Genomic DNA, 58,577 nt, shown 5'->3' with positions numbered 1-58,577 from the left:
CATCAATAAACTAATAGCGCCGCTATGCCTGCTATTACGATACCGACTATGCCAATATGCCTACAATCTACCGACCGACTGATAGACAAGCTCTACGCTTTACTACTATTACTACCACTAGTACCGTACTACTACCCGGACAGACCGCTGCTATGCTTGCAGCTAATTCCGATTTAACTATTGCTGCTCTGCCCGCAGCTTACCGATATTTTACTACTTCCGCCTGTAGCTAACTAACACCTTACTACCTTCCTGCAGCACCATAATTAACTTCTACTGCTCTACCTGCAGTAATACAATCGACAACTGCTGCTCCGCCTGCAGTACCACTATTACCTTATGCTGCCTTCCACCTTTAGCTAAACTAACACCTTACTACCTTGCTACCTTCCTGCAGCGCCATAAGCATAAAGAAAGAACTGCTAGTGTTAGAATATATAGACAAGAATATATAGATAAAGGTTACGTGGTCACGTGTTACTAATTAGTCACCCTTACAGTGACTTATTAGCCCCCTACTTAGCACCGCGATCCTTACGATCCTCTGCTTTCGATACCTATTAGACAAGAATCAATTTAATAGTTAATAGGCCAATTAAGTGCACTTAGGTAATACCGACACTTACTAACACTAATACACGTTTTTATATAATTACTTAACTATAATAAATTAAATTCGATTAAAATATTGTTACGAAATAAGGGTAGTGGCTATAAAGCGTATGTATTTAAGGAGTTTATAAAACGTTACGTGATCAATTATAAGGGTCGAGGGCGTAAGGAGGTAATATACCTACGTGTAGCTGATATAAGCTATACGCGAGGTGTATATAAGAGCACGGGGCTCTCCTATAGAGGCCCCTATAGTGGGGTTCCGTAATATTACCCCCCCTTCTATAGAGGCGGAGCTCCGGCGACGCTGTGGTTACTATATATATATAAAAGGGATACTTAAGGTATAAAAAAGAAGAAAGGGGAGTATTACTAAAGGTTTAAAATAATGTTATATAATAAGGCTTAGTATCTAAGAATCCAACTAATTAGATAACTTTAACCGCTAGTTAAAGTTCCTAAATATCTTAATAATATTCCAGTTATATAATCGCACTTTACCGTAATCTAATAGCAATTTGCCCTTATATAGTAATATATAACGGTTTAACTCTATAAGGGCTCCTATAGAGGATTAGGTATAAAATCTCTACTTAGGCCCAGTTTCTATAGGTTCGCGTAGTAAAAGTTACTAATTAGATCCTTTACATTTTTAAAGTCTTCCTATAGTTGCTATTCTGGCTAATTTATATTAAATCCTGTGTATATAGCTCTATAGTAGAGCTATTGTCCTCTACCTTTACTAAAGTATTTAGAGTTAATAATTTATTTAACGGTCTACTCCTTATAGTTTTTATCTTCGTTCTTATCTCAGATTAGTACTAGTAGAGGTTTAGGCTATATTTACCCTAGTAAAGAGTTAGGCTAATAGAGGTGTAGTAGCTATAGGTAAAATATAGGCTATATCCCATGGGTGGCTAAGGTAGGTAGGAGTTCTAGCTTATATATAGCTCCCCTACTAATAACTTATTTAATTAAATAGGGGCTAAGGTTCTTATAATTAAGTGACTTTATAGGCCTCTATATAGAGATATTACGTATATCTAGCTATACCTANTCNCCAANACGTATCTCTNGTAGTGGCGTTCTATAGNNGTNNGNNAAGTAGGCCTNCTTTACTTAAGCCTAGGCCATTTCTCCCTTATAGTAGTTAAGTAGATTTTTTATATAGTCTATATATTAGTTAGTAAGTAGTATCTTAAGGCGTTTTCTATATAGTAGTTTTTTATTAATAGGTTCTGGTAGCTTTATACTAAATTAGAGGTAATAACCCTTGTTTATAAAGAATGGGGTAAGTCCTATAGTAGTTAAGATATAGTTATTTACTACAAATTTACCTAGTAGGAGGTAATCTACCTAGTTATCTTAACTATAGGCGACTACTTGTTATAGGTACGCTTTTATACTAATATTAGCGTTTTCTGGTTACTTAGTAGTTTTATAGTAAAAGGATATAGATATCTTAACAGAGATGCTAAAGTGTTAGCAGATTTGTCTTTATACATTAGAGTTAAATTATATACCTTAGTTGGACGTAATTAAGTTAGGTAACCTATATAGTTAGTAAACTTTATAAAGGAAGGTATTAGTAACGTCGCTAACGGCTATACCTTTAGTTAGGATATAGTGGCGCTCTTTTATAAGTTAGTATATTATTATAAAGATGTTCTTATAGGTACGGCCATATTATTTATAGGGTGGTAGGTTAATAATAAAATCTATAGCGATATCTACCTATTATATAGTGTCACGGAGTGAGCACAAGCGGTAATAATATATAGCGAAGTAGGTATTATTAAGCTATATACATGAACTGCGTAATAAAGTCAAAACGTTGCGTAAGGAAAGAAGGTAGGGAAACGGGAAGAAAGGGCATATATTGTTGACTTGGTTGCTTAGTCAACACGTATATAGGCAGAATAGGGTTTAGGTTATGGTCCTAGCAGAACTTGGCAGAATTTAGTAAAACTTAGCAGAATATAGCAGAATGCCGTAGATTGCCGTTAGATTACTATCAGATTACCATTAGATTGCCATTTCGCGGTTAGTCTCTAATTGCTAAGTCAGTAGAAACAGGTGGACGTGTACAAGGTGTTACGGGGGTATCCCGTGATAGTACCCCCCCTTTAAACTCGAGCTTCTGCGAGATGGGGCTGTAGTAGTTCTGGGTGGAGTTTATAAAAGTCTTCTACGGCTTATATAAGTCCTATAGAGTTAATAGGTTCCCATAAGGACTTGGTAAAGCCTCTCCATTTCGTAAGATACATATATTAGCGTTTCCGTTTATCATACTTAATATCATTAATTCTTTTAATAAAGTACTCGTTCTTACCATCCACTTTAACTAGTGGGGGAGGGTCTTATATCTGTCTAGGCAGGGCGTCTAATACGGGGGTAGTAGGGCAGAGGACTAACGTATGGAATACGGGGTGGATTTTAACTGTATTAGGGAGCTTTAATTAGTAGGCATAAGGAGAGATAACCTTTTTAACCTTATAAGGGCCAGCGTTCTTCCAATTAAGTTTCTTAGTAGGTTATTTCGTGTTTAGATTTCTTGTATCTAGCCAGACAAAATTACTAATTTAGTAGGCCGGTGCTAGGGTTTATTTCTTATTCGCTGCGGCTTTATAGACAGATTAAGCCTATATTATCTCATTAGTAAGGAACTATTATAGTTCCTCTATCTTCTCTATAAATTTATTTGCTTCTATAACTTATAAGACGTAATAAGCGGGGTAAGAAGTATTACTAAAGGGTTTAAAACCCATTTGTGGGTGCTAGCTATAATTAGCCAAGAACGGGGAGACTTTTATGGTTTCCAAGACGGAGTTATTTATAGTAAACTTGGCAAATGCGAGCTAGTTAATCCAGTTATCCTACAAATACGACGTATATATCCAAATATACTGTTCCATTATAGTATTTACGCGTTCCGTTTAGCCATCCGTTTCTAGGTAATACGTAGTAGACAACAGTGCTTTAATATGGAGTTAAGTAGTCAGTTCTTTCCAGAATGCTAAGATAAACTGGCTGCCTCTATTAAAGATAATCGTTTTAGGGAGTCCGTAGAGTTTCTATACGTAATCTAGGAATAGTCGGGCGACGGTAGGCGTTAACATATTAGGGCAGGCGATTAAGTATCTCATTTTAGATAGTTGGTCTACAACTACTATAATGTTTGTGCAGCCTCTACTCTTAGAAAGGTTAATAATAAAGTTAATTAAGATATCCTTCTATCTTCGGTTCGGAACAGGCAGTGGCTTTAAAAGACTGTTATACGTCTTATGCGAGGCTTTAGCTCGTCAGTAGGTGTGGCAGCTAGAGATATACCTTTATATTATATTATGCATATTCGGCTAATAATACTCCCGTTAAAGTAGTTCTAGGGTCTTTCCTCGGCCCGGGTGGCCGGCGATAGGTAGATCGTATACGTGTTTAAGGAGTTTAAGCTTAAGCTTATCGTAATTAGGGACAACTAGACGGTTCCGGTAATATAAGCAGTTTCCGCGGGCTTCGCATTTACTTAGAGAAATCTTTTTAGAGCGTCTAATGCCATCTTACATTAACTTAAGCGTCTCTTAGATAAACTCGTTATTTAGGTATTTATTAACTATAATCTATTTAATTAATTAATTAGTTATTTCAAGGACGTATACCGTAAGATCTTTGGTAGGAGGGTTAAATAGTTTAGGGCAAAGCAGGGTCTAATTTCGGTAAGAGCGCACTTCTTCTAAGGCTGGCGCGTCTTGCGAGCGTTAGGTTAGAGCATTAGGCTTCTAGCCTTAGACGCCTAGGCGGTATATAATTAAGAATTAGAAATAAGACAGATATTCTAACCAGCGGGCCTAATAATGACTTAGCTGTTTTGTGGTTATAAAGTACTACAGGTTCTTATAGTTGCTAAGGACCTTAATTAGAAATCCAGCGCCTTCTAGTTTAGGTCGCTATTGTTTAAAACATCTAATAATAGCTAATAATTCCTTATCGTAGATCTCATAGTTATATTCGGCTAGGCTTAGTCGTTTTAAGAAGTATGCTATAGGGTATAATACTCTATCCTCGTTATATTGAGACAGGATACCTTCAGTGACGTAGTTAGATAAGTCGGCTTCTATAACACTTATTCGGTTTAGGTTAAAGTATTAAAGCACGGGCGTAGTAGTAAACATAACCTTTAGATAGGCAAAGGCCTTCTTATATTCCTTATTAAAGACAAAGACTTTATCCTTTTAGGTTAGAGCTATAAGGGGTAAAACTAGGGCGGAGAAGTTATTAATAAACCGTTAGTAGAAATTAGTAAATCCTATAAAGGCTCTTACGTCCTTAACGTTCTCGGGTTCTTGCTAGTTTATAATTGCTTTAACTTTCTTCGGGTCCATTTATATACCGTTTATAGAAATAAGGAGTCTAAGGTATAGGACTTCCGTTTTATAAAACTCGCATTTATCTACATCTAATTATAGACTAGCTCTGTGCAGGGCTTATAGAACAAGGTTAACGTATTTCCGATATTTGGTCAGGTTATTACTGTATATTAAGATGTCGTTAATATAAGTAGTACAGAAGATATCTAGGTAGGGGCGTAGGGTGTTATTTATATAATGTTAAAACAAGCTCGGAGCGTTTGCGAGGCCAAATGGCGTTACTAAGTATTTAAATAGTCCATACCGAGTACGAAATACAGTAAGCCATTTATCTCCTTTTGCTATACGGAGGCGGTTAAATGCAGAGATAATATTAAGCTTCGTATAGTAGCGAGCCTTGCTTAATCGGTTTAGTATCTCCTATATTAACAGGATTAGATATCAGTTCTTAATAGTGACGGTATTAAGAGCTCGGTAGTCTATATAGAAGCGCAAACCGCCGCCGGGTTTCTTAATAAAGATCACTAGTGCGGCTATAAGCAATAAGCTTACTCTAATAAATCCTTTGCTTAGGTTCTTATCTAAATACTTTTATAGTACTTAGAGTTTATTTTAGGACATCCCGTATAAGGGTCTAAATCCAGGCTACTTTCCTTCTTTAAGTACAATCTTATGGTTGTATAATTAGTGTTCCAGTAGCTTATCGGCTTCCTTCCATAAGAATGCCTCTAGGCGGTTATAGTACTCTACTAGTACCTTTATAGCAGGGTCAGTATGCTTTTTTAGTGCTAAGGCCTTTTTAATATCAGCTATAGTAACAGCAAAAATTGTATGTTCAGGTTTCTTAGCAAGTTGCGCTAATGAAGTAGCTTTAATTATGCGGATATCCAGGGTACCAAGCTTATTCGGCTCGTCCGTAGTTTCTTATTTAGGTTTAAGTTTAGTATTAGGTACGGAGTTAGTGTCAGATTTGGGTTCGGGTTCTTTAAGTATTCTTTTTATTATAGGATACTAGTCCTTCTAGTAGTTTCGTATGCTAAGCTTAAGTTTCTATTTAGTTTGGGGCGGTGTAGTGCTTGGTAATAACTTATGGAGCTTAGTGGAATTTTCGGATCCTTAGTGGGTGTCAGTGGAATTCTTATATTAGTGGAATTCGGTGGAAATCTTACGTTAGTAGAATCTGGTAGATTCTTTAGATTTCGGTTTTAGGTCTAAGCAGCAAGTTATAAAGCACTTCTGCTTATAACGGGAGGCGGTAAATAGAAGCTTAAGGTTGTCCTAATTAATAGTTACCTTATATAGCTTTATCTAGGGTTGTTTAAGGATTATTAAGTAACCTAGGGTGGTAACGAAAAGCTTAATTAGTTCTTTATGGTTTAGGTATTAGAGTCTTAGGGTTACCACGTGGGTAATACGGCCTAAGATAGTGCGTTTGCCATTAAATCTAAATACGTTAATATGCCGGTCGAGGGGGGTTAGGGTAAAACTATTATCTTACGTAAAGATCTTGTTAATAAATCCTATGCCGCTAGCTCCTATATTAATTAGGATTCGAGCATTAGCCTATTAACCATTCTGCCGAAAATGGCAGTTAATAGTTATACTATGGTCCCAAGAGTCGGAGTTTGTGACGTTAAATACGTTTAATAAGATCCTATAGCAGAGCCGTCCCGGAGAGCGACTTAGCTCTAAAACCTTTCTTTTAGAGGTAATTAGGGCGGGGTTCTTATAAGACGTCGGTTGGAGCTTCGTCCTTATAAATAGTGCTTACTAGACGTAAGGCTGGAACTAGATAAAGATTAGGGACGGTAACTAGAAGATTAATATGGTAAACGGCTGCCAGTATTAGCCGTTTATAAATCGTTTTGGGGCATAGGGACGGAGCAGTAGTTTAAGAGGTGGGAGCCGCTTCTATATTTAAAGCAGAGGCCTAGCTTAATACGTCGTTCTTATTTAGAGGACCCTAATAGGGCGTATCCTAGGGTCCTAGTGTTAATATCTATGGCGTTGGGGTGCTTAGGTTAAGACGATAACTTAGTAGGCGTTTATAGGGTTATCGTGTTATATTAATAAACGGGCTTTAGTGTAAGGCGTAGTATATCGTTATACCATTTATTAATAACGTTTACGCAGGCGTTAAGAGTTTCCAGGAGGTCTACGCCTATTAGGGAGGTTTTTAGTTTAGGGCTTANGGANTTAATAAGGCTGTTAATTAGTGNGGAGTTATTCNAGCCTNTTTCCTTTACGTAGCGGTTNAATTCNGAGAAGTATACTAGGAAACTTTTCTTTTCTTAAGTTATTTGGTTTATCTTTCTTTAAGCGGTAGCTTAGCGGTTCGGGTTACCGTATATAGCTTTAAGAAGTGTAACTAGGCTTTATACTAAGTTTAGTTAGAGAGGTTTAATAAGGTTAGCTGCGTCTCCTCCTAGTTAACTTAGGGCGTAATAGAGTTAGTTAGCTTTGGTTAGGTAGCGGTTAGCATTACCGGTTAGCTTATTCTTAAGCCGGCTTAAAAATAACCAAAGCTCTTATTGTTTACCGGTAAATACTAGGGGGTTTAGTAATTTCTTAGATTGTTTTAGTGCGGTAGTCGGCTCTATAGGGTAAGTAACTACTACTAATTCGGGGCTTACATTCCGCGTATTTATCTCCGGAGATAGCGTTCGGTCTTAGGGCCTTAATATAGGCATCTTAAGAATACGGACTTCTTCTTAAAGTGCTTTAATTAATTATTATTATCGTGCTTCTTGTTCGGCTTACTATTAAGTTAAAGTGGCTTAGTGCTGTGCAAGGGCGTCCGTAAAGGACTTCTATATACCTACTAATTGTTCTTAGAGTGCGGCCATAATAGCGTCGGCCGTTGCGGGGGCTTTAGGGTCGTTCTGCATTTTTAGAGGGTGGTGTAAGTTTTTAATGTAACGTAGTGTCACGGAGTAAGTATAAGCGGTAATAATATATAGCGAAGTAGGTATTATTAAGCTATGTATATAAACTGCGTAATAAAGTTAAGATGTTGTATAAGGAAAGAAGGTAGGGAAATGGGAAGAAAGGGCATATATTGTTAACTTGGTTGCTTGGTTAATACGTATATAGGTAAAATAGGGTTTAGGTTATAGTCCTGGTAGAACTTGGCAGAATTTAGTAGAACTTGGCAGAATATAGCAGAATGCCGTAGATTGCCGTTAGATTGCCATTAGATTGCCGTTAGATTGCTATTTCGCGGTTAGTCTCTAATTGCTAAGTCGGTGGAAACAGGTAGACGTGTGCAAGGTGTTACGGGGGTGTCCCGTGACATATAGGTACTAGTAGAGGGTGTAGTAGTCCTTAGTACTTTATATTAAAGGCCTTAGCGCGCTTATAACTATAGTAGGCGCCTATAAAGTATTTAACTAAGTCTATTATTTTTAGCTAGAAGTAGTATCGGCTAAGAAGCTTATAGGTTCCTCCTCTACTTAGGTAGCCGCTTAATTAGAGGTCGTAGGCTATTTAGATTAGTTGCTATTGTAAATTTTCTAAGTTAGGGATAAATAGGCGACCTTTATAATAGAGCCTGTTCTCTTTTACTTCTAAGGCTGCTATATTAATCTAGCCTAAGCTTTAGAGGTTAGTAGGTAGCGTATAGGCGCTAGCAGTCTTTACGGTAATAAGTTAATACAGTAATAGGTTAATAGAGGTGTTATATACCGTAGTAATAAGCTTGTTAATTTTAGGAGGTAACTTTAGTTCTATGGTATAAAGCTAAGGTATAGTTAGCTTTATTATAGGTAGTATACCTAGGGCTAAATTTCGTGCTTTTAGGATTGTTTATTATTAGAACTAATTATAAGGGTTATCTTTAAACTAAGGAAGGTCTTATAAGCGGCGTATTAGGCTATTAGGTTTAGTACCTTATACTCCTAGTCTATATATAATTTTGAAGTTAAAACTAGAGAGGAACTCGTTCTAATATACTTAGTATTAGTTTAGCTGCTTTATAGTTATAAAGTACTTAAGGTTNNNATNGTCNNTAANNACTTTANTTAGNTANTNNNGCTNTACTAANNANAGTTNTAGTTAGAATTCTTTAAACGCTTATATAATTATAAGGAGTTCTTTATTATAGATCTTATAGTTATACTCTTATAGTATAAGCTTAGACGAGTAGAATGTGACTAGGTAAAGGAAACTATTATTACCTATTTAGGAAAAAAACGCCTGCGTTAACGTGGTCTATGGAGTTGGTTTTAAGATAGAGTTATTATCCTGGTATAAAGTGGGCTAGAATAGGTACTTTAGTAAAGATATTTTTAAGGTCTTAGAACGCCTTCTTATATTTAGGCGTTTAGGTAAAGCATAGGTACGTTTTTCTTCCTTTTATAGAAAGGCCCTTTATTTGTATTATTGCTATAAGTGGTGCTACTACGCCTAAGAAGTTGTATATAAATTTTTAATAGAAGTTGGCGAAACTAAGAAAGGCTTAAATGTCCTTAATATAGTTAGGGGCTTACTATTTAGTAATTATACGTACCTTCTTAGGGTCTATATAAACACCCTTAGTAGTAATAATTAGTCTAAGGTATTTTACTTTTATAACTAAGAATTTATATTTCTTTAAATTAATATAAAGTCCTACGTCCCTAAGGCGCTATAGGACCTTTTAAACGTGTTTAGTATACTTAAAAGGGTTATTGCTATAAATAAGTATGTTGTCTAGGTACGCGGAGTAGAAGTTATTAAGGTAATCCTATAAGGCGTTATTAGTATAGCTTTAAAAGGTGCTTGGGCCGTTATATACGCTAAAGGGCATAATAGTATATTTAAATTGGCTAAAGCGTAATGCGAATACGGTTTTCTATTTATTACCTTCCTATATTTAAAGATAGTTAAAGGCGGCGATAATATTAAGCTTAGTATAGATTTTAGCTTAGCTAAGCCGCTTAAGGGTCTCCCGTATAAGCAGTACTAGATATTAGTTTTTAATTATAATAGCGTTAAGTCCTTTATAGTTAATATAGAATTAAATACCTTCTCTTAGCTTTTTAGCGAGAAGGACAAGGGTAGCTGCTAGTAATATGCTAGGATAAATAAACCCTTTATTAAGGTGCTCGTTAATATACTTTCTTATAACTAAAAGTTCGTCTTTTAATATTAGGTAGAGTCTCTTATAAAATAGCGTTTTTCCTTATTTAATATTAATGGTATAGTTATTAGGTTAATATAGAGGGAGTATATTTACGCCCTTTTATAAGTATATATTAATAAAGTTATAGTACCTTTTAAGTAGGAGCTTATAGGGTTCTTTATTAGTAAGTTCTTTTTTAAGTTTTATAAACTTCTTAAAGTCTAAAGGTAAAAGTTTATAAAGTTCCGCAGGGGCGTCGTCTTTTAAAAGGTCGACTATATCTATTCTATTACTATAGAGGATATAGTCCTATTCTTTATTAAGCTTATATAGTTATAATTAAAAGGCTATAGCAACGGTTTAGCCTTTCCTACGTGCTATACGGTAAAAGGCCGCGGTACTTATATAGTGGTAGTTGGTTATAGGTAGGGTAATAAGGGGTTTCTTAGGTTAATATCCTAGTGAGTAAATAGAGGCGGCTAGGCTATATCCTAGGTAAGTTTCTCTATAGTATTTAGAGTTAAAGGTTGCTTTTCTCTTTTCCTAGTTAATGGCGGGGTTGTATTATTTAAGCTAGCTTATTCTAAGAATAATAGGGTAGTTGGTAAGTGGTATAATATAGGCCTAGAGCTCTTTCTAGTGCCCATTTATATCTAAGTAGAGTTATACTATATAGGTAATCTTCTATGCGGTATAACTACTATTAGCAAGTTATAGGGCGTGGGCTTTAATAAGGGGTAAGGTAGGTAGGTTATAAGTATATATAAGTTAGGTATCTATAAATTAGTTAATAGCTCTGCAGTTAATTATAGAATAGCTTTTATATTATTTTATAGTAGTAGTTCCTATTATAGGTAAAACTATCTATTTCTATCTATTTATCTTTACTAAGTTATCTATTAAGTAGGCCAATATATAGATCCCTCGATTATTAGGGCGTCCTAACCCGCAACTTAGGGCTAGGAATGTGAAGGCTCAGTCAAAAGAACAAGAATCTATTGGTAGCCAGTGAACGAGAATTCCAAGACGAGGTCTGGAAGAAGGTCGGGGAAAGGACACGTCTATATACATGGCGCCAAGGCTCTCGGCCGAGCCCCTGACTAGGGTCTGTAACAGTGCCGTAACAAGGACTTAGTGTTTTTTGCTTCCGTATCCGATTCTACTACTATTACTACGTCTTTATCTTATATAGTAGTGGTATATAGTAACGTAATTAGTATTTAGGGCATTAGGTTAAGTATTAGGCGGTAAGTACTAAACCTAGCTATTAGGTAGTTTAGGTTATTATAATAATAGCCTTTTTAACGGCATTTATAGCAGCGTCCTAATTTCTAGAGTAGCTTACGCTCTCTATCTAGGAGTTTTTACAGAAAGGTTAGTATAGAGAGGTTAATGTTAGCTCTAGTAGTACTTAAGGTAGTAGGCGTTGGTGGCTTAGTATATATAGGTTTAGTAGGCCCGGAGGGCTTCTATAAAGAGGTCTTTAAGTAAGGGTTAGCAGTAGTAATCTAATTTAGTTATTATTTAATCTTTTATAGGGCTGCTACTATCTTATAAATATTGTTGTAGTTATAGCTAGCGGCTACGTAATTAAGGCAATAAGTAACTTTTTTAAGGAAATCCTCCTAGTCTTTAGTATTATCTTAAGTAAGGGCTTTAGTGTATTCCTATAATTTAATATAGAACTTATTAAATAATTCGGTAGGGCTTATCTTTAGGGCACGTAGTTTAGCTCAGTTGGTGGCTAGTAGGTTATAGTCGCGGTATATTAAGTTAAGATTATTAAGGACTTTTTAATAAGACTGCTACTTTTAGGGGCTACTAGTCTATTAAATAGTATACCCTTTATTCGCCCGATAATATAGCTAATCTTAGTGTCTTCTATAGGAAAAAGGTAGGCGCTCTAAGTTAGTTTTTTACGGATTTGTATCTTCTAGTAGCTGTATTTTTTTACGGTTTTCTTAAAAGACTAGGGGATTAGGGTAGCGTATATTAGATTTTATAGTAGCAGTTTAGGTCTAATTATTATGGCTTTTATTATTGCTGCTTTGGTAGGGGTTTCTATTAGATAAAGCTGCTTAGCGCTAACCCTTTATTAAGTGTTAAGTAGGTAAAGTTGCCGGAGGCGTAGAGACTTAGGTAGCGTTATATATAGTAAAGAGGTATCTAGCATTATTATAAATATGCTCGTTAAGCTAAGATTATAGGTATTTAATTATGCCTTCTTTTTTAGTAACTGTAGCAATTAGTATAATCTTATTCTTCTTTAACTATTANACGTNGCGTTTAGATANNTANAGGTNNTNTTTAGTTTNTTAATATATATTATTGGCGAGCGCCTTATAAGCTTATAGGTTTTAGATAATATTACGATCTTAAGTAGTATGTATCTTAGCTTATATAAGCTTTAGGTAGTAGTTCTATAGAAGGCAGTAGTATTTATTAGGGTTTTGTGCTACCATTTTTGCAAATGTCTTATCGTCTCATATTTCGATTTTAATAGGTAGTAGCCCTTCTATTTGCTTGTCCGTAGTTATATAGTTAATAAAAGATAAGATATTATTAGTATTTATCTCCTTAGGGGTTAGGGCTAATAAATTAAATTCTCCTGGGATTAATTGGCGTTGTAGGTTAAGTATAGGTATTGGATTGTTCTTTGGGTTTAATATAGTAGCTAGTAAGGAATATCGTCTTACTATTATAGGTTCCTTAGAAGTATAAAGTAAGGTAATTTATAGACACGCTGCTTTTGGTAGCGCTTGTAGTATTACAAAGACGTAGAATTAGTTATAGGCTAAGCGTCGGTGGTAAAAAGGCGTAACGTAATGTTACGGAACGAGGGCAGTGGCTATAGAGCGTATGTATTTGAGGAGTCTACAAGACGTTGCGCGATTGATTGTAAGGGTTGAGGGCGTAAGGAGGTGATATACCTACGCGTAGCTGACATAAGCTGTACGCGAGGTGTACGCGAGAGCACGGGGCTCTCCTATGGAGGCCCCTGCGGTGGGGTTCCGTGATAAATATAGTCTATAGATTCTCTAATTTATAGTATATTGACGCCTGTTATGGCCTTGTATATAGCATTTTAAACACGTTAGTGGTGCTCGCTGTTATACTTAGCTAGTATAGTTCTAATCAGCCTTTTGCTCAGCACTTTCTAAGCTTTGAACTAGAAGCTAGCCCTCCTTGGCCTATAGAACGTCTGGAAACCATCTTAGTATAAGCCCGAACCGAGGCCTAAACAAAGAAACCGAAACTCCACATACTATCTCGCAAACAAGAACGTCACCCGCCGCGACCATAGAACCATGAGGGATGTCCTGTCTAAGAACCCTTGACCTCCTGAGAAAAGCGAGCCAAGAAAATACTATAAAGCTAGATCTTGATAGCACTAGCAACGAATATTTGATCTCATACTAACAGGACTCTCTGTTTAACACTGTTTTGCTCCCAAATCCCCCATCCATTACCGCGATCAAAGTGGACTTCAATAAATCCAAGCCTGCTAAAAGTATTATGTGCCCCACCGAGCTGCTGAAGAAGTAGTCCATCGCACAAAGAAATGGAGGATTGTGCAGAATTTGGGAATTTGACCAAAAATCCAATCGCAAGGAAAAAAAGAGGCTTTCCAACCAAGCACTCGCGATCTGCGAATTCAGGGTCAGGGAGCCAATCATCCATACTACAAAAATGGTCTGTCCCTTCCGTATTATTTGTGGCGACCGATAAAAACTCGGCGACGCCTAGTTCTAGGGAAATCAAACTGCCCCTGACAATTATTGTGCCAGTCCCCGGCCCGTACGGATTGTCTCCCTTCTGAGACACCTCTACTTGAAGAATCTCTAAACCTGAAACAAAATTGGTCTGGTTTGCTAGATTTGAGAACCATATAGCTCCAGGAATCGAGGCCCAGGACCATGACGGTGCATAGCCTTGCCCTAAAGAAGGAGACCGGCAAGATATTTGAGAGGCACTATTGCGAAAGGAGTCACTACACCAAAGAAGGTGTCTCTCAAGTTCATCTTTCCAAAGTCCGAAAAGGTAAGTGCTATTTATGTGGCGCTTGAACGATGCTGCTAATCCGGATATTGCGGGCAGGCGATCAGTTGCTTGTGTAAGATCTCTCCTAGTGAACTCCTGAACTAATGCTCGCCAGGAATGATGCAAATCCGTACTGTGGGAAGAAGTACGGGTGAGTGTTGTTCGCATCAAACGGGTATCTGACTGACAAATCCATTCACTTGTCGGTGTAGCATCACACTCACACGCACTTTCCGCTCCGCATTCCCACGCAAGCTCAGACGCAGTGAACCAAAGCATCCTTTGCGAAAGAATGACCTCCTGCAATGTCCATCCCCGAGTGGTCAGAATGCAATGAGTCTCAGGATGGGTATGAACGAAGTTAAATTGGCAAGAAGTATGAGCCCTGCGCACGAAAATCTCACATATGCGACCGTCGTTGGCCAAGCTTTCCAGTTTTATAGTTTTACGAGACGGACACGTTAAAAACAGGCCAGAATTACTATTAGGCGAATCGACAGCTGCTATTGTTAGCAGGGCATTCTGATAAACTGAGCACATTTGTCCAGCCTCGGTTTCCCAATCGGCCTGGGAATCCTGGATAATGCATAGAGAATCAATCCAAAGATATGGTATAGATAATTCTCGCGCGACAGTAATAGCATCGCGGCAAGTCTTAGGAAGTTCATTCAGAGCAAAGCCCATTTTTCTTTGTATTAGGGTGGAAATTGTAGTGGTAAAAACCCGGCTCTTTCCCCAACAGTAGCTGAGTGCGGCGTATGTACCAAATTTCCCAGGTGGTGGTTCGTATATGAATGGGTTCTGGGAAGTGTTGCCAACACATATGACACGAGTTGGAAGGATGCTATCCACCTTCGGCGCACAGAGGTTGGTAGGATGATTCTGAAGACAATGGTCCAACCATTTTCGAGCCATGCCAAAGCTCTCCATCGAAGACGAGTCCATCGAAATGTGCGAGGCAACTGGAATGAGCGGCCATTGGTTGAAAGGTACTAGGAACTGATGAACAACTTCTTCAAAGGGCGAGGTATTAGGAAACGATTGGTGTTGGAGATAGGGAGAATCTGAAATCAAAGAGCGAAGGGTTATGAAAGTTTGGATCTTACCACCAGACCTATAAAACTCTAGGCTACTGCTTCCAACCTCCAGATGGACCCGTACGATAAGGGGGAGCCTCTGACCCAGTCGCGATTCTCGACGAGTCTCGATGGGTCCACATGCACGCACACGCTGGATGTGCTGCGGAGATTCGAAAGACAAAATCCCATCCTGCAGCAGTGAACAAGCGGAGCATCCTGCTTCCGCAGCTACACGCAATTCATCGAGGCGTACTCCTTCATTAGAGAAAAGCCCAAGTATAGGAGCATCGCTTTCAAGATCGTGACAAATATGACATACCATCGTCATTGGGGCTATCTCTAGAATGGAATTTATTCGAGTTCTAAGAATTGAGGGGCAGGTTTTCATGCATAGGCATATGAGACGTGTTCTGGGCGGGCTTTGCGGTGGATAGAGAGCACACGCGGAGAGAGTGAGATATCAAGAGAGTCGGCTCGGTGTAGGGGCCTCGGAAATAGCATGGGTGACTGTTACTCCTTTGGTCTTTTGGGCTTAGCTATCCCTTGCAACAGTACGATAGTTGGATCGTGCGCGAACACCAGAATCAAAAGTACGCGTATGGTCGCAGAGCCTTAGCCCTATTAGTGCTATTAGCTAACTCTTATCGATAACTGTAGGACGAATTCCACCGTTGCAAGGGATAGTCCAAAAGCGGCGTAAAATTAGTTTTTTGGTCGTTTGTAAATAGGTAGGGAAAAGGTCGTTCGTGTCACACAGAGCTTATTCCTTCGAACGGTGACGTCTATCTCTAAGTTGGTCCGTGCGGGAACACCAGAATTCCTAAGCACGAGCGCTTTGATTTGGTTGATTTAATTGACCAGTTCTTGTCGATGACAGATGGATGCAAATCACGTTAAGGGGTAAAAAACGCGTCTGAGTGCAGGGGTCTGAGCTTATTGCAAGCCAATCATTAGAAAGCTACGATTGCAAAACCCTCTCTGCCCCGCGGGCCTTAATAAGGATGATCCCTGTCTGCAACCCGGAACTTCACGTGTACAATACCCAGGGCTTGCGCAGACTTCAGCTTTTGCTCTATCATCGTCGCCTGTACCTATTTTGTTATTTGCAGTCCTATTATTCTCTGCGCATGACAAAATACACCTTCCACGTCTAAGCCGACACTGACAGCGCGCCCAGTCTTATTTCTATAACACCACCAAGTCTCATCAAGAGCTCTGACGTCACCTCTAGCCCCAAGACAGTGTAGAAGAAATCTCAGCGCACCCTATCAAATAAGCCCTTATAGGAGGTCTACATAAATTCAACTTCTCCTTTGCTTTATGCTAGATGTCTACACAACTGGCTGCTGTCCCTTCTCATCGGCCACGTTATTTCCGGAACGACGCAGAGCTTGTCCGACGAGACCCTTACAAGCAACTTACAGCTTCACTAAATCGCCTCGTCACCGAACACCCGCCTGACCGAATACCTCCCGGCGGCGGACTGTACTATGGCCATATCTCTGTCGCGTATCTCTTTTACACTCTGCACAAGCTCTACCCAGAGCTGACCATCGACGACTATCCCATGAACACGTGGTCCGCTGCTTATATTGAGCAAGCTCAGGCCAACATGAAGCAATACTCAGGACCGACCGTCAGCGGATGTGGCGTGAGCGACGATATCATGGCAATCCTCGCTTTGTTTGCCGCTTCTGCTAAGGACACTGAAACGGTGAAGGAGCTGTGCGACTATGCTGCCGTGACAACGGACGAAGAGGCATCCAATGAGTGGTTGTACGGACGGGCAGGCTACCTGTACTTGCTGCGACTGGTCAGGGGATCATTCCTCGAGGACAAGGAGGCGTTGCAAGTGATCGATGACACTAGTGAAGAAGTGACCGACGCTATCATGGAAAGCCCACGGCCTTGGAAGTGGCATGGAAAAGCCTACATCGGAGCAGCTCACGGAGCTATTGGGATCATCACGCAAGTTATTCTGACCGATCCTAGAATGGCTCCGAAGCTGGAAGCTGAACTGGGTGCTCTTCTCAGTTACCAGTACGAAAGTGGTAATTTTCCATCTTCAATTCCGCCAGGACGAGATCGACTTGTCCAGTTCTGCCACGGAGCGCCGGGTGTTGTTTCTTCACTACTGTCAATCCAGAAATATTTCCCTAATCTAAAAGACCGAATCGACAAGGTGATTAGCAAGGCCAGACAGTGCATCCTGGAGCGAGGCTTATTGACCAAGGAACCTTGCCTCTGTCACGGTATCTCTGGAAATGCGCTCGCTCTGGAGGACAAGGAGTTTGAGCATTTCTTGTCATACACTACCGGGCACGAGATCAAGTCTATGGACAGAGACGGGATGCTGGAGAAGTCAGATGACCCAGCATCACTGTGGTGTGGAGAAGCAGGACGAGCTTGGGCATGGGCTGTGGCAGATAAGCGCCTGGAGAAGAGATTTCTTGGATATAACGACATTTGAATGGCCCAGATGAAATCGTTGGAGGCCACAAATATTCGTGATCAATTTTTCACGAATTTCACGAGGTACACGACGGAACGGGATTATAGTATGAGATATCCTAACCCGCTCACGAGAGAATATCACCTATCAATGGTTAGAATTTTTAGTTTCCAGCAAACGATCCTTAGTCCTATGCGAACAAGACATTTTGTGCCTATCATTTGCAACTTTGCTAACCTATAGCAGTCCATCTGTCTCACCGTGCCGCGACGTGGCACTTTACCTCTTGCAGCAATCATGTTTTTACCCAGTAATCCCCACCGACCTCTTCGTTCTAATCAGGTAATTCGAGATTCCTAATAATTTTTTGTGTGTGCTGCGATGTGCAGGTACGAAGCGACAACTTTCTGTTGCACCAGTGTATCCGTCAAGCCTTGTTTCCCTGCGCTGCTAGATCATGCGAGTCCTCGCGCTCCACGAGCTGTCAAATGCCACGGTCTGCGCAACCCTCACCTGTTCTGAAATGGCCTGCTTAAAACGTTTCTGCTTCTCTCCTTACTGTAAATGGATGTGATGAGCTGGTTTGTGACGGTTGCTGTGAACAAAACTCGACAGTCTCTAAGTTTTGCACGGGGTCGACAATCATTGGAGTATTCGTGGTAGATGACCTTCTAGAACCTCCGATTGCTGGACTGCTCACCAATTTGCCATCTTTAAAACTGGTGTGGGGAGAGCCGCTTTCCTTTTCCCCTATTTGAGCTTCCCCGGCCTGTCGCCTTCTCGCAAGTGCAGTATGTCTGTACCAGTGGACTACCAGCAGGATAATCAAGATAAACCCCACCGCGCCGCCGGTGGCGGCACCGACGACTACTCGTGTGGGAGTATGGCTATGCTCTGGTGGTGCCGTGGTTAACATAGTAGCTGGAGCGGTTGGGGACGTTGGTTCGATGGCTGTGGGTGATGCTGGGCATCCCGCAGGTTGGAAATAGCATACAATAGCAGGATTATCACTTAGAAAGCCAGGCGCGAGGTCTCCTATCGGACAGCCATTTTGTTGACATGGATTACTCTTACAGCAGCCCATAAAAGGCGGAGTTGTACCAGCGCAAGTATACCACACATTGCCAGCAGCGCATTGCAAGTCTGGAAATTGGCCGTAGAACGCGGGGTCGAAGCTTGCGGGTTCTAGGCCGCCGGCGGGGCAGTCCGCAACACATGGGTCGATTCTGCAGCATCCGACAAAGCGTGAGCCTGAACTGCAGGCGTACCAATCACCACCGGAGGGACAGTACGGTCCAAACGCTTGGCGGATACCCAGGTGAGGCATTGTAGAGTAGTGATGTGTATAATAAAATCAACGAACAGAGGGCGTTTTACTGGTTTTGCAAGATTTAGAAGAAGACGAGCGACGCAGGGCTCCGTTTGCCATGAAGCTTATATACAGTCTAGTGGGGACTCTCATGAAAATGATGTAGCCCCAGCCAAATCAAGAAAGGCTTTATAATACAAGAGATTCGGTGTCTTGGCGTGCCCGCGCGAAAGGTGGAGTTGTGGAGGCGCAGCTGCCTAAGTGGCGTTGAAGCTCGAATTATCTTCTATCTCGCAAAGCTGCATGCACCCCGCCGCACCATCAAAACTTTGTCCCTCAAAAACTACAAATAACAATAGTCTAGTTGAGGCTAAGGCATCGTATCTGCAGTTAGCTTTGTCGGCCCATATAATGGGCTTCTCCGGTGAATCACAAATGGTCACTAGCGATGGGGGCGAAGCCTGTAGACCGAACGCCTTCTTGAAGGCACGCATGGTGTTCCATCCACACAGGCCCGCCCTGGTACCATGATTCGCCGGCTTTAGCCTTATCCATGAGCCCCCACCTCTGGCGAAGTGCAGTTGCAAGGCCGGCAGGTTCTGTAAAGGTTTAAAGCTGGACGTAAGATTAGTTCGTACCTGTGATTTGAATTTCAGTCCAATGCGAAGATGGAGTCAATGGTTTACTACCCTTCTCAAAAGACCCAAAAGAATATTCAGCCTGCTTCACCAAGACCACAATTCAGAGCGTCAATGGAGAAGAAGCGCACCACACCTAGCTTTTGGGCACGAACTCTTACTGTCATAGGTCCCAAAGATCACGGTCAAGATATTTCGAGACGACTTGGTAAGGAAATAGTGACGATCTTAATCACAAGCATAATTGGTATATTCCTCTCGACAGGAATGTTCTGCTACCTCTGGTGGGGAAATTACTCCGACTCAATTTGGCGGAAGATTGCACTCAATGGCTGGCTTCCACGGACGGTGACTCTTCTTTCAGCTGTCGTTCGATGGTCAGTATTCGGACAAGCACTTATATCGACATCGATGCTTGCGGCATTAGCATTCTCACAAGAAAGAATGTGGCTACATCAGTCAGCATCGCTTTCTGTCATGAGATATGTCAACACCGGGCCATCAAGCTTAGTGTGGCTTCTCGTCAAAGACCCGCTTCCTCGATTCGCGTCTGCGTACACCGCTTGGATTTTGGTTCTTACCATCGCATGCACAACTATATTGTCTCAATTCTGCTCTACTGTACTTCTATCGGACTTTAATGATGGTATCATAGTCGGACGACAGAGCAACATAAGTGCTGCGTCTGGTTACAACGACATCATTCCGGGCCGGCTTCGATGGAGTGATTATTGGCATATGTTACCCCGATCTTACCCAGCATTCGCAGAGCAATCAAACTTTATGGCGCTGTTTGGAGGAATTGATGACACCGGAATGTCTTTGAGGGGTATACTCCCACTTGTTTCTGAAGAGTCTCGCTCACTCGTTCACTCATTCAACGGGAACGCTACAGTACTGGATTCACGCATAGCATGCTCTAGGCCTCAATACGAAGATCTAATATTACACTCGTACTCTCTGCAGAACTCCTCGCGGCCGAACCCGATGTCAAAATTATCCTATTTGACCGGCTCTGTAGTTCGACCACCTCTACTCGAACGACTCGTTGTAAGCGATTTAATAGGAACCCAATTCAACTGCTCAGTCATACCCTCAGGAATTTCTCTGGATCTGTACTATACTGGGTCAGCACTGTCGGCCAAGATCCGGGCAGTAACACTTGGCAGTAACTTTACTGCCCGAATCTTTTGATTAGCGGCGGCTTAGCAGGCGGTCAGGGTAGCCAAGGCACTACTCGGGCACCTATTTTACTAGTAAAAGCCATACAAATGCAATGTTCACCAAATACCCCCCCACCCCGGCATGNCCCGCAGGTTGCCGCACGGTTAAACGGACGTGCAACGTACTTTTGTTACCGCCAAGATTCTTAACACCGCTCAATCGCCACCCAAGCTCTATACCAAGACCTCACCCAAAATGGACGCCTCTACCTCTGTTACCCCCGCCGCCGCACCCTAGGAAACCCAGTCAGCCAAATAGAAGGCCCACAAGAAGCTAAGAAACGAGAACGCGATCGCGGAAACGCAGGCAGCTATTTAACCAATCCCTCCTAAACACTTACTCGAGCCGGAAGCTGGTGAGCACTCTAGCCTTCCAAATGGGCGTAGTTATCTTGTTGCTTTAAAGAAAGAATAGAAAAGGAATAAGTTACCGCAGTGGATTTAACGACCTCCCCTCTCTCGGCCCCTCTCCCGACAGCACAGACAATGTGGCATTTTCTAGTATTGTGGGACCCACCAAATACGATAATATAACCGTGCGGTAGCGTGTCTCGGAGTACCTCGGTGTTAAAGCGCCTAGGATGTTTATTTACTATCTACTTACTCTTTTCCCAAGGTAACCCTCCCTCTTAAGTCCTTATTTAAATTACCTTTGTAACTCTTAAACAAAATACTTTTATACGTCGATTTGTCTCTAGCTTCTATGTTTATACGGATGTAATTGCGATCAAAAATCTAAATTTATAAATATGGGGGTGTCTTTATTACTGTAGTAGCCACTACAGTAACGGAGGCACCCCATATTTTAGTAAGCAGTTAATCTACTGCAGTCCAAAATCTTAACCGTCAGAAACTTGGGGCGTCTCTGCCACCGCAGTGGCAGAGGCATCCCAAGTTCAACACCACGCCAAGCATTACGACTTTTCTCCAGTGACCGAGCAACCCCAAATCTTATTAGGCTAGCTCTAAATTAATATAACCGTAGAATATACTATACCGCTGCGCTGCAAGGAATTTTATGAATTTAATTAAAATATAAACCCCATCCTAAATCTCACGATTGAATATTTCCACGTGCAACACTATGCCAAGGATCACGATGTAGATTACTTAGACGTAGCTTTGCTGCGATGCAACGGCTCTACACCGATCGATTGATCTACGGCTCTAAAATCTAGATCTACAACACTAAAAATAAGCTCCAAGCCACTGATTTTACACCGGCAGAACGAAACTTGGCAAGAGATTCGGGCAGTAAAGTTACTGCCAAGTGTTACTGCCCGGATCTTGGCCGCAGCACTGTCACTATGTTTCTTGGATTCGACTAACGGGGGCCTTCTATCGGAGTTAGATCCATTGCATAACACTTCTACAGAGTTCTGCTGGAATTCCACTTGGTTGGAAAGATCTCAAGATGGCTCTTGCAGAAATAGGAGCACGAGGGTCTCGTATAGAAGGCGGGGCTTGGACAGCGACCCGGAAGAGTTGAGCTATTACTCTTTGCCCTTGGTCGGGAAAGCGTATTTACTATTCAACTTTACCCATTTGAACAGTTTAACCAGCCTAACATCTGGTAATTATTCGGATTTGGTATCGACTCCGAATGGGCCGTGGACTGAGATAAAACTATTTAATAGTGCTTTGAGAATACAATCGACTCTTTGCTTCGATGCTTTGTTTACACTAGATACGCCAATTTTGGCATCCAGCCAAACAAACCGGACTGAACCGAGTTGGGAATTCGATCCTGAACAGCGCCGTTTTGTAACAGGGAGTATTCGCAAACAGCTTGGTGCAGGCGCCCACAACCTGACATTCCAAGACCGCGGAATATTATCAATGGAGACTACTCCCCTGGAAATGCGTCAACAAGCAAAAGCTCTCGTTCCATTCAATGGGAGCTTGAAATACCTTACTAAGACATTTGCAGCCCCCGTAGCAAATCCGTACTTTGCGAAATTCTCTGCCTTCTTTTGTCCGACGTGTAATGCCACAGCCGCTCAGCTCGATGACGTTGTTCTCGTCCACCCACAGCAAGCGACAACGTTCCAAGATATTCTTCTGGACACCGGTCGTCCAGCCCTCGCTCTCCAAGCCCATCTAACCACCCTAGTCCGGATGGTCTACTACGACAACCTTCCTATGTTCGACTACTCTGGTAATCAAACACTCGACTTCTTCGTTCCGATCCTGCTCCCAACAACCCACTTAGGTCTTGTGGGAGTCATAATGGTTCTTCTGATCCAGCAAGTCGCGGTGCTCATTATCGTGCTCCGATTTATGAGCAGCGAGCATTCCACTCTACTGGGAAATGCATGGCAGGCCGTTTCCCAACTCTGCTCTGATGAGGCGAGCGACATACTTCGAGATGCGACGCAGGCAACCGACGGAGATGTAAAGCACCAGCTGAAAGCAGCCGGCAAGAGATTCCACCAGGTCGTGCTCGCAAAATCAGCCGATGGTGACCGGATTGAGATTACTCGAGCGGAGACTGGGTCTGCTTGATGGGTTACTTTTGCATTTACAGCGAGGGACGTTGATGATTTTACGGCATTATACTATACGCCATCTGGCTAGACTGGAATGAACCTTTTGTGTTTAGCAAGATTTAAAGTAATAATCTCATTTGAGTGTTTAAAACGAATCATTCGCGGAGAGTCTACATGGCTAGCACCAATTTAAAATATTGGGCTAAACTGAGCAGCTTTTATGGCAAATTTTCCCAGAAGAAATTTCACTACAAACGACGAATTCAGTAGTATTCTAGCGATGAGAAGGCAAGGGAGCCTTGGATATATACTCTGAAATATAAAAAGAGCTACCATACTTTTTTTCAAACTCATTCTAAACGCTCGTTCGAAGCTTCCGCAGACGTAATTGCATGTTGTGGAGCTCCTCACGACTGGGGTGAAGAACCGTCCTCAAATTACGCCTGTTGTACTATAATAAAGATAAGCAGGCCCATTAAAGTCAGGCCGCCCAAAGAGCTCAGAGATATCTGCACCCATCTCAAACGATCTTCCCTGCCTACCAACGGTAAGGATCGATACGCTGCTCGGATTCACGGAGAAAGATTGCTCCGGTCTTGTAAGGACAGGTGGTCGCCATGCCTATATGTTGATAGTAATAGTGCTGATAATAAGGAATGAAATTAGGGCGTCCTTAAAAATGGTATAGCGTTAGAGCTGCTTATACGAAGTGATGTTAAACCACCTTGAAGACTTGAGAAAGTAATTGAGATAAAAACTGATGAGCCACGTTGAATAAATCACTGTCTATATAAGACAGCGGCATCTAAAGCTGTAGTGGCCGACTGTAAAGTATGAGTGGATGAACGCAGTTCCCCAGGAGGCTGAGACAAAGCCAAAGGCGAAGCCTAATAAACTCCAAGAGCTCCTGTCTCGTTCGTATTCCGTATTCGTGCGCTTGCCTCCAGGTTGGATTCATTCCAAGGTAGCTGGCCTCATTTGGCCAAGACTCATGAAAAATCAAGGTTGGCGACTCCAGTGGGTCCAGCGGCTACCTTTAATTTTCTAGTTGGTTTTGTGCGCCAGTTCGATCCTGCGTCTCGAGAGCTGAGGTCGGTGTTCTTCCGCGCGGATACGAACGCTGCGTTCCCAGTTGCACTTGCTGTCTAATCCAAATTTTAGTCCCATCTTATAGAGGCTTTTTTTAAGCCGGATATATATAGATTCGGCGACGATAAAGATGATAACTAGGAGGACATTAAGGATTACGATATATAATATATTATATAAGCTTACACTTACACGGTGTATTCACACCCCTACATCTGGTTGGGTTAGCCTGGTTTCAAAAAATGCATTTTTAAACTTTAAGGCTATATATCGACCCCTAATACGCAGGCTAGCTAATTAAATTAATTAGAATATATAAGAAGAAGAGGTTATAATTCAAATGCATTAACAACTGTGGCTATAGCTGCTAAATTGGACCTATTATGGCTGCTTGAAAATAACATACGTTAAAAAGGTGGCCTGACTTACAGCAAGCACGCGCCCATAATCTCTCAGACGCTTGCGTAGAGGTCACGTGGAGCTGAGAATTAGTAAGAAGTTATGCAAAGGGGCGGGCCTGCCAATCATCTACGAAGCGGCTGAGGCACCTGAGATAATGTTCCCGTCCTAATTAGCATTCGTGACACATAATCCTCTATTTCAAGACCTGTTTGACTTTTTCCGCGAGTTCAATACATCGGGTCCCTCACGCCGCGCTTACCGGGCTTGCCGACCACAAATAATAAGTGGGAAGGGATGTTGCTGGCAGGATAAGCGCAGGCAAAGGGATTGCGATCCGAAGCCCGATGATCTGCTATTGTATTATCGTCTACGCCGCAGGGAGCCGCATTCTTGGCGAGAGTTTGCGGCGTCGCAGTCTTCGGACCGGGCGAGCTCCAGAAAGGACTTCATCGCTGTGACCTCAAGAACTCCGCGAGATCATGATAGCCAGCTCTGGCAGCCACAGCCTGTGACGTCTGTCCGTCGACCGTTCTACACTCAAGACACACATGATACTCAAATACCAAAAACCGTGCAATATCTTCATGGCCCGCCTCTGCGCAAGCATGTATAGCTTCATAGTGAGCCCAGTCGCGGGCTTCCGGATCGGCGTTATTTTCGATGAGTAATCGAACGACATCGACGTTCCCACCCTGACAAGCCTTGTGAAGAGGGGTTCTCCCAAAGCGATCCCGAGACGTCACTTGTGCTTTATGCTGTAGACAGAGCTTGACGCAGTCTAGGTTTCCTCGTTTTGACGCCGTATGAAGCGGAGTCCAGCCGTTTAATGCTGCATGCTCGATATTGGCTCCATGATCCACCAACATTGAAGCAACCTTGTATTTCTCATTGCTGATGGCCTGGTGCAATGGAGTTAATCCGTTGTTGTCTGGTTTATCGGGTACGATGCCTTCTGCCAGGAGACGTTCAATTTTGCTCAAGTTGCCGGATTTGATCATCAATTCTACCTCGTTCTGGTCACTGATATTATCGTAATTTAGCGTCAAAAGTTTAGCTAGGTCGTAGTATGCGGCGTTCAGAGCCATGTCGCGAGGAACCTGGGACCAAACATTACTAAACTCGAGTTGTGCAGCTCTCATCTCTAGCGCGTCACTCAAAAGTAAGCGAACGACTGAAACATGGCCTCCTTTAGCTGCCTTATGCAATGGTATTTCACCGATTTCATCCGCTACTATGTGCTCTGCTCCGAATCGCAAAAGAGTACGGACTGTGTCAAGATGACCGCGTAGGCACGCCCTGTGAAGAGGTGTACACCCATCTCTTGCCACGTGGTCGACTTCCGCTTTCTTACTTAGTAAAAGCTGGACGACATCATTCCGACCGCTGCTCGCGGCTCCGTGAAGAGGAGTCCACCCGTCGGAAGATTGAGCGTTCAATTCTGAGCATCGAGACAGCAGGAGTTGAACCACTTCGAGGTGCCCCCTCCCAGAGGCTCGATGCAACGCTGTGAGGCCTCTAGAACTGGCTTGAGTCAATGATGCGTCATGGTCCAGCAGCAGTTCAACTGCCTTCAGGTGTCCACAGTCCGCGGCTTTGTGCAAAGGCGTCCAACCGTCCCTGCATCTTGCATTTGGATTTGCTTCGAACTTTAGTAAAAGCTCCAGTAGTTCCACATGTCCTGACGCTGATGCTAGAAATAACGCTGTATTCGAGTCATAATTTTCTTGATCAACTGCTGCTCCCTCCTTGAGAAGAGCATTAGCCGCCTCGATCTGAGTAAAGTAAGTTGCTTCATGCAATGGACTATTTCCACGTTGGTTCTGTTCCCGGACAGATGCCCCTTTGCGGATCAGGTCTGGAATGAGTTCTGCTAACCCAAACATTGACACGCAATGAAGAGAATTTCCAGTAGTCAACAAGTGTTGGTATTCATGTAACAAAGCTTTGCGTTCAAAGCCCCAATTCGTAATTTTTGAAACGCCGACCACGCGAGCTTTCTCAGACAAGAACTTCATGGCTAGCTCCCTGATCATTGGAGTCATAGATAATCCAGCATGATGGCCCCAGTAATTACACGAATATGCAAGCAGAGGATAGTCCTGGACGAGGCTTGCGAGATCAGCTTGGTTGTCTTGGAAACAGAGTAAAATAGACGAAAAAGTTGAGTATGTCAGGCATGTGACAGCAAGCGTCAAATCCCCGTTTGGGAAAAGGTTCTGCCGATGAGTTTGTAAATATTCCTCAAGTGAGAAATGAACGAGACGGATGGCTGAGTTTTCTTGCTCGATAACGAGCAACCCCAAGCAGCTCTCCACTATTATTCTGGGGGAAACCATATTGTCTTGATCCAATTCGGTGTCGCTCGGCCTAGTTGCAAGAGCATGCCTCAGTTCGTCAATGGACAAATTTCGTTTCGCATAAGCTAGCCAGGTAAGAGCTGCACTAGCAACTTGCTGACGGCTGCCTGGCTGACTCTTGATTCTCTCTATGAAACCACCGAAGACTTCGTGAAGGTCCGAGGACAAGGACCGCAGGATAGACCTGATACCGGATTTCGACACTTGGTCTAGAACCGCTTGTATTTGGAGGGCTGGGAGAAGAAACATCCCATTGGCATTTTGTGATAGTGTGTTTATTACTTCCTCCGTCATCTTATCGTCCAAGAGTTCTTCCATATTTTCGCTATTCGCGAGTGAATTTGCTAAAAACGTCTTTATGTCGTTCTCGTGAGCTTCAACTAGTTGCCGAATATCGGATGAGAAGGTCTCGAATGTGTCGTGTAGATGAGGCCTAGTCGCAATAAAAATCTTCACGGATGCTGACTGGAGCTCCTTGAGAATTTTTAAAAAGTCTTTACGATGCTTGGGATCGATCTCGTCAAGCGCATCGACAACAACGAAGCATTCGGAAAATGTCGAGCAAACACTGATAAGTGTTTTTATAAGATATTTCGCCTGCTTCTGTGGAGATTCGGTTTTGAAGAGTTCGTAGAAGTCAAACACTGGTTGAGGGAAGGGTTTCGTCTGCAGAGAAAGCTGCCGGAGGAGTGAAGCAGCGAAAGTCATAGGCGTGAGTGACAAACGTTCTCGGTAGTCGCAGTAGCACCAAGCAACGCCCATTGATTGGCCTTTCAGCGTTTCAAGGAGGTGGTCGATGATGAAAGACCTAGAGAGCGTCAATACAAATTCTGTAAGGGATAGGGAACCCACGTCAAGACTGTTTTGCCAACGCCGGGCCCTCCAAAACATATAAAGGCTTTTCTTTCATCCTGCACAGTGACCCATTTTTGAAAAGCAGGTCCGGTGAAAAGCCAATCGCCGGTCCGTGGTGTTCTTTGCGCCTTGACATCATAGTGTTTCTCGGTCGAGAGCGATGGTAGAGCTAACCATTTCAGAACCGTCCTTTCTTTCTCACCTGCAGATTTTTGTTGGCTCTCAACTAGGAGTGCTGGTTTGCAGCGTGGATTAGGACTTATGCATACTTTGGGAAGCCACCTCTAGTCTCCGAACCCCCATAGATAATTCGTCCACCTGAATTGCCGTAGTCGAAAAGGTAGATATGGTAAGCAGAATATCGCTCAAGCTTTCACATGCTCGATTGGCTTCTCTGGCCAGGTCTGTCATCGTAACCATTCTGCACGTCATTTCAACGATTTTCTTCGAAGTCTCCAGTTGAATTCGGAGGCTCGCCGCCACGTTCTCTGCTGTCTCAGACATGAGAGCACTAGCCAAGTTTAATCCTTTGAATAAACCATGCATAAGTTGAATGCTTACCATCCATCTATGGTCAGAGAGAACTGGAAAGTCTGCGCACAGCCACGCAATACCTCAATAGATCGGTTGATTTCCTTTTCATCTAATGGAAAAATCACCCGATGAAGGATGTTTTTGTTCACTTTCTCGAGCTTCCCCAACACTTGCAGAAGCTGGGATTTGCAGACCTCCGTGCTTTGGACCAACGCAGAAGTCTTTGCGAATTTCTTATCTTTGACACTCTCTCCTCGCAAGAACGCGTCGAGCTGCTCTAAAACATGCCGAAGTGATGAAACTTGATTGCCCAGTCTCTCGGCGCTCCCGGGGGCATGTTTTACGCCTCCGAGGTAGTTGCCGACATCAGCACAGAACGTGGTGAGGCCAACTATAGAAACTGCCACTGATAGAGGATCCATAGCTTGCTGTGATATTAATTCGCCGCATGGAAGAGGATACTTCTTGTCAGTTCAGCGAGCTGAAAAGATGAATTGCGGAGCATTCAAGCCGCTAGTCGCGGGGTAATTTTAGCAGACACGGCTTCGGGTTACAGGCAAAACTCCTTAATACGATACCGGGTATATAACAATGCATTTTATATTACGATCTACATGCCCTGATCAAGCCTTTTTTGGTGTAACTAACGATAATCTGACTTTTGACGATATCGTTAAGCTCTACGACCAATACCGGTATAACTAGTTGTATGGGAAGGGGGTATGCCTGGCCCATAAGGAGGGAAATCTATACCCTTTGGGCTTTGAGATCCACTTTTCATTGAAGCTTTAGTGATTATTCACCCTACACGTGACCCCTGATATAACAATACCATTGGTATTACGATACATTTGGCGTCAAAACCCATATCGTACTAAGGAGTTTTGCCTGTATATTATAAATTAGGACCCCGGTGGACCACTAGTACGTGCACTACGCGCACGTGCGAGCATACTGCTCCTTATTACCCAACGAATTCTCTACCGGGGGTCCTAAGAGCTTGTAGGCGTCGCTTTGGTAAGAAGTAAATATTTTAAGAATCGATTTTTATCATTTCTTACGAGCTTTTTGTATCTTTAATATATCCGTTGTATTATACTACATACAATATTGCGTATGCAAGCTATGGCGCTATAGTTCTATATATATAAATCCTTTCTAGGCAGCTTAATATATACTAGTAGCTATATCCTAATAGTTTATAAACCCCTAAACTAGAGGATTATAGTTCCTTAGTAAAGTACTAAGTCACTGCAACTACTAGGGTATAAGAAAACGGTAGGAAAAACTATAGGAAAAACGCCTGTCCCTATCTTTGTTACAGTGCTGCAATAAAGTAGACTAAATAACTACGTTGTGGTATAAGGGAGAGAGGAAGGTAAAAAGGGGTATCGTATATAAATAGTAGGGCCAGCCGCCAAGGCGCTAGTGGTGGGCCAGCCAACAGTACGAGATAGTACGAGACAGTACGAGACAGTATAATACAGTATGCGTCAGGTTAGTGCCGTGACAGTACTCCCCTCCCCAGAAGGTTTGGTCCCCAAACCGAACAAGTAACTTTAAATAGGGCCACCTATTTTCGCTGCAAAGATATTACTTCCGCTTACCGCCTTAACTGAGCTAATAGCGATTTTCTATCCTGGGGATGGAAAATCCTAATTAGTTAGCTTAACGAATAAAGTCGGCAGAACTCTACACCGCCACCACGTGGCGCTCTTGGCGAGGATCTTAACCAATTAGATAACTTTGACCGGCGGTTAAAGTTCTATGAGATCTTAACCACCACAAATTATCTTGGTGGTCGGCCACGGCCTCGGCGTGGCGACTCTCTCTTATCTCGTGCCTAGTCTGGGGGTCCGGGCTTCTCGGGGTTCAGTTCATGGAAGCGCTGTATAGCTTATTCACAACCCTTTAGGTCCTCTTCTAGCTGCCAGGTCGTGTCCTTATGATATTTCTATTTGATCTTATAAGTTAGGCCTTAGGGGTCTTCGTTATGTACATTAAGGATTTTCTTAAACTCCCACTTGTCTTCTATGTTGCCATTATTATCTCTCTCTACTACTCGTCCTTGTATATTACGGCGCTCTATAGTATTAATATTTGCTTAGCCAGGGATCTCTTTAGTAGTCTAGAGGCGGACCTTAGATGTATAGAAGGATTTGTTTACTTAGATGTGGTCCAGGAGGTCTACTATAACTGCCCCTTGGTATACTGCAAGTACGGGGTATAGGCCGTCCCATTTATCGTCCCATTTCTTCTTAGGTCTGTTTATCTTTATATTTTCTAGACTAACTATAACTATATTGCCTTCGTAGAATAACGCGCTCTTATCCCTATAGGTATTAGCATTATCTTTATAGCGTTACTGTGAAATCTGGGCTAGGGCCTTAAGCTATATTAATATCCGCTTAAAGCGGTTGGCCATAGAGTCTGCGTGGAGGAACTCTTTCTTTACTTATGCTAATAGTGTCGGTAGACGGGGGCTAGCAGGCTTGATTCCGAGGCGGGGGTTAAAGCTATAGTTTACGAAAAACGGGGAGATGCCTGTGCTCTTATTAACTTGGTTATTTATGGCAAACTTGGTAAGCGGCAGGTAGTTAACCTAGTCGTCCTATATAAAGCTAATAAAAGCATAGAGGTACTTATTTACGGCAGCGTTAATAATTTTAGTTTGGCCGTCCGTTTCTAGGTGCTAGGCTAAGCTTGGTCGTAAGGTTATCTTAAGGCGTTTGCTTAGTTGTTGCCAGAAGTCGCTAATAAATTGTATGCTGCGGTTAGAGATAATTATACTTAGTGCGCCGTGGAGCTTATATACGTTATTAATAAAGCTATTAACTAGCTCCTCTGTTAAGAGTCCTATTACTAGAACGAGGTGTCGCATCTTAGTTAGGCGGTCTATAATAACAAGGATATATTCGTATATCTTGCCGTAGCGTTAGCATGCCGGCAGTGTTATAATATAGTCAATTAAGATGTTAGTCCATGGGCGAGCAGGTAGTTCTAGTGGCTTTAGGAAACCGGGCGGAGCGGAGTAGGGGGTTTTAGTGCGAAAATATAGGGCATAGTCTTTAATAAAGGTAGCCGTAAACTTAGAGATTCCTAGCTACCAGTATGTTTAATTTAAGAGGTTAAGAGTCTTAACCCGGCTAGGGTAATTGGTGGGGCCGCTGCTATAAGAGCGATGGATAACTTCTAGGCGGAGGTCTAGGGCGTTAGGGATAAAAAGGCATTGGCGGAAATAGATCTGTCCGTTAATAATACTATATTCTAACTTATTACAACGGAGTAATTTCTTAATCTTCTTTAGCTAACGGCGGGCTTTCTAATTATATAGGGCCGCCACTATATCTTTTACGAGTTCGTTTTCCTAGTATCTTAACTAGATTAGCTTATCTAGTGACTTTTTAGCTATTTTGGGGTCTAAAGCGGCTATAAACTCCGCGTCATTAAGGTTGTGGGACTTGCGTAGTAATTCTTCTAAGATCGTAGGGTTAACTTTCTAGGGCGGTATAACGACTTAGGCTCGGTAACAGAGGCGTTTATTATTGGCGTCCTTAGGTTTTATTCCTAGTAGTTGGCTTAGGGCGTCAGGGAGTATAGCTTTGCTGCCGGGTCTATATATAATTATAAAGTTAAACTATAAAAGGAACTCTGCCCACCGGACTTAGTGCTGGTTTAGCTGCTTAGTAATTATAAACGTCTATAGGTTTTTATGGTCGGTAATAATTTCAAACGGCTCCTTAGTCCCTTATAGCTTAGGACGCCATTCCTCTAAAGCCTTAATAATAGCTAAGAGTTCTTTATTATAGATTTTGTAGTTATACTCTGGCGTAGAGTGCTTTATAGAGAAGAATGCGACCGGTCTTAATTTACTATTGTTATTATACTAGGAAAGGACTCCGCCGGAAGCCTAATTTAATATATCTATCTCTACCACTATTTTCTTTGTATAGTTATAGTATATTAGTACTAGTGCTAAAGTAAAGGCTCTCTTAAGGGCCTTAAATAATTTAGCTTATTCTGGTCCCTATAGCCATCTAATATCCTTCTTTAGGAGTTTTATCATGGGTATAGCGACGGTAAAGTAGCTTTGGATAAATCGTCAGTAGAAGTTCGCGAAGCCGAGAAATTGTTATAGTTCTTTAATTAACGTTGGGTCCTTCCATTCCTATAAGGCCTGTACCTTCTTAGGGTCTATAGTTATGCCATTAGTCGAGATAATTAAGCTAAGGTATTTTGTTTTTATAGAATAGAACTTAGACTTATTAATATTAATCTAAAGTCCAGCGTTACCAAGTCTTTAGATGACTTCATTTACATGCTTAGTATGCTTAGCGCGTGTTTTAGAAAAGATAAGGATATCGTTAAGATAGGTAGTATAGTAGTTATTAAGGGCGTTATATAAAATATAGTTAATATAGTTTTAGAATGTAGTAGGTGCGTTATAGAGGCCAAATAGTATAACTAATATCTTATAGAGTCCGAACCAGGTAATAAATGCTGTGAGCTACTTATGGCCCTCCGTAATCCGGATCCGGTTAAACGCAGTAATTACGTTAAGTTTGGTAAAGTATTTAGCACTATAGAGTGCGTTAAGTATCTCGCGGATTAGTAGTAATGGGTATTAATTTTTTATAGTGACTATGTTTAGGCCTTAGTAGTTATGGTAGATTTATATACCGCCGCTAGGCTTAGTAGCTAGGAGGAGTGGTACGGTAGCTAGTAAGGTTAATTCGCGGATAAAACCCTTATCCAGCATCTTATTAATCCACTTCTTTACACATCTAAGTTTAGCAGGTAAGAGTGGTCTATTTTTATAGTACGGGGCCTAGTTTCTAGGGATAATCTTAATTTTATGGTCCTATGGTTGGTAAGGTAGCAGCTTGTCTACGTTTTTAGGGAGGAAGTGTTTAATATATTTACGAAACTCCTTTAGTAGGCGTTCTAGAATATCCTCGCGGGTTAATCCTGGTTTGCCTTTTAAGAATTTCTTAATATTAGTGTTGACTATCTTTTAACGTAAAAGCTTGGGCTTAGTTTTTAGATTTATCTTAAGGAAGTTATAGAAATAGGGGGGCAGCGCCTTATAGGCTTCCTTTATTATATAGTTACCTTCCACTAGCCGGCGGAAGGATTCTTCTAATAGGTTTGGTACTTCTATTAAGCCTATAGGCAGTTCCTTAAGCAGCTGTTAGTGCTCTTTTTATTTTATTAGTTCTACTAGCTCCGCCATATAGATCCTTATCACCTTTACGCTTTTTTATTTATAAAACTGGGCAAAGTTTATAGCGCGTATATTTATGATATTGTCTAAATTAGGGCGTATTTGGTCTTCTCCTAACGTCGCGGCGGGGCTGGCTCGTCTCGGTCAGCTCTTAGGAGCGGTTTCTAGGCGGCGGCCTTGCACGAGGCGTGTGGGGAGCGGGTGTAAGGTTAGGCGTTACGGTGGCGCGGTTTCTATTATCCGGGTCTTAGTGGTTCTATAGCCAGTCCTTGCTATAACGCGAGCTATAGTGTGCGCATATAGTATATGGCTTAGTTCTAAGTGTTAGGTTAAGCAGCTAGGATTTAAATAGTGTCTAGATTAGTATTGGATTCTTAGTAGTAGTAACGCGAAACGGACCTTCTTTCTTAGTCTCGGTAAGGCTAGCTAGCCCGTTATTTTGGTCTTAAGTACTAAAGTAGTCCAGTCTTCTATTATCTTGTTACTTTACAGCTATATAGGCTCCCCTTTATTAGGAATGTCTTTTACTATTAGGGCTTTATATATAGTCTTAGGCACTAGGCTTAGTAGTGCTAAGTATCCATATAGAGCGTCTCTACTACCGTTAGTTATCCCCTATGGGAGGCAGTACCTAGAGTAGTAGTCTAAGTTAAAGCGGATCTTAAGCTCCCTAAAGCTAGGGCGGGGCTTATGTTTCTAAAGCTAAGGTATACCTAGGATAATTAGGGTAACGGACGAGAGTTTAGTAACGAAAAAGAGTATAGCTTTAGTATGGAGGCTAATTGATATTTGGGCGGTAAAGTAGTCCGTAATAAGCGAAGTTGGGATACTATCTGCGAGGCGTAGTGGCCTAGGTGCTAATAGCTTCTTAGTTATAACGTTATACTTTCTTATAATAGACTCTTTGTCGGTAAATGCCATTATAGTACTACCAGAGTCTACTAGGCTTACTATATTAATATAAACTTGGGGGTATAGGTTACGTAATAAGGAGAGTTGGGTTTAAACAAGGATTAATTTCTTATTACTATTTGCTAATCTAAGATTAAATAGCAGCTTACTAATAGAAAGAACTAATTTATCTAGTAATAGGGACCTAATCTTCTCGTCTTCCTCTTTATATAGTTTAGACCCTTGGACGCAACTTAGTCTAAGGGTCTGTCTTTTAACGACTAGGGTACTAGGCTGTTTTGGCAGGGCGGTCCAGTGTCTATCTGGCTGGCGGTATCGGTCTTAGTCGGGGTATAGGAAGACAACACCTCGCTAATAACATGGCCAGGTTTATATTTATTAGCGCGGAGTCGCCAATACTAGGCGCTATTAATGGGTTAGGCTCCTATATAGGGCATTATTTGGAGTAACTAAGCCGTAGGGTTAAAGGGGGGGGGTCGTCCGCCGCGGCTATAATAGACTCCGCGATCGCCGCGTCCGCGGTTATTAGTTCGCGTTATTTAACAGGTTGGCATTGGGACTAGGTTTACTATCTTAGCGGGGTCATAAGCGTCCTTTTAGTGACCGGGCAGGCCACAGGCAAGGCACAGTCTATTATCAAAGCAGCGCTTACGTTCCGTGTCTAAAATTCTATTAAGGTCCATAGGTTCTCTAGTTACTGCTAGGGTTGGGGTTAGGGTTGGTATAGGGGTAGGGGCTTAAGCAGGTAGGCGGTGGTTAGTGTTCTTCTTAAGGTTGGCTTAGTGTGTATAGTTCGCGAGGTTCTTAGCGAACACATCCATCTGCTTGCTCCAACCTATATAGTCGCTATTATTAATTTTGTAGGCGAGTCTAAGTACCAGCTCTTCTATCTTTAGGGAGATAAACTTCCGGAGTAGGTCCACCTTCTATTTATCTATCTTCCTAGCGCAGACTATTAACTTATTAAGCTCTCCCTTTTAGGACTAGTAGTTACGCTCGCCCTAGGGGAAATAGTTAAGCTTATTTTTTACGATCTAGGTTGTGTTAAGGACCTTATAGTAGGCAGCGAGGTCTTTAAGCATATCTTCCTTAGCAGGCCATTTCCACATAGACGTGTTGTTTAGGTTCTCGTGCATAAGCTCTAGGCCCTACTTAATGAACTTATAGGCCTTATCCTCTAGCATGTCCGAGATGTAAAGGATCTAGGATTAGGCTATATTAAAGTAGTCCCAGTCACAGTTAAAGACTCCTTTAATCTTAATGTGCCAGGTCTTAAAGTTAGCTTATCGTTTTAGCGGGGTACCTTTTCCGCTAAATATTGGCGGGTCTTTAGACCCCTATTTTTTCTGCTAAGTTACTACTGTTATTATAGGGGTTAATTGTTTTAGAACGGCAATAGTCTCTACCTAAGAATTAATAGTTCCTATCTGGGAAGCAATAAGGGCGCTAAGGTTTTCGTTGGCTTTCTTGTTGGCGGTGTTTATATTATATATACATTGCAGTCCTACTTTAATGTTGCTAAGGAATTTATTGGTATAGTTGACAAGGGTAAAGTAAGCTTTACTAGGCTTAAAGGTCTTAGGGTACGGTGGGGAACGGCGGATTATCCACGCGATATTAGGGTGTGTCTATATAAAGAGGTCTATAAAAACGTCGCGGGGGTTCTAGGTTTCGGCCATTTTAGCGTCATTAGTGTCGCCTATCTAGGCGTGTAATACTAAGGTTGTCGAAATTGTCTAGGACAATACTAAGATTATTTGGGACTGTGGTATAGTGTTATCGGTCGCGTTAGGTCGCAATTATACTAGGAAAACGGAGATAATAGGCTAGGGAAAAACGAAGATTGCAATAGGGCGTAAGAGGAGATACTACAAACTGTCATAGTGCTGCAATAAAGTAGACTAAATAACTACGTTGTGGTATAAGGGAGAGAGGAAGGTAAAAAGGGGTATCGTATATAAATAGTAGGGCCAGCCGCCAAGGCGCTAGTGGTGGGCCAGCCAACAGTATAAGACAGTACGAGATAGTACGAGACAGTATGATATAGTATGTGTTAGGTCAATGCCGTGACAATCTTTTTGCAATTTATTTCTGTCCTTTCCTATAAGCTATATCCTAACCACGATAGTTATAATATATTCTTTAGGTAATTATATCTTTATAAATATATACTATAGCCTTATACTTAGAGTATTAAGAGGCGAGATATATCGTCGTAAAAGTTAAGTTAGATTTTAAACGGAATATTAGTAAATTTTAGACTAAATAGACCAATTACCTATATCTGGCTTCTTATAAAATAGAGCTACGATATCGCTATAATATAGAGGCGATAGAGAAGATAAAGAGCTTTTAGCTCGTAGTATTTTTTAGAGATAATTAGACGTAAAGAAGTATATAAGGGATTTTTTATTTTTATTTTTATTTTATATCTATTATGTTAGCGATTTAGTTAATCGAGGCACGAGTACGGCAAAAGGGTCGCGTAAGCCTATAAGATTGGATTGTCTATAAATGAGGATCTAGAGCTAGAGAAAGGAAAGGAGACGGAGGGCGGCGCCGCTTAACGTTATATACAATCCTCTAGTTATATAACGGCAATTATCTAAAACTATATAGAACTGTCTACGACTGTCTATAACTGTCCGCTATAATCTACTAATATCTATTAGCTACAATCTACTAGTTTCTACTAATATTTACTAGCTATAATCTACCAGTTTCCACCAGCGCCGTAACATTCCCCCCCTTTAAAAAAGCCTGCCCTTAGGCTTTATACATCCGTATTATATCCACAGAGTATTTTTATCTTTATACTTAATAGGTAGCTTATTATCTTCGCTATTTTAGCACTTTATTTACTTATTAAGGTACTTTAGAGGTCTAGGTTTATTAGGGTAATAACTATAAAACTCCTAAAGCTTATAGGGACCACCTATAAAGTTCTATATAGGGTACTAAGTAAGGTTTAGGTTATACCCTTTCCAACTAATATAATATTTTAATGTTCCCCTTATAAGCTTATAGGCTAGTATTTTTTTAATTTCCTATTTATTGTTACCGTTAACTTAAATTAGTAGGGGAGGTTTATTCTTTTATCTAGGTAATAGATTGTTTATAGCGTTCTATAGTTTATTTAAAGAGAAAATAGGGTGAACTTTAATTAAATTTAGGAGCTTTACTTTATATAAATTGCCTATCTTTTTAAGAACCTTATATGGTCCTGCTATTTAATAGTCTAGCTTATAAAGGCTCAGTCAAAAGAACAGAATCTATTGGTAGCCAGTGAACGAGAATTCCAAGACGAGGTCTGGAAGAAGGTCGAGGAAAGGACACGTCTATATACATGAGCCAAGGCTCGGCTCGGCCGAGCCCCTAACTAGGGTCTATAACAGTGCCGTAACATAGCTTATAGCTAGGTTGTTCCGTTTTTTAGTTCTTTATTATAACCTAGACTATATCTCTTACGGTAAAGTTAGGCTCTCGTCTATACTTATTTACCTACTATTATATTAATTTCTAAGCCTTTTTTTAGATTTATATGGGCTACTGTTTAGGCTTCTTCTAAGCGCTTGGCGTACTGCCGTGCTTCCTTATAAGATAGTTTTTTGCGTATAGTTTAGGGCCTTTCTAGTCTTTTCTAGTTAAAGCTTATATAGGGTAAGTAACCTATTTCTAGTTAAATAGGGGCAAATCCTATAGAGTTATAGGGTAGGGTCGCTTGGGTATAGTTTATTGGGGGTAATAGTTTAGCCTAGTTATCTTAGAAGTAGTTAATAAAGGGCCGAAGTCTCTAATCTAAGTATTAATTTATAATTTCCGTCTAACTATCTATTTAGGGGTAGTATACTATAGAAAGCTTTAGCTTAATACCTAAGATCCAGGTAAACTTATTCTAGAAAACTAATATAAATTACGGCCTATAATTAGATATAATAGTATCTAGTAGTCTGTAGATTTGGTAGACGTAGTAGATATATAGTTAGGCCGCTTTTTTAGCATTAATATTCTTATAATATGGGATTAAGAATAGGCGCTTACTAAAGCGGTTAATTAGAATTATAACCATATTATATCCGTTATGGTCTATAGGTAGTTTATAAAAGTCTATAAAGACATACTACTAGGGGCGTTTTAGTATTAGGAGTGGTTTTAATAGTTCTAGGGTCTTATCTTATAGGATTATAGATCTATAGCAGCTATTGCAGTTCCGTATATAACGGTTAATATTTATAACTATTCTGGGCTAGTAGTAGCGATTACTAATAATCTTATAGGTTTTATTTTTTTAGGGTAGGCCGTAGAGACCTAGGTATAAGCTTTGGTAATAAAATAGGTCCGTAAGTTCTATTCCTTAGTTACTACTAGCCGTTCCTAGTGCTTAAGTAGTCCGTTTTTAAGGGACTATAGGCTAGTAATATTCTTTGCCTTTTTACGGTACTCCTATAAAGAGGGGGTTATTTAGTTAGCCTATAGTAGTTTATTAATAAGGTTAAGTTTAAAGGAGTTAATAAGATATATCTTAGCGCCTAAGGAGTCTATACTTAGTTCTGCCCATATCTAGGGATTAAGGTATTTTAGTTATAGTAGTATCTAGGTCTATAATAAGATCTTTATAGCTATCTAGTTACCTAGGCCTTATTCGCGCCTTATAAGAGCGTCTATATATAACTAAGAAGTTAAACTAAGATAGGGTATCCGCCTAGCGTGCCTACTAGGCTATAAGGGCCTTATAATCTAAAACTACCTTAATCGGCTTAGGGGTTCCCTCTAGCTATACGCGCTAGTGCTAAAAGCTAAAGATAATAGCTAGCATTTCTTTGTTATAGATGTAATAGTTTAGCTTAGCATCTATTATAGTTTTTAAATAGTATATAATGGGGTACTATTCTTCGTCCGGTTGCTTTTAAGAAAAAAATACTAGCTATTACGCTATTTAAGGTATTAGTTTCTAGTATTAAGGGCCGTTTTAGGTTAAAATGGGCAAGTAGGGGAGCCAATACTAGCCGTTTTTTAAGCTTATTAAAGGCCTGCTTATATATAGCATTAAAGTAAAAGGGCTAGTTTTTTCTAGTAAGACGGTTAAGAGGCCGGGTAATCCTACTGTAGTTCTTAATAAAGTATTAGTAGAAGTTATAAAAACCTAAAAATAATTATACCCCCTTTATAGTCCGTAGGGGTGCCTACTAGTTAATTGCGGCCGTTTTCTTTAGGTTGGCTTTAATTCCGTTTATACTAATAATAAACCTAGGTACTTTATACGCTTAATACTAAACTTTAACTTCTTAATATTAACCTAGAGGCTAGCCTCGCGGAGCCGTTATAGAACTTTATAGACGTGCTCCTTATATTCTAGCTTATTCTTAAAGTAGATTATAATATTATCTAAATAGGCCGTATAGAAGTTGTTAAGGTAGTTAAAGAGTATATTATTTATATACCGCTAGTACGTAGCTAGTCCATTGGTTAGTTTAAAAGGAAGTATAAGGGGATCTTGTAGACAGGGGGCTATAAGGACACGATTGTGGAATAGGATAGATTGGTAAGAGAGACGAATCCTTAAGGAGGTAAGGCCTTTGGGATTGTAGAGACTATATACTACGGGCACGTACCTCCAGTACGTAACCGGCGACTATCTAAGGGGCGTCCAGGGGTTGTCCTAAGGGCAACCTAAGGTGTCCGCAATAATATCCCTTACATTACCTCCCCCCTTCTTATTGTCGGCCCCCAATCGCTATTACCTTACGGTAGGGAGATTATAAGGGCTTGTCCCGGAAGGGGTTTGGAGAGATATTAGTATGCTGCTATATATTATCTATCTATCTAACCCCTACTTTAAACTCCTAAAAACCTTAATAAGGAAAAAATATAACTAGAGAAAAGATGTAAGGATTGCTAGGAGACCTATTAAAAGCCTATTAGAAGCATGCTGGTAACTACCTAGGCTAATATAGGGATTTTTATACAACTTTACTTCTAAGCCTTTATACCAGTCTATAATTAATTACAAGTATTATAGGCAATTTAGTATTCTAGTATAGTTCTGTAGAACCTTTTAGTATGGGATTTAATGTATAGAGCCTTAGCTTACCGTTATCTTTAACTACTAAGATATAGTCTATAATCCTTTCTTATAATCCTTTTCTTATAATCCTCTGCGTTACTAATATATTACTCCCACATTTACCCTTAGGCTATTAAATGCGGTTAAGGTATTAATTAGTTAAAAAGACTTATCTCTTAAGATTTAGTGTATATACTTTTAAATCTAGTAGTCCTATACTGTATATTTAGCGTAGCTCTACCGCCTAGCAAATAAGGACATTTTGCGATAGTAATTATAGCTATTATACAATTGTTAAGAACGTCTATAATGTTGTTCTTTAATACTATAGTATTGTTTTAGGTCTAATTTAACCTATATACGTCTTTAATTTAACGTCTTAATTGCCTTCCCCTAGCCGCGTAGTTAGTTTTTATAAGGAGGTAATGGTCAAATAACTTATACGCGTATTTCCTTCCTTTTAAATAACGCTATTGTAACGGAGTTATATTAGTAAGGTTGTGGCTATTTACTAAAAGGGTATTAGACGGTAAAGTATAAGGATACCTTTGCTTATTAAGCTGCTCCTTTTCCTTAATACCTTACTTTCCCATTATTAACCTTCGTCCAATTTTGGACGTATCTTTAATATATTATTAAGATTTTCTTCTTTTCCATTAATAATTTAATATGCCTCTTTATTCTCCTACTAATTACTCTTTTAAGCAAATTCCATAGCGTATCCTAGCTCTACCTTTATATATAAAACCCTAACCTCCGCTAACCCATAACTGGTGCTAGTCCTGCCTAAATGATTTTGCCTATATATCTTTAAAAGACTAGAAATCTAATAATAGGATTTTAGAGGCTTGTAATAAGATACACTGCGTTAAATCTAATACCTTTAGTTCTTATAATCGATGCATGCGTACTAAGAGCGGTAGTTACGTTAAGGTAAGCTTTTCTATTCTTAATAGACTTCTATTACTAACTTTAAGCTTTAATAGCCTGGGCCTAAGTAGCGACATTCCTTTAATATTCTTAACTACTATATTGCCCGGGCTCTTTCTTATTCTAGCGTAAATGCTAAATAACCTAGTTAAATTTGAGACTATGCTATAGCTATCTATACTGCCTATAATTCTTAGTAAGCTAGCTAGTAACGCCTAATATAAGAGTAAGGTTAGTATACTAAGGATAGGGTAAGGGATGGGGGTAATAAGAAGAAGGTTGCTGTCTACTATAGGAAGGAGTTTGCGTATATGCGTTAAGTTTTAAAAGAGCATAATATAATATGGTATTAGGTAGGTTACCCTTCGGGTACCTAGCGGATAGGTAACTAATAGTTGCTATAGTAAGGTCTTGGTAGTTCTAGACTGTACTAGCTAGCTAACATCTCTATTTATTCTAGGCTTAAGTATATCTTTATTAACTATAAGCTTACTCCCTAAGAGCTTTATTAGTATTGGTTTAGACCTAATATTAGTGTTAAGCGTTTAAGAGTCTCTGCTCTAGCTACACCTTATTGTCCTACCCCTGTTTTTATACCTACCCATACCCCTACTAAGGGTTCTAGATCTTATTCTCATTAGCTATCCCTTAGAGGGCCAATAGATACTAATCCCCCTCCTAAGGGTAAGATATAGTAGCTTTTTAGATTAGGTATTTGGGATTTATTCTTATATATAGTAGCAATTAAGGACCTTAATTAGGTGCTTAGGAAGGCCTTAGAAGGCTTTTAGGAAGGGCTTAGGAGCCCTAAAAACAATATTCCTAGTATAAATTAATAAATGGGAATACAATTCTAGCAAAATGCCCTATTAACTCTATGCTATATATATAAAAAGGCTAAGGACCTGTCCTGCCTTAGGCTATAGCCCTAATTCTTATAGTTTCCGGAGCTTGTCTATCCCATATCCGGTTTAACCTATTTACTCTTTTCGCGAGCTTTTTTTATAGGTCGCGATAATACCGTAGTATTAGAGCTCTTTTTATAACTTGCAGATTATAGACCTTAGTCCTAATATTCTTTTAAAATATCTTTACAATAATTAAGGTAATCCTCTGGTTCCTATATAGAGTCCTTAGCAGGCTAGCCTAGCTATTTAACTTTATATTAAAGCTTGTTCTTAATAGACTTATAGCATAGTATAGCTTTAACCTTATACCGCTCGCCTACTACCTTAGGGTGTTTAATTAGGCCTAAACGGAAGTTCTTTTCCAGTAGTAGTCTATGCTATAGCTCTAGTAGGTTTATATAAAACACTAGATATATATAGGCTATAGATAAGGGTAGCTAGAGACAGTAGGCTAACTTACTAATTTGTTCCTTAATTTAGAAGGGACCTAGGTGTTAGCGACTTAGTTAATTAAGACACGAGCACGGCAAGAGGGTCGCGCAAGCCTATACGATTAGATTGTCTATAAACGAGGATCCAAAGCTAGAGAAAGGAAAGGGGAAGAACGGGAGCACCGCTCGAAGTTATATACAATTCTCCAGTCACGTGATGGCAAAGTGCCGTCACGTGACGGTAATGTGCGGCAATATGCGGGCAATGTGCCAGTACCGTAATATTACCCCCCCTCTAAAAAAGCCTGCCCTCAGGCTTTATATATCCGTATTATACCTATAGGGCGTTCTTGTCTTTATACTCTATAGGTAACCTATTATCCTTACTATACTAGCATTCCATCTACTTATCTAAGTACTTTAGCGGTCTGGGTTCGTTAGGGTAACGGCTATAAAACTCTTATAACTTATAGGGACTACCTATAAAATTCTATGCGGGGTATTAGGTAGGGTCCGGATTATATCCTTTCCAACTTACGCGGTACTTTAGTGTTCCCCTTATAAGTTTATAGGCTAGTATTTCTTTAATTTCCTATTCGCTGTCGCTATTAACTTAAATCGGTAGGGGTGGTTTATTCTTTTGTCTAGGTAATAGGTCGTTTACAGCTCTCCGTAGCTTATCTAGCGAGAAAATAGGGTAGACCTTAATTAAATCCGGGAGCTTTACTTAGTATAAGTTGCCTCTCTTCTTAAGGACCTTATACAGTCCTGCTATCTAATAGTCTAGCTTACGGCTAGGCCGTTCTATCTTCTAGTTCTTTGTTATAACCTAGACTTTATCACCTACGGTAAAGTCGGGCTTACGCCTATACTTATTTGCCTACTGTTTTATTAATTTCTGGGCCTTTTCTAGGTTCGTACAGGCTACTTTCTAAGCTTCTTCTAAGCGTTTAGCGTAATGCCGTGCTTCCTTATAAGATAGTTTTTCGCGTACAGTTTATAGCCCTTCCGGTCTTTCCCAGTTAAAGCTTATATAAGGTAAGTACCCTATTTCTAGCTAGATAGGTGCAAATCCTGTAGAGTTATAGGGTAGGGTAGCCTAGGCGTAGTCTATTAGAGGTAGCAGTTCGGCCTAATTATCCTAAAAGTAGTTAATAAAGGGTTGGAGTCTCTGGTCTAAGTACTAGTTTATAATCTCCGTCTGGCCGTCTGTCTAGGGGTAGTATACCGTAAAAAGCTTTAGCTTAATACCTAAGATCTAGGTAAACTCGTTCTAAAAAGCCAATATAAACTATAGCCTATAATTAGATATAATAGTATCTAGTAGTCCGTAAATTTGGTAGACGTAGTAGATATATAGTTAGGCCGCCTCCTTAGCATTAATATTCTTATAATAAGGGATTAAGAACGGGCGCTTGCTAAAGCGGTTAACTATAACTATAGCTATATTGTATCCGTTACGGTCCGTAGGTAGCTTATAGAAATCCATAAAGATATGCTACTAGGGGCGCTCTAGTATTAGGAGTAGTTTTAATAGTCCTAGGGTCTTGTCTTGTAGAATTATAGACCTACGGCAGTTATTATAGTTTTTTATATAGCGATTAATATCCATAACTATTTTAGGCTAGTAATAACGGTTGCCAATAATTTTATAGGTCTTATTTTTTCTAGGGTAGGCCATAGAGACCTAGGTATACGCTTCCGCAATAAGCCAAGTCCGTAAGTTCTGTTCCTCTACTACTACCAGCCATTTATAGTACTTAAGAAGTCCATTATTAAGGGACTATAGGCTTATAGCGTTCTTTATCTTTTCACGGTACTCCTATAGAGAAGGGGCTGTACGGTTTACCTATAGTAGTTTATTAATAAGGTCAAGTTCTATAGAGTTAACAGGACATATCTTAGCGTCTAAAGAGTCTATATTTAGCTCTGCCCGTATCTAGGAGTTAAGGTACTTTAGTCGTAATAACGTCTAGGTCTGTAATAAGATCTTTACGGCTATTTAGTTATCTAGGTCCTATCCACGCCTTATAAGGGCGTTTATACAATTTATAGCGCCTGGCCGGTATATAATTAGGAAGTTAAACTAGGATAGAATGTCCGCCTAGCGTGCCTGCTGGGCTGTAAGGGCCTTCGTTATTATAAAATATTCTAAGGCCTTATAATCGGGGACTACCTAGATAGGCTCGGGGGTCCCTTTTAGCTGTACACACCAGTGCTAAAAGCTAGAGATAATAGCTAGCGTTTCTTTATTATGGATATAGTAGTTCAGCTTAGCATCTACTATAGTCTTCAAATAGTAAGTAATAGGGTGCCATTCTCCGTCCGTCTGCTTTTAGGAGTAAACGCCAGCTATAACACTATCTAAGGCATCAGTCTTTAGCATTGAGGGCCGTTTTGGGTTAAAGTGGGCGAGTAAGGGAGCAGAGACCAGTCGTTTCTTAAGCTCGTCAAAGGCCTGCCTATATGCGGTATTAAAGTAAAAGGGCTGGTTCTTATGGGTAAGTAGGCTTAGGGGCCGGGTAATTTTACTATAGTTCTTAATAAAGCGTTAGTAGAAGTTATAGAACCCTAGGAATAACTACACCCCCTTTACGGTCCTTAGGGGTACCCATTAGTTAATTACAGCCGTCTTTTCTAGGTCTGCCTCAATTCCATCTATACTAATAATAAACCCTAAGTACTTTATACGCTTAACACTAAATTCTAATTTCCTAATATTGGCCTAGAGGCCGGCCTCGCGGAGCCGTTATAGGACTTTATAGACGTATTCCTTATGTTCTAACTTATTCTTAGAGTAGATTATAATATTATCTAGGTAGGCCGTATAGAAGTTATTAAGGTAGTTAAAGAGTATATCGTTTATGTATTACTGGTACGTAGCTGGTCCGTTAGTTAGTCTAAAAGGAAGTACTTTATATTTATATGTTCTGTAATAGGTCTAAAATATAGTAAGATCTTCTAATTTAGGATCTATCCTAATTTGGTAAAAGGCCTGGCGGATATCGAGCTTAGTAAAGATCTTAGCTCTACTTATTTAGGTTAAAGTCTCATTAAGTAAGGGCAGTGGGTAGCGGTCCTTACGGGTTATATTATTAAGCTTGTGGTAGTCTATATAGAAACAAAGTCCTCTATTTAGCTTTTTAGTAAAGAGAATAGGCGAGTTAAAAGGGGCTTAACTAGGCTTAATAAAGCCCTTATTTAGGTTATTAATAAGGTACTGCTTTATAGCCTATAACTTAGCAGTAAACTGCTGACGAAGGGGGCTATAGTTAAGTGTGTTTTCCTTATCTGGCTTAATCTTAATCTTATAATCGTACGGTTAGTAAGGCGGGAGTATATTGGACGCTGCCTTGGAGAATATATCCTTAAATTTCCAGTGTTAATAGGGTAGTTTCTGTTCTACTAGCTCCTCGTCCATAAGTTTACTTTCCTATCCGCTAAGCTCACTTTCCTTTTCCTTAATTATTTAATTAATTTCATATAAGCTAATAGTAAAGGCAATAATATTAGGTTGGACTAAGTTCTGGTAGAATTCTACGGCGCTAATACAGTAGATATTAACTGGGGGAAGGTCCGTAAGTTTCTTTACGGACTTCTATTAGGCCGTATTTTGCGGTATAGGGTTTATAATCTTCTTTAGCTTACGTTCCATTTTCTATAAGTTGTCCTTCCGGTCTATACGTTTAGTATAGCGTCTAATACTCCTTGCTATTCTTTATAGCTATATAGGGCCTAAGTTCTCTATAGGGAGCTCCACTAGCTTTTTACTAACTTTTATAATCTTTAGTACAGGTAGTATAACATAGGTAGTTTAGGGGTGGCGTAATATACGGATCCGTTATAGGTTAAATTATACGTCCCTTTTAAAAGCCTAGTCCCTACGTATAGCATTGGCCTAGTAAACGGTGTTTATCTATAGCCGAATAAGGTTCTCTATTATAATACTAATTTCCTTTATAAAAGAAGGCATTAGGGGTAGGGTTTTGGGCTAGATAAGCCGTCTACTCCGTATATTAAGCTATAAACCTAAATAGGCTAGCTATTTTCTTCCTAAAATTATATCGTGGCTTTTTAGGTCCGTAATAAGCAAGGGGATGTTATACTGCCTTTATCTGTTAACGCGGAGGTAAATCCGTAAGATAGTTGAAATAGGTGGCCCTATCCATCTGCTATACCCGCGGATAGGAATTAGTTTAGGTAGTTCTTTAATAAATGCATTTAAAAAGTTAACCAGCTTTATGGTATTCTGGGTATCTATTAAAGCAAAGGCATTTACTCCAGAGTTAGCTAAAGCAGAAGTTAAAACTTAATATCTATTGCGGAATAAAGTATAAGGGATAGTGTAGCTTCTTTTACTAACTAGCTAACCCAGATTAATATATAATATATTAATCCCTTTTAACCCTAAAGAGGAGTCTTCCTCTAGGGTTCCTCTTTTCCCAACTTTATACTATCCTCCTGGATTAACAAAACCTTGCCTGCTTTTGTGTTTATTGGGTAATCTTTTACAATATAGCCCTTTTGGCCGCAAGAGAAGTAAGCTCCCTAATCGCTAAGGGCCTGTATATAGGGGTTACTATATATAGGCTGAGTATTCATTAGACCCACGGCAGGACTAGCTATACAGCTAGCTACTAAATTAGCGGCGGGCTATACGGCCAGTGCTGTAGGGGTTGCAGATCTTACTAGGGCGCTGTGGCCTATTCTTATAGTACTTATATTTTAGTTAACAGAGCTTCTAGTCTTGTACTACTTAGCACGTACCTTAATTTAACGGAGGCCCTGGTTAATAACTAGGCATTAGTCCGTAAATTCCTTTAGCGTCTATACGGTAGTATAAACTGGCAGTATAGCGCGCTGTAGGTCCAGGGTAAGCTTGTTAAAGAGGTCTAGCATTAGATCTTTCTAAGGGATTTAAGCCTGTCTAGCTAGGTGTAGAAAGCGGGTCTAAAAGGCCAAAAAGGTCTCTATTGTTTTTATATTTAGGCTTTTATAATTAAGCCGGGCGTTCTATACTTTAAAGGGGTCCTTATAAATAGAAGATAGGTAGTTAATTATCTCTTCTTTGGAGAGGAATAGGTCTGCTAAGTCCTGGGCGTATTACGGACGTAGGTATATCTATATATTACTGCCAGTACAGCCAAAGACGTAGGCCATTTTAGCTTAGGTAGTAGGGAAGTTGTCTATATTAACTTTAAGCTTATCTTATAGTTAAAGCTTCTAATTATTAAATATAGGGTTAGTTCCGTCTGTAAGCAACAGGGGGTTAACAACCTTCGCGGACCGCGATAATGCTAATGCTGTATATTAGGCTAGGGCCTTAAGGATTATAGCAAGTCTCTAGGTATCTAATAACTCCTCGCTAGGTGCAGAGGTGTCTCTAGTTTTAAGTAGCTCTTAAAGCCGTTTAATTTTAGTATTAGCTACTGCGAGCTCTTCCTAGGGGGTCAAGACGGCGGCTGTTTCACTATTAGAGGTATTTGCAGGTCCTACAGTGGCTTTGCCAGCTACTGTGTTTCTTAGCATAGTGGTAGGGGTATTAGGTAATTTCTAGTGTTTGTTCATTTTTTAGGGGTTCTAGTCTATGCGTGTCCTATTTTTAGGTTTCGCGTTCTATTTATATTCTTTTAGTTTTATCCTATTCTTGTAGTTCTAGTAATGTCCTTAGGGTCCTATTCTGTGTCCTTGTTCTATTTATAGTCCGTAGATATTTTTAAGTTCCTTCTTAGGAAGAAAGAGTAGTGAGGAGCTTTAGATAATGTTAGCGACTTAGTTAATTAAGGCACGAGCACGGCAAGAGGGTCGCGCAAGCCTATACGATTGGATTGTCTATAAACGAGGATCCAAAGCTAGAGAAAGGAAAGGGGAAGAATGGGAGCACCGCTCGAAGTTATATACAATTCTCCGGTCACGTAATGGCAAAGTGCCGTCACGTGACGGCAATGTGCGGTAATATGCGGGCAATGTGCTAGTACCGTAACACTAGGTATCTTACATTAAGCTTCTTTAATAGTTAATAGGTTTTAATATTTGTTAAACGTAATAGAACCTTATTACCTACTCCAAAATGCTTATCTTAGTGCTTGCGGTTATACCAAAGTCTTTATTACTCTTAGGTGTTTTATAGGCTCTGCTTCGCATACTTCTATTACTCCTCCCATTCCTAAAGGTATCCTTATACTTTTTAGTAGATATCTTTAGACTTCCTAGTAGGATTCTATAACTAATTATACGGCCTTAGCTAGTAATTATTAGGTATACTATTAAACCCAAATAGTTAGACGCTATAGGCAATCTGGATTAGTATATACTTATATAATACGTATTGCTTTAAATTATAAGCGTACTCTATATATAAAAGTAGCTTATACTAGTTATCTTGCTAATAGTTTAAATATATTTATAAGTAAGACTCTAGTTTCTAGTTCTGGCGTTCCATTTACCTATCCGCTTATAGATACAAAGCTATACTATAACAGTAGTCTATTTTTAAATAAAAGCATAGATTTAACCAGTATTGGCTTATAAAGACGCTGCCCCTATTAGTATTTTTTTTAATTTTTTTTAATTTTTTTAATATCCATTGTATTATACTACGTACAATACTGCGCATGCAGCCTTAGGCTATGGCGCTATAGTTCTATATACATAAATCCTTTCTAGGCAGCTTAATATGTACTAGTAGCTATGTCCTAGTAGTTTATAAACCCCTAAACTAGGAGTTTATAGTTTCCTAGTAAAATACTAAGATACTATAACTACTAGGGAATGAGAAAATGGTAAGAAAAACTATAAGAAATCCTAACCCCTGTCCCTGTCCTTTTGCAATTTATTTCTATCTTTTTACTCTCTACTCTCTTTTACCCAGAAGCCTAGTAGGAGTTACCTCCCTCTAGAATCCTATTAATTTTATTCTTCTATAGAATCTTCTACACTAGTACTATGTGTTAGTTTAGCTGCTTTAAGAACCTCGCAGTCTTTACTATTAGTAAAGTGTTTTTCTTTATAATTAATGCAAAGAGGGGTAGTATGCTTGTAAGGCCTGCCCCCTATTATATAGGTAGGACAGACGTGGTCTTTAGATAGATATACAGCCGCACAATATCTATAGGCCCTAGTAGAGCATCTGTCTCCTATATGGCCAAATTTTTGGTAGCTATTACACTGCGTAGTAGGAGAGACTTCGAGGTATTTTACTACCTTAGTAGCTGTACCTGCAATTGATATCTCTTTTTATTTCAGGATTTCTTGTCTTTTTTCTTCGTTCTCTATAGTAAAAACTATAGAGCCAAATCTGGTCTGTGGATTGTATCTTTTTACACTAAATAAGATCTATTTAGGTAGTCCTTGTATCCTTATAGGATTAAAGGTCTTAATTTCTTCTTTTAGAAGCTTAGAGCCCCCCTTTCCTAGAAAAGGTAAGGTAGGAACCCTATGGGCTATAATTTGAACCCAAGGTTCTAGTTTTTGTTCTCTTTAAAAGGTAAAGCAGTTATACCAGATCTCCTTATATTTGACTAGGAAATCTGCATTATACTCTTCTGTAGTTATAAGGAGAATGTTTTGTTTTCCTTTAGTTCTAGCTATAGACGCTAGTACTAGCTTTTCTACTTGCAGTTTTAATGCAAATAGATGATTGACTTTGTTTCGTATAGAGAAGGTATCTAGAAGTTGGTCTTTTTCGTCCGTAATTAGGACTAGCTTCCTTTTTTATAGCTGCTTTTTTTTACTTTTAGTAGAAGTAGAACTCTTACTAGAAGGAGAAGGGGTGGAAGGTGGTAATAAGGAGGGTAGGAAGGACGAAGGAGGGAGGTCCTTCTTTAGCCTCTTTGCGTAAGTTTCTTTAATAGGAGCTACCTCCTTTCGGAGAGCTCTTACTTCTTCTACTAGTCCTTTTAGGACCTCTTTTGCCTCTTCTTCTTCTTCTTCTTCTTTTGCAAAGGGGTTTTTTCCTATTAGGATATTTTGTGTATAGTCCACTAGCTGTCCAACTTGTTCTTCTTGTTCTTCTCCTTCTAGCCCTTTATAGGCCTGGATTAGGCTTCTTAAAGCCTCGCATAGATATTCTTCCGGAAAAAGGGAAGAGGGAGGTATACTAGGCATACTATCCGTAGTAGTTATTAGTTTTATTATCTTTTTTTATAGGTTTTTAGTTTTCTTTTTTAGGAGAAGACTAAGGATATTCTCTTTTTTCTCCTGTCCTAAACGGGCCAGGAGAAGGAGAAGGGGGAGAAAAAGTAGATGTAGAATCTTTATCACTTATTTCTATAGGAGGTTTTTTTTGGACCTATTAGGCCTTAGCATTTTATATCTTATAGGGGGGTTTCCTAGTTTTTACTATCCTTATACCCTTTCTCCTTACTAATCCTACTAGAAGATTTCTGGGGAGATTAGGCTAAAAGGTAGTAGAAAATCTAGCCTCTATATTTTGTGGTTTTAGTATTTAGTTTTGGTGTTCCTATCCGTGCCTCGCTTATAAGCTAGGGCCACCCCTAAGAAGAATTTTCTGTTGGGGGAAAGGGGGTAAAACGATAAATAAATCCACCTCTAGCTCGCTAGGCAGTAGGAATTAAGTCTTAAAAGTTGGAAAATCGATTGTTTTTAATGGTAAGATGGGTATGCGTAAGTTTTGAGGTGTGGCGCTACCTTTTGGTAAGGTTGCATATGCGGTGAAGGTCTATTAGTAATAATAAAGTATAGCTAATCTACTTTAAGAAAGCATTTCTCCTTAATTAGGTTAGTAAGCTTTTATATATTAATCGTCTTATTAACAGGAAGGTATTAGACGTACTTTAAAAACCTATTAATAAGTACAAGGACCGAATTATATATTTATCCTTAGCTATCTTTAAATGGCGGGAGATCCGTAATAAAGTCTATAGCGTAATATTGCTATAGCTTACTAGCGGGGGGAACTGATTTAAGTAGACCCTATAGCTTATACCTACGGATCTTATATACTTAACACTTCTTATAATAGCTAATATACTCCTTTACTTCCTAGTTAAGCCTTAGCTAATAGTATTTACGCTAAAGTAATTCTACTGTCTTTGCTTAACCATAGTAGCCGCCTAAAGGATTATTATAATTCTTCATAAGAATCTTCTGTTGTAGATTTGCTTCTTATAGCACCTAAACCTTACTACCTTTACGTAGTAGGCCCATTAGGTCTAGTTCCTAATAATAGCGCCTAGTAGCTTTCTTTCCATTACGTTTCCGGTCTGCTTTTATATTAAGGATAGTATAAAAAGCGTCCCTCCGTTATACCTTATAGATAAGATCTATTAACCTTTTAGATGGTTCTTAGGTAAAAGCTATTTTATTCTATACTGCTTTAAGTATAAAACTAGATAGTACCATAGATCTTATAACTCTTTAATACCTATATATTAGGAAGGCCGCTATCCCTTGCACTGATAATTGCGTCCAATAAATTGTGGCTCGTGCGCACCAATTAAAAGGCCTGCTTGAAGGGAAATATTGGGGAAGTATTAAACGTACGCGGGCGTGATGTAGAGTACCTAGAATTTCTCACACGGGCCACTTATTATTGGCAGTCATCAGTGCAAGGGATAAGGTTAAAGTCCTTTAGTTATTATAGGGCTCCGAGTTCCAATTGCTCTATAGCTTTACTATTAGTTTAAGGGAATAGCTTAGCAATTAGGGATAGTATATTACTAGGTTCCGAGAATATATTAGGGACTTCCTATCTAGGTATATTTAAACCCTTATTAGCAACGGACCGGGTACTAGCTAGAACGTTAGTAAAAACTAATAGGGCTTATACCGCCTAAGACTTAGTGCATAAAGCTATAGGTACTTAAGTATTCTATACCTAGAGCTTGTTCTATAATATAGGGAGTAAGATATCTATTATCTGTTTTCCTTCTTCCGTTTTAAAGCCTTTGGTATAGTCTAGCTGTTATAACGGTCTATTAGTAGGGTTATTTTCCCCTAGCTTATATTTAATCTTAAAATTAAATCATATAAGCTCCTCTGCCTATCTAGCTTATTAAGGTATAAGCTCCTTTATAGTTATAAAGTAGCGCAGATTATAGTAATCTAAGAGTATATGAGTGGTATAGCTTGCGTACTTAAGGTAGTATCGCTACTATTTAAAGCAGTTAACTATAGTTAGCAGTTCCTTATTATGGGTATAATACCTAACTTTAGATCCTTAGAATTTTCTACTATAAAATACTACTAGTCTTTAATAGAGCTGGGTAGCGTCCGGATGCCTATTAAGTTATAGTAGGATACTAGCGAGGGTAAAATTTAATGCATTAGTGATTATTATTAATAGCTAATTTAGGTTAAAATGCCGCAGCAATAAAGCTTTTATAAACTTTGTGTAAAGTTCCTAAAAGGCCTTCTAACCCTTTCTAGGCTATAACCATAGCTTATACTATTTAATTAGTCCCTTCTTAGTTTTCTTCCTTACCGCCTTTAAGCTTTTTACTCCTTAGGTTAGGTCTTAAAAAGCTTCCGCAATATAGTTAGATAGGTATTAGGCGATATCTAAGTAGTTATAGATAAAGCGCCTATAGAAATTAGCAAAGCCTAGGAATACTTAAATATCCTAGTAGCTCTCTAGCTCTAGCTACTCCTAAATCGTCTACACCCGTATTAGGTCTATAACTATACCTATAGGCGTTATAATATAACCTAAGAACTTAACCTACTTAGTATTAAAGATATACTTTAACGCCTTAGCGTAGAGGCCCTAATTATCTAAACGTTTCAGCACTTCGCGGACGCGTTGCTTGTATTAATCCTTATCTTCTAAGTAGATTAAGATATTATCTAAATAGATAATATATATACGGTTAACTAGTCCCCCTAAGGCTCTGTAAATGTATAATTAGAATATTATAGGCGCATTAGCTAGCCTAAAAGGCATTACTAGATACTTAAAGTGGCCGTATTAGGTCTTAAAAGCGGTCTTTTACTTATCCCCTTTTTTAATATAGAGCCTATAATAGGCGTCTTATAGATCTAGCTTTATAAAGATCTTCGCCCTAAATAGTTAATCTAGCATTTCACTAATTAGTAGTAGTGGGTAACAGTTCTTAATTATAATCTTATTAAGACCGTAATAGTCAACGCATAGCCTTATAGTTCTATTTAGTTTTAGGATAAAGAGGATCAGTATGCCTACCGGCGACTTACTAGGCTAAATCCACCCCTTTTCTAGTAACCTATTAAGGTACTCACGTAGGATCTTAAGCTCTTTATAAGAGAGGTTATAGATAGGAAGGTTTAGTAGTTATTTACCTTCTTCTAGATTAATTATATAATTATACTCTAAGTTCTATGGTAGGACTTTAGCTCTCCTGCCTAAAAATACCCTTAGTAAGTCCCTTAGGCCTACTAGAATATTTAATAAATTAGGGTTATGTTTGTCCTTTATACTATCACCAGGTAGGTCCTAGAGCTCCTTTAGGATACTTATAGGCAGTGTTATGCGCTATGGTGGTTACTTATATATAGTTACTACTATACATTACACCGTTTTATACGGTAGCTAGTAAAGGGTAAGGAAATCCTTAACGCAACGCTTAAGATGCCGTAGTATACTCTCCGTATATTGCTTAAGCCAGAGTAACCTATAACGGTTAAAGTATCTTATAAGATCCTTAAGATCGCCGCCTCCCTATAATGTCTCCGCGACCTATCTAGCAGTTCCCTATAGGGTCTCTATTATAAAGGGGTTATTACCTATACTAGGCTTTATACCTATCTTACTATTAAATAGGGGTTAGATTTAATACTCCTTTAGGTGTAAAGCGTATACTATTTTGCCTAGGGCTACATTCTCTAGGATGTCCTTTAGGCTTATTAGTAATATACGCCCTTCCGAATCTTTATTGTTCTACTATTTAAAGGCTCCTATCTTAAAGCGTATCTTAAAATCTACTTCTGTAAGCTAAGGGTATTTAAGGATAAAGTTATAACCTATAAAGTTAGCCGCCTAAAAGGGTTATGGGCTAACTACCTTAGTACGGTTGTGTATATCGGCCATTAACACTATAAGCTTATAGGCACTATATAGTTTAATCTAATACTTATCTAGGAAGCCTATAATAGGTTTCCGCTACCTTTATAATAGGATAAGTTTATACTCTTTTACTAAATTATATTATATAAGATTAATTTCGGCGCCGCTATTATATAGTGCTTAGAACTAACATACCTCACTTATAGGGAGTGTTGTTTTTAGCTTAATAGCAATATAAAGAGTCTCTCCTTCTATATCTTACCCTAGTTAAAGCTAAGAGAGGTCCGCGACTAACGCTTTTCTTTTTTTAGATTATTAGTGCGGTTGTCGCCCTACTTGTTTTTCTAATAGAATCTACCTCTAGAGTTTTCTCTTAACTTCTTAAAGTGTTTCCGTAAAGGTGCTAAATAGGTATTAGGTTGGCCCTAGGAGTTTTTCCTATTATTTAAGGCCCCTAACTTTAACCTTTTTAAAGTTCTCTTTAAGAACGGCTTCTTTAAAGGTTAGGTCTGCCCTATATTATTACTAGAGTACCTACGCTTCTAGTAACCCCCTAGCTTCTTACTAGAAGAGGTCTAGTTCCTTACTATATCTTTAGTATTTAGGACCGCTTGTTCAAAATCCGTATATATAGTAATCTGCGATAGGACTCCTACGCGCTTTATTTCGTCACGAATTGCTAACTTAATTTTAGCCTAGATAAACCCGATCTTCTCCTTATAGATGCTACCGTCCTTATTTTTAAAGGGCTTTAGATCTATCTATTAAGTATAAGTTTCCATAAAGTTTATAAACTGGCGGAAGCTATAGCGGTTAAGCTATGTCCTATTCTAGAATAGCTTTGTATTATTATATTATATAATATACGGATCTTAAGTCTATTTCTTGAGGAAGGTTTATAGCTATAGCTATATAGTAATTTACTCTTTATTAAGCTAATTAAGTGCAATCTAGTTTAGTAATTGGTTTTTAATCTTGCTAATAATCCAGCGTATACGCTCTTTGGTATTATCTTATATTGTTAGTATCTTAAAAAAGTTGTCTACCTTATAAACCTAATCGTCTAACTGCTGGGCGTTAGGTCTATAGCGGAGTTCTAAACTACTAAAGGCCTTAGCCAGTTAGTCTATACCCTTTTTCTATTTATAATATAGATAACTCTCTAAGTCTTCCACACCTTAGGTAGATACTAAGTAGCTCCCGGAAAGCCCTTAGTCTTAGCTAAGTTATAAAAGAATTTATCTAGCCTAGATTAAGCTCTACTAGATCTAGACCTACCCCTAAAGGTTTCTAATATATTTATTAGTGGCTTCTTCCCATATAGCTTCTAAGAGCCTTACAGCAGCTTCCTAATATCCATTTTAAAGAACATCGGTTTAGGGCTCTTAACTTTCCAACCTTAGCCTTAGGGAAGCTCTAGCTATAGAGGTAGTATTAGTACTAGTAGCTGGTATAGATTTCCCTACAAGGCTCGAGTCTTAAGTTAGTAGTTAGTTTAGATTACCTAAAGGAGTAGGCCCGCTTAGCTCGTAAGCAGTCTATACACTACCACTATACCAATTATAGGCCGATGGTCTTCCGGGAGGGTTCCGGTTGGTCCCCTAGTTAGATATATTAGTATATTTCTCTAGCGCTTAATCTTCTAATTGGCTTAGGTAGGGCCGGAGGGGTTCCAGTTACTTTCTAGCAGCGTTATAACCGTTATAGAGGGTATCTACGTTTTCCTTAGCGGTAACCGTAGGTATACGAGAGTCTTCGAGCTTCTAGAGTATCTGGGTATTAGGGCTCGTTCGGCCGCCCTACCTAGAGGGTTATATTATTACAATCTCTCGCTATTAGAGGGACCTTCCTACCTTAGCGCGACGGCTTTCCATAAGGTGCCCGTGGAGTTTCCATTTAGGTTATCGCGAGATTTTTTAAAGGAGGATAGTAGTTATAAATAAAAGATATAAACAAACAATCTGGTCCTTAAAGCCGACTACCCTTCTAAAAAGAAGTAGGAAGGATTTAAATATAAGGGGATCTTGTAGATAGGGGGCTATAAGGACACGATTGTAGAATAGGATAGATTAGTAACAGAGACAAATCCTTAAGGAGTAAGGCCTCTAGGATTATAGAGACTATATACTACGGGCATGTGCCTTTAATACGTAACTGGTAACTATCTAAGGGGCGTCCGGGGGTTGTCCTAAGGGCAACCCAAGGTGTTCGCAATAGTATCCCTTATAGGAAGTACCTTATATTTATACGTTTCGTAATAGGTTTAAAATATAGTAAAATCCTTAGACCTAGGGTTTGTTTTAATTTAGTAGAAGGCCTAGCGGATATTAAGCTTTATAAAGACCTTAGCTGTACTTATTTAGACTAGAGTCTTATTAAGTAGGGGTAGCGGATAGCGGTCCTTGCGGGTTATATTATTTAGCTTATAGTAGTTAATATAAAAGCGGAGTCCTCTATTTAGCTTTTTAATAAAGAAAATAGATAAAATAAAAAGGGCTTAGCTAGGCTTAATAAAGCCTTTATTTAGGTTATTAATAAAATACTACTTTATGGCTTATAATTTAGTAATAAACTGCTTATAAAGGGGGCTAAAGCTAAGGGTGTTTTTCTTGCCCTACTTAATCTCGATCTTATAGTTATATAGTTAGTAAGGTAAAAGTATATTAGACGTTACTTTAGAGAATATATTCTTAAATTTCTAGTATTAATAAGGCAGCTTTTATTCTACTAGTTTCTTATTTATAAGCTCGCTTTCTTATTCGCTAAGCTTACTTCCCTTTTTCTTACTTATTTAATTAATTTTGTATAAGCTCGTTATAAAGGTAACGGTATTAGGCTAAACTAAATTCTAGTAAAATCCTACGGCACTAATATAGCAGACATTAACTAGTAAGAGGTCCGCTAGTTTCCTTACAGCTATTTTCTAAACTATATTTTATAGTTTAGGGTTTATAACCTTTTTTAGCTCCTATTCCATCTTCTATAGGTTATCCCTCTAATCTATTAGTTTAGTATAACGTCTAATATCCCTTACTGTTCTTTATAGCTAAATAGGGCCTAAGCTCTCTATAGGGGGCTTTTTAGATTACTACTAACTTCCTAGGTCTTTAATGCGGGTAGCGTAATAGAGGTAGTTTAGGGGCAATATAGTATACGGATCCGTTGCGAATTAAGCTATATATCTTTTTTAAAGGCCTAGTCCCTACGTATAGTATTAGCCTAGTAAATAGTATTAATCTAGGGCCGTATAAGGTTTTCTATTATAATGCTGATTTCTTTTATAAAGGAAGGGGTTAGGGGTAGGATTTTGGGCCAGATAAGCCGTCTACTCTATATGTTAAGCTATAAGCCTAAGTAGGCTAGCTATTTTTACCCTAAGATTATATTATAGCTATCTAGGTCCGTAATAAGGAAGGCGACATTATACTACCTTTATCCGTTAACACGGAGGTAAATCTATGGGATAGTTATAATAGGTGGCCCTACCCGCCCGTTATACCCACGGATAGAAATTAGTTTAGGTAGTTCTTTAATAGGTATATTTAGAAAGTTAGCTAGCTTT

At 39.7% G+C, this 58,577-nt stretch overlaps 6 protein-coding genes across 6 annotated transcripts; 2 read left to right on the top strand and 4 right to left on the bottom strand.

The window, feature by feature from the left end:
- Positions 1–9,462: 9,462 nt before the first annotated feature.
- Positions 9,463–9,696, bottom strand: K441DRAFT_588412 (uncharacterized protein; the record flags this gene model as incomplete). Its single annotated transcript, XM_067644712.1, is given in 2 exon segments — positions 9,463–9,600; positions 9,619–9,696. Coding segments are annotated over 2 exon segments (216 nt in total), but the record flags the coding sequence as incomplete, so codon positions are not given.
- Positions 9,697–13,932: 4,236 nt separating this feature from the next.
- Positions 13,933–14,958, bottom strand: K441DRAFT_470252 (HET-domain-containing protein; the record flags this gene model as incomplete). Its single annotated transcript, XM_067641854.1, has 1 exon — positions 13,933–14,958. A coding segment is annotated over one exon (1,026 nt), but the record flags the coding sequence as incomplete, so codon positions are not given.
- A 1,318-nt stretch (positions 14,959–16,276) lies between these two features.
- Positions 16,277–17,802, top strand: K441DRAFT_669083 (uncharacterized protein). Its single transcript, XM_067650097.1, has one exon. It carries the CDS (start codon positions 16,525–16,527, stop codon positions 17,665–17,667), a length of 1,143 nt encoding a protein of 380 aa, XP_067497989.1. The 5' UTR covers positions 16,277–16,524; the 3' UTR covers positions 17,668–17,802.
- Positions 17,745–19,034, bottom strand: K441DRAFT_669080 (uncharacterized protein). The gene has a single exon (XM_067650096.1). The coding sequence runs from the start codon at positions 18,974–18,976 to the stop codon at positions 18,182–18,184; it is 795 nt and encodes a 264-aa protein (XP_067497988.1). The 5' UTR covers positions 18,977–19,034; the 3' UTR covers positions 17,745–18,181.
- A 609-nt stretch (positions 19,035–19,643) lies between these two features.
- On the top strand, positions 19,644–23,324 carry K441DRAFT_621209 (uncharacterized protein; the record flags this gene model as incomplete). Its single annotated transcript, XM_067645962.1, has 2 exons — positions 19,644–20,732; positions 22,277–23,324. Exons 1-2 carry the CDS (start codon positions 19,711–19,713, stop codon positions 23,322–23,324), a joined length of 2,070 nt encoding a protein of 689 aa, XP_067497987.1. The 5' UTR covers positions 19,644–19,710.
- A 1,921-nt stretch (positions 23,325–25,245) lies between these two features.
- On the bottom strand, positions 25,246–28,967 carry K441DRAFT_681827 (ankyrin; the record flags this gene model as incomplete). Its single annotated transcript, XM_067651516.1, has 4 exons — positions 25,246–27,964; positions 28,009–28,213; positions 28,281–28,522; positions 28,573–28,967. The coding sequence occupies 4 exons, from the start codon at positions 28,965–28,967 to the stop codon at positions 25,246–25,248; spliced, it is 3,561 nt and encodes a 1,186-aa protein (XP_067497986.1).
- Positions 28,968–58,577: the final 29,610 nt, after the last annotated feature.

The sequence above is a fragment of the Cenococcum geophilum genome (assembly GCF_001692895.1).
Source record: "Cenococcum geophilum 1.58 unplaced genomic scaffold K441scaffold_67, whole genome shotgun sequence".
Classification (NCBI taxonomy): Eukaryota; Fungi; Ascomycota; class Dothideomycetes; order Gloniales; family Gloniaceae; genus Cenococcum; species Cenococcum geophilum.
This window is presented reverse-complemented; position numbering and strand designations above follow the sequence as displayed.

Coding starts and splice junctions, on each gene's coding strand:
- K441DRAFT_669083 (XM_067650097.1), top strand. CDS start 16,525: ATGTCTACACAACTGGCTGCTGTCCCTTCTCATCGGCCACGTTATTTC.
- K441DRAFT_669080 (XM_067650096.1), bottom strand. CDS start 18,976: ATGCCTCACCTGGGTATCCGCCAAGCGTTTGGACCGTACTGTCCCTCC.